Source organism: Cyrtonyx montezumae, unplaced genomic scaffold, assembly GCF_038088225.1.
Source record: "Cyrtonyx montezumae isolate F1298 unplaced genomic scaffold, pur_monq_1.0 scaffold_24, whole genome shotgun sequence".
Lineage (NCBI taxonomy): Eukaryota > Metazoa > Chordata > Aves > Galliformes > Odontophoridae > Cyrtonyx > Cyrtonyx montezumae.
In genome coordinates, this window is record NW_027071981.1 from 11,541,921 (window position 1) to 11,611,644 (window position 69,724).

General features: G+C 47.9%; 2 protein-coding genes across 5 annotated transcripts; one reads left to right on the plus strand and one right to left on the minus strand.

The window, feature by feature from the left end:
• Positions 1 to 407: 407 nt before the first annotated feature.
• Positions 408 to 47,296, plus strand: ITPKB (inositol-trisphosphate 3-kinase B). 2 transcript variants are annotated; one of them, XM_065739668.1, is made up of 8 exons: positions 408 to 611; positions 1,420 to 2,548; positions 39,307 to 39,406; positions 39,546 to 39,759; positions 41,694 to 41,898; positions 44,512 to 44,613; positions 45,434 to 45,505; positions 46,966 to 47,296. In XM_065739668.1, the coding sequence occupies exons 2-8, from the start codon at positions 1,574 to 1,576 to the stop codon at positions 47,179 to 47,181; spliced, it is 1,884 nt and encodes a 627-aa protein (XP_065595740.1). In that variant the 5' UTR covers positions 408 to 611; positions 1,420 to 1,573; the 3' UTR covers positions 47,182 to 47,296. The 2 variants fall into 2 exon arrangements, with proteins under 2 accessions (XP_065595740.1, XP_065595741.1); XM_065739669.1 differs by lacking the exon at positions 408 to 611 and having other exon boundaries at positions 719 to 2,548.
• A 3,749-nt stretch (positions 47,297 to 51,045) lies between these two features.
• On the minus strand, positions 51,046 to 55,567 carry NDUFAF5 (NADH:ubiquinone oxidoreductase complex assembly factor 5). Of its 3 annotated transcripts, XM_065739670.1 has the most exons (11): positions 55,337 to 55,567; positions 55,229 to 55,269; positions 55,096 to 55,159; positions 54,955 to 55,002; positions 54,759 to 54,862; positions 54,207 to 54,246; positions 52,723 to 52,920; positions 52,182 to 52,242; positions 51,647 to 51,730; positions 51,274 to 51,356; positions 51,046 to 51,151 (listed from the first exon to the last, which is right to left on the minus strand). In XM_065739670.1, exons 1-11 carry the CDS (start codon positions 55,550 to 55,552, stop codon positions 51,071 to 51,073), a joined length of 1,020 nt encoding a protein of 339 aa, XP_065595742.1. In that variant the 5' UTR covers positions 55,553 to 55,567; the 3' UTR covers positions 51,046 to 51,070. The 3 variants fall into 3 exon arrangements, with proteins under 3 accessions (XP_065595742.1, XP_065595744.1, XP_065595743.1); XM_065739672.1 differs by lacking the exons at positions 54,759 to 54,862; positions 54,955 to 55,002 and having other exon boundaries at positions 55,022 to 55,159; XM_065739671.1 differs by lacking the exons at positions 54,207 to 54,246; positions 54,955 to 55,002; positions 55,096 to 55,159; positions 55,229 to 55,269; positions 55,337 to 55,567 and having other exon boundaries at positions 54,759 to 54,885.
• Positions 55,568 to 69,724: the final 14,157 nt, after the last annotated feature.

Consider the following 69,724-nt stretch of genomic DNA (forward strand, 5'->3'; position numbering starts at 1 on the left):
GCGCCATGGGGAGCCCCATAGGGTCAGGCCGCGCGCGGGGTTGCGGGTGCAGGACTCGCAGCGAGCCAGGCACGGGGTGCCGGAGCGAGGGGTGGAAAACGGATCGTGTATCTTTAACCCACAGAGGCCGAAATGCGTTGTTGTTTTTTTTTTCTTAGTTAACAATGGAAAGTTTTTTTTTTTTTAGTGTTTCCCTCCAGCGCTCCTGCCAAGCAGCACAGACCGAGCGAGAGAGCGAAAAAAAAAAAAGAAACTTGTTCCGCTGAGTTCAACCCCAGACAGGCTCACAACTTCCTTCCTGCTTTCCTACCCCCTCCCTCCGCTCTCCTCCTCTCGGCTCCTCTCCTCCTCCTCCTCCTCCTCCTGCCGCTGCTCCTCCTGCTCTCCCCGCCGTTCCGGCCGCACGACGACCGAGCTCCTCGGCCGCCCCGCGGACCTGGCCGCAGCGCGGAGCGGGGAACGCGGCGCTCCCGGCCCCGAGGGGCGGTATATCCGCGGGGAGCGCGGGGCTCCGGCGGCACAGCGCGCACCGCGCCCGCGGGGATGGCTCCGGCAGCGCGCTGCGGCCGGCGGGGCGGCGCGCACTGAGGCGGGCACGGAGCCCGCTCCAGGTGAGCTCCTCCGGGTGCCCCGGGCCGCCTCGCCGGGACGGAGGGGGACGGGAGCCGGGAGCCGGGGGCTGCGCGGAAACCTGGGGGCGGTTATGTGGCCGGGGATGCGCGGGGGGCGGTCCGATGGCATCGCGGTACTTCCGAAGAAGTGTACGCCCGTCGCCGGGGTTAGCACATAGGGGCATAAACAAGCCCACACCCTGGCGTAGGTTGCGTTTCTGTGTGGATGTCGCGGGGTTCCCGCTGCCGGGCGCGGGATGAGGATTGCGGCTCCGGAGGCGTGCGGAGCAAACGGGCACAAAGGAAGGCGGGCAGGAGAGCAGAAGGATGCCGGGAGCCAGAAGCAGAGCCCCTCTTGTGCACACACAGGGCAGCCGCCCGCAGCTGCCTGCTGTTGAACACGCGGGCTGTGGCTGGGGAGGCTGAACGGCCCAGGAGGTGTGTGCAGGAAAATGGGCTGGGACGGGGCACCGTGCGGCTGTGCACACCCGTGCTGTTGCGTGTGGGTAGGTAGGGCGGTGGTGGGGACGTGGTCCTGTCCCATAGCAATTGGGCAGGCAGGTGTTATTGAGCAAAGTCAGGGTGTGAGACTGGGTCTCCGTTGGTTGTAGGTGACAAACCAGAAGGTGGCAAATTTGAGCTATTCAGACTTCTCTTTCCTCCAAAAATGTCAGCTTTTGGGACAAGCATTCAGAGGCTTCCAACTTTCAGCTCCCACCACTTGGGCCACCACTCCCTTACTCTGTTGCAGGAATGGCTGCCCACTGTGCGCAGAGTCCCTCTCATTTTTCTCCCTCCCTCTCCCCAGGCGTCCCATTTTATGGAGCTGCGGACCAGGACCAGCCCAGCTCCCCTGCTGCTTCCCAGCGATGCTGCTGATCCTGGCGTGGAGAGAGCCCCGGCAGCCCCGCTGAGCCCGAGTGCCGAGGCAGCGGCCTGCCTGTGCGCCCCGACTGACTACTATGGCTGTGTACTGCTATGCGCTCAATAGCTTGGTGATGATGAATAGCAACAGTGAGGTGAAAAGCAGTGGGAGCAAGACGCCGCCTTCCCCCAAGCAAGTGCTGCCCAGGAGTCCCGAGACAGCTGGCAGCTGCTGCCCGCTCCCTGCCTTCAGCCCAACCACCGTGCCGCCCCGCTCCCCACGCCTCAGCTCCACGTTCCTCTTCCCTCCGCCTGAGGAGCCCCCTCCACAGGTGGGCAGCCCCAGGGGCCGACGAGGCAGCCGGGGAGGCGATAGACCACCAGGCTCCCCTGCGGCACGACGCCTGCAGCGGGAGCTGCACAACGTCCAGGTGAACCAGAAAGTGGGGCTCTTCGAGGCACACATCCAGGCACACAGTTCTGGGGCCCACTCGCTGTGGAGCCCCCCGCCATCTTCTCCTCGACCTTCTTCGCCCCAGTCATCTTCATCTCGACCAACTTCACCTTGCCCATCCTCACCCCGGCCTTCCTCACCGCAGCCTGCCAGCCCTACAGTTCTGATGATGGGGCTTGGCACAGGACCCCGGCCACGAGCCTACAGGGAGAGCGAGGACCCTGATGCTGGTGGGGCCCGGTGTCGGCCAAGCGTTGTAGGCCTTGTGGTGAGAGAGGGGCAGGCCATGGGGCAAGCAGTCGGGATGGAGCCATCAGATCCCAGCCTGCAGCGAGGAGAGGTGGAGGTGATCACCTCAGGACTGGAGGGACAGTACTCAGTAGTTGGTGGTAGCATCCCCGCCGTCATCATCACGGACCTGGGGGGCCCAGAGGAGGAGGCAGGTGCCGTGCCCCCCGGCAGTCTGCCTGTCCGGAAGCTGTCCTCATCATCAGCCTCTTCCACTGGCTTCTCATCGTCCTGGGAGGAGTCTGAGGAGGACATCTCCAGTGACCCTGAGCGCACCCTGGACCAGGCGCCCGCCTTCCTGCAGACTCTGGACCAGCAGAAGCCCCGAGTGGTGAGTCCTGGGGGAGCCCTCAGGAGTGGGGAGCAGCCTTGCAGCAGTGTCATGGGCACTGTGGGAGGAAAGAGGTCTGTGGCAGCAGAGATCCAGAGAGATTTGCCTTTTCCTTGGAGGTGCTTGCTTTCTCTCACACACACACGCACAAAAAAAGTCCCTGTTGCTGATCTGAAAATGCTGTGCTTGTGGGAGAGCCCTGCGGTGTCATCCCATGGCACAGTCCTTCAGTCCTTGCAGAGCTCCCTGAGCGCTGCTGGCTGCCCACTGTCATGCTTCACCTGCACCTACGGGCTGCAGCCTTCTGCTGGCACATAGCTACAAGCCTTGGCTTTCCATGAGCATTGCATCCCCATGACAATTCCCGTGATCTGCATGAGCCTAAGGGAGAATTTAGTTTCTCTTCAGAGTGGAAATCATGCTGGCCAAGTGTCTGTTAAGTTTTGTATATACATGCGGTGCCCATCGCTATGGTGTCTGTGTGCCTCTCATACAGAAGCAAATTTCTCTAGAACCTCTGGTATCTCCCATTTAGAAAAAAAACAAACACCTTTTTGCTTATAGAGTATCTTATATTTTAGGCAAGCATATTTGTAGATACTTATATTAAGTTCATTTGTTTCTGGATCTTTCTTTCCCGCATGGCCGGTTGGGAGGCTTCAGGTAAGAGAAAGCATCGTATTCCTAAAGCAGAGAGGTCTCCTGGGAGAAGATGCTTTGGGTCATTCTCCAGAGGCAGATGCCCACGGGATTTGTTGTGTCACGCCGGGATTTGTTGTGTCATCCTGTGTCTGAACACACAGAGGTTTGCTCTGAGCTGTCACACTGCTTCTCTGGAGAGCTTTGAACCTCCTGGGATGGCTGTTAGGAGGTTCTCTGATCAGCATGTGGGCTTGTCATCCACATGGGAGGCACCACCCTGTTTTGAGATGAGTTTGAGACCACACTGACAGGCACCGAAAAATGCAGGGCTGCCCGCTACCTCCTTCCTTGGAAAGAGCCTGGTAATGGCCCGTCAGCTGTCAGTGGTGTGGTTCACTCTGTTTAATTTCCATAGATACGCAATAGTGAAACTCAATTGCTAAGCTCAGTTACACAAGGAAGACCAAAGCAGAGTAAAGTTATCAAAGTCATGAAGCACTGATACACTGTGGTTACCAAACACTCAGCAGACTGAAATAAACATATTTGCTTTCCTACGTGCTTCATTCTGTTCCAAGAACTCAGGCTCAATTCCACTTAGGACAGAGCAGCAGTTGAGTAAAAGCACGGTTAATGAAGTTACAAATGTGTGGCTTGTGTTCGCAGACAGTTTTGTATTTTGTGGCTCTTGACAGATGGATCAGATCGCTGCCTTTTATCACTGCCTCTGCTGATTAAATTCCACTGCTTTTGTGCACGAGCTGTAATAATCTAGTAATCCCTGCTCCGTCCTCCACGCTGACAGCTGCTCCTTGTGCCAGGTGGCACCGATGTTCTGCTGAGAACAGTTCTCCAATGGGCAAAGCTGTCCCTGATGTTGCTGCGGAAGGTGTCCCGGGGCCTTGGGCTGACTGCGACTGGTCAGCAACACCTGAAATCCGTAGTGACAGCAGAATACAGCTACTGAAACAGTCTCAGGTTGCACACTCGTTTCTTTTGTGAACTCACTGTTTCCTTTTGACAGTGTTCACTGTCCGGAAATGAGTTGTGAGAATGTGTGAAAAGCTCCCTCTGCAACTTGTGCTTTACTGTCAAAATCAATCCATCTCCAAACCACCTTCCCTCTGAGCTGAGTAAGTCGGTGCTGGGCAGGCAGGGCGCTGCCAGTCTGTGCCAGGTGCTGCCAGGAGGGGCTGGGAACCTGAGGGAGAGGAGGAATGGTGAGGACTGGGAAGGCCATTCGCACTGCAAATATGTTCTGCACTGCACATCTTCCATAGCTTGTTTACAGATTTGATAAACAGCAGGCTTGCTGCTGCCCTTCCTTTCTGGAGGCTGTTAGGCTGAGCTGATCTGTTCGGGATATCCGGCTGTCTGCTATAGTTCCTCCCAGTGTTCCTGGGGAAGGGGCAGATCCCTGCATCTGGCACAGCTTTGTCCTCTGGTGTACTTCAGGTAGGAAGCTTCATCTTCAGTTGGGTCTGCGTGCTGGATGGTCAGCAGAAGAAAATGTTGTCTCCTTGTTAAAGGGATGAAGGTGGTGGGGCAGCTTTGTTTGACCCTGGTGATCTGCCTGAATATCTGCCACAGGCTCAACGTTGGTTTGCTGAAACTGTTTGCTCAATGTCTTGCCTGGTCCTGGAGCACTGTGGCCGTGCAGCACTTGGAAACAGCGACTGTGCCGTGATTGTGAAAGACTTGTGAAGCACACTGACGATAAGAGCAGCCTGACATTTTGCTGTTGTCTAATTGCAAATCCACTTTAGGTCTGAGTAAACCTCCACGTAAGGGCTTTCTCGGCTGTGGCTTTCCCCGAGCTGTGGGCTGCTGCTAGAGAAACCCCACACTTGTTTATTGATGCTTGCAGGGTTTCAAAGATGCTGAAGCGATGACACCTCTTAGGCTGAGTGGGAGGACTGTCTGTCCAGCACACTGCAGTTCGACATTCCGTGGGGCAGCCCTTGCTGCGTACCCACACTGCAGCCCGGGCAGCTTCAGAAAGGAGCAGCTGTTTCCATCCACCCACTGCCTGAGCTGGAGGGACATTTTGGCTTTTGGAAGGGCGCCGGTCCCTGTCACAGCATGTGTTGCGCCACGGGAGGATTTCTTCCCTCCTGTCTGGTTGGGCAGGTTGGATATGCAGGGGAGGAAGAGGGTGCTCCCCATCTCTACTGCAAGCAGCACAGTTAGCTTAGGGCGGTAACCTGGCTCCTGTGGGGGATTTCCCACCCCAAAGAAACCCCATTCTAGCCATGGCTCCTGCTGACTTCAGTGGAAAAATATGGACTTGTGAGTTCGTCTGTTCCTGGGGGACTGTGTTTGCATTTCCAAAGGAAAGCTGGTAGAGCTAGATGTGCTCAGCAGTAGGACAGCTGGCCCCAGTCTGGCTGTGTTCCTTCAGCAATAGCTATTCCAGTGCTGATTATTACAGTAAGTCATCATCATTGAAATAAATCCCCTAGTTTGTCAGTTCCTGAGCAGCTAGGAGCAAGGCAAGAGGAGTCAAAGGAAATGCAAAAATTGTGCAAGTGTGTACTAGAAAAAAATGCCATGTCAAGGGGAAAAGAAAAAAAAGAAAACAAACTTCCTGGAAAAACAGTGCAGAATACTACAGTGTTCCTCTTCCTGTCTTCCTCACAGCTGCTGCACAGACACAAGGATATACGCTGAACAGTAAGCAAGAAGCTCCCAGGACATTGTGAAACCTCTCCTCCTTTCCATAGGCAGAGTGGTTTACTTAGGGTTAGAGACTTCCATTAACATGTGCAAAATGGCAAGAGCGTTTGGAAAATGCTAATGGCATTCCCGCTGACCAGCATTTTTTTCACTGATTTATTTGCTTGACTTGCAGTGGCTGTATTTCTGAAGGGAGCCAGGTCTAGATAGGGTTTGCGTCAGCCAGGGGCCATTGGGACCCTTGCTTATTTCTCTTCGAGATGTTCCACAATATAAGCAGGGTTTGTTCCTACAAAAATCCATCAAACTGAACACGCCTTCATTCCCGTTCCTAGCTGTCACTGTAATCAGGAAGTCTCTGTGTAACAGAAACCATGACTGCATGGCTATGGTGATGTGTGCAAGCCCTTGTGAATATGTATTTTTGTGCTTACTGTGTTATGTATTTTGCTTCTTCCTCCTGTCACAGTGGTATTAAAAGCTTCTGAGCTTGTGAGCTCAGTGGTACCACCAGTATAGTATCAATACAATGTGTAGCACGTTAGCATGCTTGCTTGCTCTGGCAGTGTGTGCTGTTAAGCAGTATGCACGGCACTGCTCAAGGAATGAGCCCTCCTTGGAGTCATAGACTCATAGGATGACAGAATATCCTGAATTGGAAGGGTCTCAGAAGGATCACAGAGCCCAGCTCCTGGCTCCACGTGCACAGCACCACCCTATGTCTGATAGTGTTGTCCAGATGCTCCTTGAACTCCAGCAGCTCGGGGCTCACTGTGCTGGGCAGCCTGTTCCGTGCTCACCACACCCTGGGGCAGAACCTTTCCCTAACCCCCACCTGCCCCTGCCCTGACACATCTCCATGCCGTTCCCTTGAGGACAGAGCCTCTTTCAGCACTGCTGTGGAAAGACTCAGAAACAGAGGAGGCTGAGGTGGGCACCTCACGTTTCCATGCTTGTGCATGTTTAGCAGACCTGAAGACGTGGTGTGTTTCAGCTGACCCCCCTGTGCCGGGCAGGCTGGGCAGAGTGTGAGGCTGTCAGCAGGCCGAGCCTGTGCGCTCTTGGGAATTCACGAAGCATTGCACTCTGGTAGCTCATCTCCTACCTACTCATGTGGCCTTCTCTGTAGATAAGAGCTTTCTTATGGGCTCCCACCCATGTGGGCTAAGTGACGATGCTGCCATAACCTGATGGGAGATAAGCAGTGCTATTTCAGATCCATTTGTTTCTACACATTTAAGTTCATTGGGAAGGGCTTCTTCTCTGCTAATGTTCTCCACGATTGACAGCACAGGAATGACAGGGTGCGTAGCAGATGCCTTGCTTGCTAGCACAGCTGATGCCTCTTGCATATTTTGTTTTTAAAACAATTTCACACTGAAGAAGTTCATAAAGAAATGGAAGAAAGTCATTTCTGAGATGCGGGAAGCAGAGCATGCATTAGGCTCATCATCTGTAGGATCTCTAGCTCCAGATGGGAATTGCAGGACGTCGGGAGCTTTGCTGGTTGGACCCATGTGGGGTTAAGCTGAATGTCCTCAAACTTAAGCTCTCAGATCAGTGGAAACTTTGCAGTTCTGACTTGAACATTCTAGAACCTTGCAAAGACAAAAAAACAATCAAACTGTAGTCAGCACCTGTCTCATGTTTTCCATATTATTTCTATAATGTGTGAGGATGGATTTGCATGCGAAGAAAATATTAGCGCAGTGCTGAGCTCTTGCATGCCACACAATGACTGAAAGCAGTGCTGAGCTAATGTTTTCTTTACATGTAAATCTGTTCTAACTCACTGGAGAAATAATGGCATCTATGTACAATGGTAAACTTTGCTTCAGCAAAGATTAGTCTTCTGTAATTGTTGGAGATTATTTTTGTTTATAGCAGTAGGTAAATTTGAGCAGTAAATTTGACCTGCTTTCGTCCAATAAAGCCCAGCCAAGCTTTCTAAGAAAGATATGTTAATATTTAACGGACGGTGAAAACTAAATGTTAACATTTGCAAATCACCAAGTAACTTAGCAGCCTAATCCATTCTCAAATGTGACTTTTAGGGCAGTGTGGGCTTCCATGCCTTCTGGGTCGCTTGGCTTGGCCCTTGTACAGAATTCATTGTGCTCAGCCTCCCTGGATGTCTCCTCGGGAAAAGTCTCCTCCTCCAGTACGTTTCTTTTCTATTTACTCCGATGGCATCTTTAGGATTAACCAAGGAGTGTTCTTAAGGCAGGAATCTGTTCTTAAATTGGTCACAAATGGTCTTCTTACGTACACATTATGTATATAGTGTAATACTTACCAGGATTTCATTCACATTCATCATACACACAAAGAGCCAGGTCACGCACAGCGTTTGCACGACGGCTGCAAAGGCTCCAGCCTGAGGTCCACCAATGGAAGTGCCCATCATTGAGTCAGTGTTCAGGGAGCAGGATGCACAGTTTGCTCTGCAGAGGGGATGAACGCTCAGCAGCGCCTTTCAGTTGGCATGGGTACATTTAGAAACTCACCGTCTCCACCTGCAAGTTTCAGTCTGCACTCAAATGTGGTGGATGTTTTTGGAAAATGCAGATTACAGCCTCTTCTCTCCATGGCTTTGTGTCTGCAGAGAGACCCTCTGCTGCCATCAGCTGTGATTGCGCAGGGCTTTGCTGCCCTGCAGTTTCTCTATGAATGGCAATATCAAAACCAGAAGTAGCTGCTAAGACTGCTAAGACCCATGTTAACCTTTCTCCTTTCGCTATATTGATTTCAGTGTTAACAGACATTTCAGCTGTGGGAAGAAAAGAAGTGTGTGGAAGGTTGTTGTTGTTGTTGTTTTTTTTAAGTAGTAAAGAACATTCTTTTCTGAATGATGTGGAGAAGGGGAGAGAGCCTGCTCGACGAAACTGAGTTCTTCCTTTCAGATCCATGTTACATGGTTAGCCAAAACGTGGGGATTGCTCCTAAGAAGAGATCTACAGCATAAAACAGCAAGAGCTTAGCACTTGAGACTTCTTGTAGTACCATGCATCATCTGATCAGCACTACACAACAGAGACTAGATTAGCATTCAGCACTGTTGTGGTTCTTAAGGAGTACTTAAGCATCCCTCTACCCCCAGACAGACATTTAAGGGCTCGGAAGTGCCACACTGACAAACATTTTAATGAGGTTTGGTTCAAAGTACAGAATTAGATTCTCTTCACCATTCAGATCACACATTTGGTTTGCAGAGAGGTCAGCACCTGCGGTTCCCATGTTGTGGACCTCTTTGAATTGAAGTAGAGTTCACTGTTGCCTTCTGGAGTTTCATCCTTGCTTTACAGCTTGCACCTGACATTTTGGAAAATGGGATCTTAAGTCTGTGTGAAGCAGAGGATGGTCTTCTCCCACAGACTTTATTGTCACAAAACTCCCTTCAGCTTAAGTGCCTGGGGCTTTGCCTGAATGAAGACCAGTGTATCATGACCTGGAAAACCCAGCATTACTTGTAGGTAGTAGGGTTGTGATGCTGGGGAGCAGGCAGAAGTGTGCACCAAGTGGAAGATAGCAGAAGGCTGAGCAACAGCTGCACGTACCTTCAGCAGCACCTCCTCCTCCCCCTTCGCTTCCTGTCCCTTTGCCCTTGCTTGGGCAATTCATCTGCAGCAAGATACAATCAAAGAACCCTCTTCCTTGCTAAACAATTCACTTCTTTTGTTAGGGTCAGATAAAATGCTGATAAAAGCTGTTGTAGCTCCGCTGAGGCCAGCAGGAGTGTGCTGCAGATTCGGTCCTTGATTGTTTTTCCCCTTTGTCTTCCCTGCATGTATCCTGTTACGTCTTGCAGCGTGCCCAACGTGAAGCTGAGTTAATGGAACAGAGAAGCATTCCCCACACAGGTTCCACCTGTTGGTGCACACAGCCTTTGGGGCAGGAGTGTTCCAAGCAGAGATCTTTATGGTGGCTTTTTGGAAACTGCATTTAAGGTTGAGCATTTTTTCTTGTTCCTTGCTAAAGTCTCCATTGCCTGTTAATAGGGTGGGAGCAGGGCCTTGCCTTCAGCTCACTGCTAAGCCCCATTCGTTGCAGCCATATACTGACAAGGTGTTTTAGGTAGGTGTAATAATAGGTTCTATCCCACCGAGCTAAACACAAAGCATCTTTACTAATTGGGTACATAAATACAGGGGGGGAGGGAACCTGTGTGTGCCCCTTAAAAGAGTGAGCCCCAGTGGGTCGGGGGGAGGAGGTGGTGATTAGGTTCCTTCCCACCACAAGTACCATAGGGAATCGCCCTGCTTGCGGCCAAGAGCCCCACCAGGCATCCAGGGCTTCCTCCTGCTGCAAGCAAGACACAGGGCAGCTGAGGGAGAAGTTAACAACATGTCCAAATGTAATGTGGTTGCTATTATGGGTAATATATATTTAACACTCTGCAGGGACCATTCAAACCTGCATCTGTAGGAAGGGAGAAAAAGTCAGTCTTGCTTTTTTGGCAGACTGCAGATCGGAGTCCAATCTGCAGTCTCTCTTGGTATGTTTCATGTGGGTGGGTTTTGTTAAATTACAGGCAAAGTTATTGCACCCCTAGGCTACTCGCACTAAATGTTTGTCCAATTTTAGCAACATTCTTTCCAGGCTCGGCTACATTTGTTTTTATCTTCTCTATGGCAATTGATGAACTGAGTCTAAAACGTCTAACTCTGCAGGATCTCCCGGTATATATTTCTTCCCCAGCTGTAGCTGAATCAGGACAGTATAATACTATGACATGTTGTAATGCCTCGTGCTTTCTTTAATACATTCCAGATTTAAGGAGTCAGCAAAGTTTACATATCCAAAGTAATAAATTTAAACAGTAATAAGGACAAATCCTGAACTGTGATTGTATCTTGAAAGTGTTTTGATGTTTTTTTTCCTTTCTATCTGCTTTGGTCTGGCTAAGGTCTGTTTGTAGGAAATTCAACAGGACAGATAAAAGATGATGAGACAAACAACTTAATCCCTTAATAATGTTAAGTGGAAAATCCAACAACAGATTGGCAAGGAACTGAAATAACTGCAAAGTGGCCCTCACTGAGGACTACAGAGCTGGTTTAAAAGGCAGAGCCCAGGAAATAATTGAAGATAAGCATGGATAAGACCCCACAGGTTCAGACACTTCTTTGAAACCTGCAATGGAGCCCAATTTCTTTTTGTTTAATCCATGCCTGTATAGTTCAACTCCATCAGGACCCAGGTTTTCAGCATTGCCTCACGCCTCCTGCCATCCTCAGTACCCACACCAACTGACCATAGAGGGCTGCAGGGTGTGTGGGTGCTGGTGCAGGTGGGGATGTGAAATAGCAGCAACTGTGCCCAAGCAGGGGCTGCTGGTAGGGGTGCACGTGGAGGTGCTGCTGCCTCCTGGCAGCACCACACAGAGGAGAGCTGGGTGCAGCTTGCTGGCACTGTGCTGGCCCCCATGTCCCACCACCTGCCTGGCACGCAGCTGCACCCCACACAGCCCTGTGCCCATTCCTGCTGCTTGGGGCTGTCTCAGCTGCTGCCTGTAGATATGCCTTGAAAGCAAGGAGCACGGTCACAGAAGTAGAACAGGCACAATCAATGGGCAGCCTGAGAAAAGAAGTTGTTAATCATTATCTCTTCAGAGCTGTATTTACTTAGAGCTGACGGTCATTCAGCCTGTGCTTTTATGGTAGGGATGTCTTACCTGGGGGGAGATGAAGGTAAAGGAAACAGAGGAATGAGTTTTTGGAATGGTACCTTATCTCAGTCCACCTGAATCACTGCTGTATTTTAAAAGGCAGTGCAGTGCAACAGGTTGTTTGAAAAAACCCTTAGTGTCATCTCCCATCTCCATTGCTTTAATGTTCTCCGAGAATTTAGTATACAAAATGTTCCCAATCCACTTTATCTTTCTCTGCTTGACAAATCCTGCATTTTCCTTCCACACCTTCAGCAGAGTGAGATCTAATCTTGATCTTTTTGCAGAGCCCACGGAATTGCCTCGTCAGGTGTCACGCTGCCACCTTCATGCACAAACTGTGTGTGCCACAGGTTTTGAGCTAGATGTGCCACCACTGAAAAAGAATCTGCTTAAAGTTCATTCGTTCCAGAGCAGGAGGTGGAAAACCATCTTGGTGCTGAATGAGACCCTCTCTCAGAGGAGGGTGCAGCTGGCTCTTGGGGAAGCCTCCTCGCACATGAGTTAAAACAAATGTACAGCCCCTCATCTACATGTGAGCTGGAGGAGAACGGTTTTGGCCTCTCTCCCCCAGTCTCTGTTTTTTCATGTTGTTCCCTGTTGCTTGAATGGCTTTTCTGAGCAGCTGAAGACAGCATGTGAATCTGGGTCGCCAGAAATGTGTGTGACATGGAGCAGGTGCCAGGCCAGCCATGAGAGAGATGCAGAGGTAGCACATGCCACCTGGGGTGTTTTGTCTGTTCTGTATTGTACAGCCCAACCAGCTCTGGTACTGAGTCTCTGAGCTTTTAATGAGCCTAAAAACAACTCCACATCCCAGATCTGTTCTTGTGGATGGGAACCCTTCCCAGAAAGGGAAAAAACACAGAGGTGCCTGTTTAATATAGGCTGATCTCATGCTTGAACATACGCAGGAGTTGACCTTTCAGCACTGAAATATGCGATGGGAATAGAATAAATCACATTTGGAAAGAGAAGCCAAGTAGCTGAGGCTTGATGCACCTAGAGGGAAGGAGTCAAGGTGAAAAGGCTGGAAGAGCTGCAGAGGGGCCAGATGGCAGAATCAGAAAGTCATCTTTCAGCAACGGGTTTGACTGATCTTTGCAAAGCAAGTCTGCATAGATACATGGAGTTGTGAAGTTGAGATAGGAGATGACGTGCCCCAGAGGTGAGTTTTATCTGGGTGGGTAAGTTGGAAAGCTGTTAGGGGTGTTATCCTGACGAGGCTGCAAGGCTTACAGGCAGGTTGAATATGAAGACTGATGGAGATCCCAGTTTTCCACTCTCCAAAAGTTTCAGAGTAGGAGCAAAACACTTGCAGATGAGAGCGGTAACATTTACACTCACATTGCAGAGATGCAAATGGTTCTACAAATCACCAGCCTGCAAAGGATCAAGTCTCTGTAATGCCTTGCAAACCTGGGTGCAGTTGTGTTTCCATCAAAGTCAAAGCCAGCATTTCCATAAGCTTGGTGGAAGCAGCTCCAAGCCCCAAGGCACGCCCCATTCACCCTCGGGGCCTGATGTCTATTTGAACATTTTACCAAGAGAACCAAAACTCTACACTCTCCCCCAGCACCAGGAAGCCAGCACAGCCTCATTGAGGAACTCCCTGTGTGTGGTGGCTTCTATTGGAGGCCAACTCCCGTGTTGGTCGCGGGCTGTTTTCTGGCAGCAGCAGAAGGTAGGGCTGCTCTGCACTAGAGTCTATAGCCTGCCTGAAGAGGTGCTGGGGTTCACCCTCCTGTCCTGCCCGTAGCCCTGAAACATCTGTAATGTGTCCCCCAGACAGCTAGACCCCCAATCCCATCCAGAAAATGTCTTGGCAGGACAGACGTTGTAGGAGCTGGCTGGAGCTGGAGGAATAATTTTTTGGCAAAGAGTACATTTTCCAGCAAATGTCAAGGGAGAGGGGGAGCAAAATGATTCACAAATTCAAACACATTTCCTGAATACTTCTGGCCTAGAAAAAACAAAACAAAACAAAAAAAAACAACTGAGGTGGGGGAAGAGGGAGGGATGTTAAAAATAGCAGTGCGTGTCATTTTGACACTTTCAGAGCGAAGTATTTCATTTTGGGAATGGTTTGTTTATGTTTTGCAAGCATTTGAAATGTAGATTTGATTCAAAATGGCACTTTTCACTTAAAAGTTGACCTCGTCATTAAAGCGCATTCAAAAGAGGAAAGAGAAAGGGTTTTTTAGAAGTTACATAACCCAAAATGAAACACCACCTTTTGCTGTGACTCCAAATGAGACATTTCAGAGTTTTCCCTCCACGATTTATGCTCGTGTTTGCTTTGACCCAAACACCTCCTCTCCCCTAGTTTTTGGTTGTGTTCTGGTAGCAGGAAAGCCATGCTCCATCCAGCTCCTGTGCTGGCCAACCCTTCGATGTAATGCCATGGGGCACGGGCTTTAGTTTAATCTGAGGTCAGCCACCCTTTGCTGTGATTCAGACTGAAACCTGTGGTATCAAATTAATAAGAGCTGTAGGTTTTGTAGATAACTGGCAGCTTCTCCGGAAGATGCGATGTGGAACCTCAGTTAGAAAAATAACCCAAACTCATGGGGCCCTGAAATCTGATCTTGAAATCTTCAGAAAAGCCAGAGTTTGCACACAGCTGAATGGCAGACTTTCACTCCCCGGCAGTCACACTGGGCTCATTCAGCTGGTTTATTAAAGGGCAGCAAGCAAACAGCGAGCAGATGCTCTGCTGCAGCCAAGATGTGCAGCAGGGTTTCCCTAGGCAGAGGGGAAGGAACGGGCACATTTGCTGCACGATGAGCCATCGCTGAGTTCTGTCCCTTGCTGTGTTTTATGCCTTGTTGAGACGTTGTGTGCCGTTCCTCCACGGAAGGCAGTTCCGTGGTGTCTGAAATGGAGCTGTCTTTGCTGGGGTTCACCTTGACCCTCTCCTGACCCCCTTACCTCCATGCCTTGGGAGGGTGCAGGCACAAAGCACATGCTGAGGTGCAGGACAGCAGACTTTTCAGCAGCAGCTTCTCTTGGTTGGGGCCTGTAGGAAATACCTTTTCCATTCTGCTGTTAATTGTAACATTAGTGAAGGGCGGGTTGTGTAGGGAGGGCAGGGGCTGGTGGTGACCCAGCAGAGGCCAGAAGGGGAGGAGTGGGCTGTGCAGGGATGGGAGCTGGGCCGTGGCTCCCTCTTGCTGGGTCAGCCCACGTGCAACAGCTCTGCAGCTCTCTCAATCATGCATTGGCTGCTCAAACACTGCCAACTCACAGTCTCCTCAAAAGAAAGAGGATTGCCCTAAAAACCACCAATTCATTTATTTATTTATTTTTACCTGGAGAGTGCAGGGGTAAGTTCTGGGTTTGTTTCTTTTTAGTTTCTCTGCCTTTAGTCACACTTGAAGCAATGTAACAGTCCTTTCTCTGCAAGCTGTAAGGCTACCTTCTTTTTTAAAAAGGAAAACTGGGAGCCTGAAGACAAGGGCTGGGGGTGGGAAAACAAGGCAGAACTCACTGAGAACTGCACGAGTGGCAAACACACTATTGAAATAGCTTTGTCCTGCTGTCGAGAAATGGGCTGAATGGAAAGAGAGGCCAGAAGGGCAGAGCATGTAAGCTGATTCTGCTTTCCTGTAACGAACTGAGAGAGCCAGCTCTCCCTGCCGAAACAAAAAGCCCATACACAAGTAGAGTGAAATCTGCCTTCCTGTTTGTGCGTGTGTCGTGGGGCTGGGATGGCAGGTGGCACTGACTGTTATGGCTCTGTGGAAGCTGGGAATCATCTCTAAGGTGAAGCTGAGAGGTGGGAGCTCAGACAGAGACAAAAGCAGTCACTGGAAGGCAGGGACTGTGCAAACTGCACGTGGAGGTCCACGCTGCTTCTCTGTCCAATTTTACGTGATACACGGCTGGAGCACTTTTTCTACAGGTAAAGGGGATCCAGAGATCTTTGACATGAGCAGCTAATGGGGGATGGGGGAATATCTGACTGTGTTCATCTTAAAATGGGAGAGCCTGCTGGTGCAGACTGTGAGATCATAGCAAAAATCTCAGCTTTTCAAGTGAATGATTGCACTGAGGCAGTGATCTAGTGAAGGCTGTACAGATCTTTGTACCAGAAATGCTAGGCTCTGACAGTGTGTGGAAAACTCCAAGCAAGGCTGTTTAACCATCCTAAACTACCATGTAATTGAATGATGCAAAAGTCTTGAAGTGATGCCAAGCTCTCTGTTCTCTAGCAGCACTACGGGTGTTTGGACTTAAATCTACTTCCATTGGATACACTGACACTTTCTCCAGCTCGCTGCTCTGTTCTTTTTCCTTTCCAGTTGGTAGATTTGCATCTTCGTTTCACCGAAGGGGATGAGGCAAGGATGTTCTTTTGAGCACGTCCTTAAAGCTGGTGCATGTTTAAAGGGAATAATCCCAAAGCAGAGGTTGGCTGTATCCCATCTCCACTTTCCTTAGGTGCCCCATCTGCAGGGGGAGCTTTGGTGGCATTGCACCACAAGTGGTAGAGATTGGATACCACATGGATGCAGCCTCTGGACAGCAGCTGCCTCTGGAAAACTTGCTAAAACTACAGCTAGCCTCATAAACAGAATATTTCCAGGCTGTAAGATTGAGCGAGGAAAGCTATTGTCAGAAAAGATAGGTTTGCACAACAGCAACGTTTTCTGTATACTGTGCAATGAAATTACTTTCTTGGGAATTCAACTGCGAGTCAGTTTAAACAGCGTGGCCAGCTGTAAGACAGCACGTTACGACACACATGCTGAATGTTACTGCTCGATGTCAGTGTTTATTGAACTGAGCAGGGCTTTGAGGAACAGCATTAGCCCAGGAAGCACTAACAGTGTCGTGGCACTTCACATCTGTAAAGCAGCACAGAAAACACCGTGATTCTCTTTTGGAGTAAGTTCTCCAAAGACAAAATAATTCTAAAAACAACTGCTAAGCCCTTTAAGCCCTTAAGAAATATTAATTTTGAGGTTGGATAATGGAAGACCACAGATGTCACAGGTCTTCCTATTCTTAAAAATGCCCTGCCTTTTTTGGAGTAGCAGGAGGCCCCAGGTGTGGCTTGGAAGCTGATTCTGCAGCAGTGGTTCCAGCTGCTCTTACTGTGCAGTGTTTATTTGCTGCTGTCTACTGGTCCTTTGCTACTTACTTTTGCTACTGCAGGAACTGAGGCCTTCAAACAAAGCTTACTGACTCCTTGAGCTGTGTTTCTCTCTCTCTCTCTCTCTTTTTTTTTTTTTTTTTGGTGAATAAAAGATGGTGCAGAGCATCATTCCATTTAAATTGGAAGACTGGGATGAGACTGGGCCAGAACAGCTCTGGTGTAGCTCCACTGCATCTGGTGAACCTACACTGGGGATAAAGGTTAGTAAGGGTAACATGAAATGGGTGAGCTGGGCTGGTATATGCTGTATAAATGGCTCCACCTTGGAGAGCTGCCCGCATTGCAAAATCCCCCTCACAGCTGGAATGGATCAGGATCAGTCAGAGAGCACAGCACAGTCAGACCAGCAGGAAAACATGGCACAGAGATTATATATTCCATCTCTTCCCCAAATGTGTGCTGACAGCGCTGCTGGGGCTCAGCACTCACTGCGCTGGCGCTGCAAGGAAGAGGACGGGTCAAGGTTGCCATGCCCACCAATGGGACTGAAGTTATAAATACATTTTGGAGCAGAAAAAGGCACCATCCACCAGAGCTATTTCTGATGACCTCGAAATAAAGTTAGAATCTGTTCTTTACCCTGTTTCTTAATGCAGCTGCTCAGCTCTCCAGCAGAACAGGAAGCAGTGTGAGGAGCTGTGTGAGTAACCAGAGTCATCAGATCAATGGAAAAAGTGGTGCAAGTACGTTTTGTGAAAGTGCAACCAACAATGTTGAAATGTCTGCTGTTTCTCTTTCTAGATCAGAGCTGTTGTTCATGCCAAGGGGATGTAGGTTCACCACTGCTGTGTCTGTAAGCGAGCAAAGCATTTCTTTTTGATGTTACACATGATGTGCACCCAGGGGTGAAGCAGAAGTCCTTCCCTTGGTGTCCTCGGGTCAGGCACCAGATGAGTCAGTCTCTCAATGTGATCAGGATCCGTGCAACAGCTTCTGTGCAGTGTGGAAGGAAAATAAACCTGTTGTTACTGGGAGCTGGGGATCTGTGAGGAGAGACGGAGAGGATGAGAGGCACCATTTTGCTGTCAGAGAGGAAGATGCACGGCTCTTGATCTCAGAACGGGGGCCGGTCCTACATTTTAGTGACACTTGCAACTTCTTTCATGTTTTGCGAGCTCATCCGAGAATTGAATGCATGCCAAATTCATCTTTCAAGGGAAACAGAGCTGGGCTGAAAATATCTCCAGCACCAATAATTCAAAGGAAGTGCAACTTTTGTAAAGGCATGCTGAGTGCGTCTAAGAATCTACCTGTTTTTTTCCTGTTTCCTTTTTCCCTTTTTCTCTGTCCTCTTGGTTCCAAAAACTGCCTCTTTGCTGTCTCATCGTGTCGCCATTTCCTTTTTCCATTCATCTTTCTCCCAGGAGCACACAAAGGGTTTTGATGCTGTCACACGCACCGGCTGGAAATACAGCACAACTTTTTCTGGCCATAGTTTTCTCTGGGATTTTGTCAAGCGTGGGGCAGACCCCCCCCCAGCTTTTTGCTGGTGGCCCTCTCGGCTCTCCTCCGTTTGCGGCACCCACACCCACTGGAACTACAAAGCAGAGAGGATGCCACGAGTGTGGGGGGGCCCTGGGGCCATGGGGGTGCCCATGGTGAGTGGGACAGAGCGGGAGGGAGCAGCGTGGTGTGAGAGCACAGGGTCAGAGAGAGAGATAAGGCAGGCAGGAAGGGGAACGGCAGGTAGAAAAGGGAAATGACCGCTGGGGCCAGGAAGACTGAAGAGAATACAGGGGAAGCTGCGAAGCCATCTGGGAATCTGCTTTAGCCACGGGTGTCCCTGCAGCTCAGCTTCTTGCACAGAGCACGCCGGCGCCCTGAGGAGGCCAGGCAGAGCCGGGATGGCAGCAGGGAGCTGCATGGGGTGAGCCTGCGTGGCGGGCAGCAAGGGATGTGGGGTGTGTGGGGTGAGGGAAGCAAGCGGGTACTTCGGGGTGTGGGAAGAATGCTGTGGTGCTCATGGTGCAGAGCTGCAGAGAGCAGTGCAGCCATGACTGGAAGGCTTGGGAGGGATACGTGGTGTGGTGCGGAAGGAGAAGGGGAGGTCAGATGGAAGCTGGGTGCGGGAGCTGACCTGGGGAGGGAGAGGAGGAAAGAGAAGGGAAAAATCACGTGGAAAGTTGCGGGAAGTTGGGAAGATGTGTTGTGGAAGTGCAGGGGAAAGCAAGGAGAGCTCAGAGGGTTTTCAGAGCACGTAGTGATGTCCGGTGGGATCTGTGGCAAGCAGCTTGATCTGAGCCAACCTCGTTTTGGCATCAGAGGGGAGAAATAGGCCCTGCAGAGCACAGCTGGTGTGACCTGCCCGCACAGCATGAGCACAGCTGTGGCCATGCAATGCCTTGTCTGTAAAAGGAGTTAACTCGCATCAGTGCGGTCATCTACACTGAGCATGTCTAAAAATAGGTGAGATGAATTGCAGTCCCAAGGATAAAATATTACAGTGAATGAATGTAAACAGCCTCAAGTTATAGAGCTGAGTGTACTCATGCCTCCTGCATGGACCCAGGTGTGGGACTCATACATGCAGGGTACAGCATAGACGTGTCTGAGATATGGATGTCTTCTGTCTTCTGTGCAAAACTCCTCTGCACCTTGAACCCTGAAAAACTGGGCCATGGCACTGGAGCAGGCTGCAGTTCCTCAGGCACCCTGTGGCTGCCCAGCTAGCTCCCTTCTCCTTGCCATCCCTGCCCCAAGGTCAGCCGCATTTCTGCCATTAGGTCTCCAGGTGCCTTGCATTTTGCATTTCGGCCACATTTCTGCCATTAGGTCTCCAGGTGCCTTTTGCATTCTCATCACAGTGGTGCGCACATGCATGCCCCTGGCTGGCACTGCCCTCAAAGGGTGCACAAGGAGGGGTGCATGCAGTTTGGTTCTGACTGTAGCTGAGGCTTTTGGTTATTTGTAGGAAAGCCTGTGAAGGTATTTCTGCACATGGGAAGCAGCAGTCTGCTTACGGTAGTTACAAATCTTAGAGCCTCTGGTGGTGCCTGAGCTGCTTCTTCACTGTGCTCCTTGCCCTTGTCCTGTCCTCTGCCAGAACTGGGGCAAACTGTGGCTTTTTGCTTCCTTGGTCCAATAAAATATGCTTCTCCTGAGTGGGTCCTCTGGCACTGCCCTCTTGTGACCCCAGAGTTTCAGTCTGTGCCAGGATTTCTGCAGAAGTTCCCTTCTCCTGCACTGGGATCTTCCCCCATGGAGAATGGGATTGGCTCTTCTCAGCATCCCATGGCACTGGGAGCTCTGCCAGCTCGCAGCCAGGCTCCGCAGTGTGTGTGGGACAATAAAGCTTGTCTCTGACAACTGACTGCCTTCTGAGCTGCTCTTTGCTCCAGGGAGAGGCAACACTTCTAGTCCTGCAGGGTTTCATCTCTTTCCATGTTTAGTTTTTGAATCAAGGGTCTATACAGCTCCTTACAACAATTAGCTCCCTGAGTTACAGCCCTCATTACTTTGGTTATGTTTGGTCCTCGCCTCCCCTCCTTTTTCTCTGCTCACCTCCCACAGTAACTGCTGAAGCAGATGAAGTTGGTCAGCAGAGCAGATGTGTTGGAGTATGAGTGACTGCAGAGATTTGCATCGCCTCGCCGAAGGGGAGTCCTTAGCCTCTCATGCAAGAAGAGAGCAGCAGTACGTTTCCTCCTGGTGGCAGGCAGGGTAGCTCTGATACAAACATCTCTGTGCAACTCTCAAACTGGGGCATACGGATTTCCTCTTCGGATTCCCATTTCCCTCACCACCCCTTTCAGTTGACGTGAGGTGCAGCAGCATGCAGGTGGAAGAGCCGTGGTGTTTAGGCAAGGCTGAGTGTAAGTGATGCGAAGGGGAGAGGAGAGCACAAGTGCATGCACGCAGACATGCCAAACCCAAAAATCAAAGCACGCTGCCTGATGCAGATGAGCATTGTTTCTCACAGTGCAGCTGCTCAGTGTGCTGCAGCTGTAGGGGGTGACAGGAATAGCTTGTGAGCACCTATAGCACATGCATGCCCAAGCATAACTGCAGTGCAGCAGCCAGCAGCATTGCCGCTGCTTGAACCTCCAGAGCTGCCAGCAACCCTCAGAGCCAAAGATATGAACTTTGCGTCGTGGGATGATGAACGTGACATGAGAAGGGATTTACAGAGAGAGCCACATCCTTTGCATCATGGTGCAGGGCTTAGATGGGGACAGGCGCTGCCATGTGGGAGGGACCAGAAGTGACATCCTCTCTGTCCGCTGCTGCGTGCAGCGTGTTTGCAGCTGTGCGTTAGCAGCTTCTGCATCGCTTTTGCATCATGTGGATTCAATTCCAAAACTGTCTTTGAGTTTTCCCTCCATCCTTACTGGAAAGCAAAGCTCTTGATGAAACGGTAATGAAGGTAAGATTTTTCCAAATAAGGATTCTAAAAACTGAACAAGAACTTCAGGATTTGGTCCAATGTAAAAGTAGCTTTTGCTTTTATCTTCACAACAGTGACGAGCATCCCTAGTTGCTGTAGTAATTGAGGTCAAAATAGAAGCCAGCAAGGAGAAGTGAGACAGAGCTAGCAAACCTTTAAACCCACAGCACTCTGTGCAGCTCACCAATACAACATAGCACAAAAAGCCTCCTCATTAGGATGGCTAGTCATGGACCAGCCTGGCAGAGCTGTGTGTGGCATTCATTGCAAGTCTCAGAGCTAGCAGTGTCCCCCACACCGTCCCTGTTTCACACTGATGCCCAGCTCTGCTTGATGTCTCCCTGCCAGCATCAGGCTGATTGCTGTGTGCACAGAGGTGCTCCACTGCAAGGACCTGTCTGAGGAGGCTCAGGCTGTACTTCTGTTAGTAGGGGACATCTTGTCTGCCCTTGAGTTTCTCTGTTGTCAGCATGAAATGTCCATCTAGACTTACTAGACACTTTGTTCCCATGCTGGGATTACAACCTGACAGGGACTCGTTTGTGTCTAGGACTGATGGGAGCAGTGTGGTGTTTACAGGGCTCTGTATCCCTGAAGGCAGAACAGCTCTGTCGGTTGGAGGAAGTTCAGTGCTGAGCATGGCTGGTGTTCCCAGGGCTGAGAATTGCTTCCCTGGATTTGGATTCCTTCCTGAGCATTGCGCTAGTCCTGATTCTTCTCTTGCCTTCTCCAATTTTCCTGAATCTCTCTCACTACCCTCTCTCTCTGGCAACTCAGTGCCACTAAGCCCATGCTCCAAATGCAGAGGGACACTGGCAGTGCCAAGGAGGGCTCTGCAATCTCCTTATTAACGTTGTGTCCTTCTGCAAAATGATTTGGTTGCTTTGGTCAGTCCCTTCTGCCCACAGCCTCTCTGACTTGTGCCTATCAGGATTCAGAGAGTTCTTCTGCCTTTGTGATACAGAAGGTTTTATTGGGTGCTCTGCATACAGTTTTAGAGGTAATAGTTTGTCTTTTCATCCTTTTATTGTACAGGATGTACCACAGGCAGGCTCCAATTCCTGTTTACTTTAAATGCTATCACAACATTATTACGTGTGCTTTCCTGATTATATCTCCTCCTCTGCCAGAGGGCTTTCAAGAATTTAAATGTCACTCTGGTCAAACATTATATATCATAATCAATACAGGAAGGAGAACTGAAATACAAGACTTTCCAACAGGAAAGAGCTTGATGTAATTTAATTGCCCAGAAAAGATGCACAGTTAGGAGTGTGGAGGTGGGTGCAGCCCCGTGGCTACTGCAAGCACTGGAGGAGCTGCCCTGGATTGGGTTCAGCAGCAGGGAATGGGAGGTAAAAGCAGAACTGCGAACTTAGTGGGCTGCTTGGCATCTCTCCCAGCTGAGGTAGGAGTGCACTTTTGTTTAAATGAGACCCACTGAGCCCTTAGCACTTTTGGTGAGCATGTTTGCAGCCACAGTCAGCATCTGAGGCAGCATGGAGACCCTGTGCTGGGAGCTGTGGGCTGCACCCAGAGCTGGGGCTGGTGAACACTGCCTCCCTTCCAGGCCCGACAGCTCCATGGGAATAATTAATGTCCTGGGCATCCATCACAGCTTCCCTGGCAGGCAATCCAAGTGTGCTCCATTGTATCATGGGCGTTTGGCAGGGAGGCCAGCATTTTCATCAGTAGCCATTGACTTTCATAGAATCAGAATGCTTTAGGTTGGAAGGGTCCTTAAAGACCATCCAGTTCCAACTCCCTGCAGTGGGCAGGGTTGCTACCCACTGCACTGCCACTCTTTGAGTCAGACCACGCAGCCAATTCCTTATCCACTAAGTGGTCCATCCCTCAAATCCAGGCCTCTGTCATTTAGGGTCCAGGATTTCAGCTGGGTCACTGTCAGACGCTTTGTACAAACGTAGGTACTTTGGGCACCTGTGTTTTAGACTCTGTTTTGAGACAGCCAAGAGTGAAGAGCAGCTCTTGATTTAGATACAGTCTACAGGGTCTCAGCCCTTCTTACCTGATGGCATTCCAATTTTGTAACCCTAAGTTAAAACCCATGGCTTTGGTGATTGATCCCTTACCTGTAACAGGCTCAGTAGTGCTGGTCAGCCCTCCTCAGGCACAGCACCCAGTCAGACACGTCCCACCAGCTCTAACATGACTTCCTAGCTTGTTTTTATTCTTTTTTTTTTATTTATGACTGTAAAGTAAGTTCTGTCCAGTCCGGCAGAGAACAGGGCAATATAGAAAACAATATACAATTCAGTTTGCTGTGGTGCATCCAATTTACAGGAACTGGTGACTTTGTACAGTACATGCTGTGAAACAGCAGCTCTGACTTGGCACTGGCTGGACAAACAGAGGTGACTAAGCAGTCTGTTTGATTCATGGCAAATAGCCTTGCACAGAAGATCCGGGAAACCTCTGGGAAAACTGCCTATAGCTTAAGGAATTGCCACCTGAGAATTATAAAGCCTCTGGAGCACAGTGTAGAGCTGCTTGCAGAGCTGGGTGAGCGCACCATGAGGCAGGAGCAGGCTTAACTTTTGGGTACCACGTCTCCTGGAGCTGCTGGTGGGCAGGATTGAGATGCAGGGGGGCCCTGGCCAAGCCAGCAACGATGGGCTGCTGCAGCTGCTGTGGGATCTCCTGTCTCAGGTAGGGATGTGGGGACCGGGAGGAGCAAGGGATGCCTGCAGGGCTGAGACACTGAGTGCTCTGTGATAGAAGTGGGAGAAGTGAGGGAGGGGGATGGAATGCCCTGGGGCTGCTGAGCAGAGTGGTGTGGGAGGGCAGAGGTCTGCTTTCTGAGGTGTTGGGAACCTGTGCTCTCAGAGGGAGAGCAGGGGGGCTTGCTTGAGGTGCTTGTTCCCACAGCACACAGCATTTTGCTGTGGGGAATTTTGGATTACTGGCTAGATGTAGATGCAGAGAATGCTCTTGTGAACAAGGAGGGGAAAATTACTTGATTTCACTTAGTCACACAATAAAAAGGCTGTCATTAAAGGGTATACTTATGCAGCCTCTGAACATGAGCTGTGATGTCTCAGTGGTCTGCCATTAGAATTCTGCATTGGTTTTCCCTTTGCCTAATGCACTTGCAGCTTCAAAAGTATATCCTCTCACCCAACCACCCCTCAGATTAGGTTTTCCCAGCTTGATCTGCTGGATATTTTTGCTCTTAACAGTAGCTGAGATTCACTGAAACAAGTGTTATAAGGAACTTGTTTGCCAAGCAGGGTTCTTTGGAGTTAAGCAGGTAGGGAAGGAGTCTGGTACGCTGTTTGAGGGCATTCTTTTAGCAGAAGGTGCACTTCACTCTAACAGCAAAGGGCTGCTCTGCCTTCCTCCCCACGCATCCTCACCAGCACCAGCCACTTCCCCTCGCCCCTTACCCCCCTGCTTTTTGCTTCAGAGTGCTCTGGTAACATGTTACTGTGACTTTCAAGCTGGTGTGGTGGAGCACAGGTCCCACCACCAGCACCAAGGGTACCAGCCCTCGATGGTGCAAGCCACTGGCCACAGTGGTAACAGGGATGGAGAAAGGCACAACCCATGCCACTGGGGTTGGCAAGTGCTGGATGCAGGTGTTTCTTCAGAAGCAAGAGAAAAAGGGATGAGTGCTTGCCACACTTCTCAGGAAAACAGGAGGAATCAAGTGTGCGTGGATAGAGCATGAAATACAGGATTTACTGGTGGAGGGCTGAGGAGAACTGCTCTGCCTGCTGGTCCATGCACTGGTGCAGTGTATGTAAATCACCTCTCCATCACCTGCACAGCAGGGGAAGCAGGGGGGTACCAGCACATTGCTTCTGTCTGAAAGGGCTGGCCATTATGAGTGAGTAGGGATGAGACTTGCCAGGATGTGGTGCTTTTCCAACATCTCCATAGTTCCTTGTGGAGCACGACCCAGAAGCAGAGATTTCAAACCTGCATGGGTTTGCACTGATGTGTGGACCTGTTGTCCCTTCCCCCCACCTCAGCTCTGGGTTTCTTTGCTGGCCATGGCAGCTATCTCAGCCCTGATGGATTCCTGCAGGATTTCTTCTCTGCCGGAGCAAAATGGGGGCAGAGGGAGGAGGCAGGGATCAGCAGCCTCCATGCAAACTAGGAATGGAGCTTATGAAGCTGATATGTGCAATGAGCTGTGGATAAAAGCTCTTGAATGCCTGATCCAAAGGTGTTAGTGCTCATGTGTGTGCTGCTCTTGCATGCCACAGTTCCTTTGTACTTAAATTCCTTGTGTCAGTGTCTTATCAAATACCTAAGGCAAAACCCAAGGAAGATGCACAGTATGGGAAACCTGCCAGGGGAGAGCAGCATTCAGGAGCTGCTTCTCTGGGTTGCTGTGGTGTTCTTCTCCATCACTTTGCCCATAGCTCAGCTGTCAGCTGAACTGCTTTCTATGGAAGCATCCCTTATTACAGGAGCCCAGGGGCTGCAGTCCTGCTCTGGTGCTCCACTGGGGGCATAGGGCTGATGGGGACAGGGGGACAGGGTCTCTGAGTGAGCCAGCAACATGTAGCTTGCTAGAGACTGAGCAGGGGGTGGGTGGGTTTGCGTTACTTCTTAAAAAGCAGTGGTTGAGTTTTTTTGATGTGGGTTTAGGATTTTACTTTTGAGCAAATGGCACGCACACGAAACAACTGTCTCAAGCAAGAGCTCTTTAGGTGTCAGAGCCTCTGCCTTTCCTGTTCTTCTGCTCTGTGTGCGTGTGTGTTGAAAGGAGCATGATTTAATATGGTTGCCCTGCAGCTTAGAAATGCTGTGCTTCAGGGCTGGCTGCTAGATTGCTCTTGCAAAGTTTCTTCTGGATCCCATGGAAGTAGCAGATGTTACTGCTCAGCAGTGAAGACAGAAGCTTAAAGTTCAAGGAAAGCTTTGCATCAGGCTGGGAGAACAAAGCCAAATCTTGATATTTCCTTGTCAGAGCTTTGTGCCTGATAGTAAATCTCGACGATGAATGTGGTGTGGATATGCAGTTCATTACCACCTGACTTCCCATGCAGATGTAGTAACACATGCGAGTTCTCATCTCTCTCAGTTTGTCATCTGCAGATGGAGTAAGTGTGTCCTGGGAAAAGCAAGCGTGTCCTGGGGAAGAAAAAAAAAAGGCAGAACTTGCTTTTTCAGGCTCAGGCACTTAAAATATGTGCTTTAGGTGATGACAGTCCCAGGATGCAGAAGATGAGAGCTCACTTTCTTGGACTCCTGGGAAGCTCTTTGTAAATGAATCAGGGCCAGTGACCTCATTTTCAGTAAGCAGGGAGGGGAGGTCCTTGCTGATTTGTCTGTGGAGGTGCCTGATTAAGCTGCAGAGTAAATAATAGGAACAAATTTTTCAGAAGGACCTTTCCCTGTGGGCTTGTTCCCACTGAGTCAGTCCCAGTTACATCAACGAGCAGTGCTACTTCAGTGACTGGAGGAGTCACCAGGGCTGATTGCTCCTTATCCCTCAGCTGGGTTGTCACCATGGCTTTCTACTTCCAGCGTACTGCAGCACAAATGCATTGTAAGTATGCATCGTAGCGGGGCCTTGAGTTCAGAAAGCAGGGATGGGCTGGCAGTCTGAGCTTTGCTTTCCTTTCTCCCAAACGTCCCAAGTTACTGGGATGATGTCCTCCACTGGAAAACATCCAGAAAAGCCCAGCAAAGGGGAAGCAAGGTAAGCAAAGGAGCACGAGTGGGGATGCAGTAATAAGGGCATCGGTGGAAATTGTTTTTCAGCAGACGAAATGCAGGCTCAGGGGCAGCTGGGCTCAGCCAAGCAGACAGCTGAGTCAGCACACTGTGCTGTTGTCTTGCTTTCCTCGCTGGAAAGGGGAAAGGACATGCACATACCTCCTCCTCCAAGTGCTCTGGATAAACTCCCCAGTGTTCTGGAGCCTGCATGCAAAGCTTTGAGCAGGGCAGGCAAACCTGGAGAAAGCACAATAGCTGCAGGGGGAGCCTGGCATTGCTTCAGAGGTAGCAGGTTTTGTGGTGCTGAGCTCAGAACTATCTCTAAACATCACTGGAAAATACTTCAGCCTAATAACACATCTCTGTTTTCCTGTTTTCCCTAAGTTAACATTCTTTGCCCTGGTTTTTGGCTGACTGATGAATTGATTTATTGCTTTAATAGCAGAAAATGACCACCAGTAAATCCCTTGCTGCCTCCAAGGCAAACTGCTCATGGTTTGTTCGTACTCCAGAGCACACATATTTCGCAGGGTGATTTTCCAGCCTTGGTCCTCAGGCTGACTGCAGAAAGCAGACTTCTTCTGGTGCACTTCCATGCATGGATGGAAGTTCATTTCCCAGGCAGAGCTTTGTCCTGACTCAGGTTTTGTATATCCATACCCCGCCAGCAGCTTGGGCCAGTTTGGATGTACATGCTGGATGCAGCTGCATTCATGTGACTTCCTGGGCTAAACTTTCTTTTGGGGGAAGAAGCAAAGTCTTTGTTTACCCGTCTCAATGGAAAAGTTTAGCTCTAGCCTGTCTTGCCAAGGAGGGAAGGAGTGTGCCAGAGTGATAGCACGGCGGGCTCTGGCTGCAGGCGAAGCGGAGGCAGGGCTGGTGCTGGGCATGCTGCCGGCATCACACCGGCAGTGCAGGGTGCCCTGGGCCATGGGGATCCTGCTGAGCATGCAGCTATTTCTTGGCTTTCTCAGCTGCTAAAGATAGAGCTGGGCAAGTGCCCCGTGCCCCTTCAATATCCATCAGGGAATGATCAGGAGAAGCTGTGCGCATGGAGGATAGCAGAGGGTTGGGAAGGGAAATGTCTTCAGCCATGGATGCGCAGAGTAGGGGATGCTCAGCTGGCATGGGATGCTCTCTTGCAGGGCTGAAAGGCACAAACTTCCTATGTGGCTTTCAGTTAAATGGTTCAAAACTACTGTGAAGTTGAATTATAGTCAGGCAATGCACCTCTGTGCTTTGAAAGCTGTAGGAGTGTGGCACAGCTCCTGTTGCAGTTGTTTAAGCAGGCTCTGCGAAGGGACAAAGGTATGCCACGCTTTTGAATGTGTGGGCTGCTTTCCTGATCTGGCTGCAGCAGCACACTTCCCCACAGCAACACCGTACAGAAGGGAGGTTTGACTGAAGAACATTTGTTGAATGTATGTTTTCCAATGAAAGGCTTGACTGGACCCAGGACTTAGTAAATCCAGCTCTGGAGACCAGCCACTCAGAAAAGATAACGTTTTATATCATCCTCTGCTGATGGTAGGAAGCAGAAAAGCATGCTCCACATATGCATTACCCGTCTCCAGCATTTAAGGCCTTCTGCTGGAGCAGGAAGGCTCGTGCAGTGAAGCTGCTGCTAATTCCCAGCCCCAGTTCTTGTAGTGCAGTTAGAGCACCTCTGCAGCTTCCCTGCTGATTTTGTCCAGATCCCCACTCCTGTGAGTGCTTCTCTGCTCCTTGCCTTTGAAGCTGCTTGGACTCAAATTAACAATGCTTTAATGGGACCGGCATCTTCCAAATGAGACTGTTGGCTGCTTGCCATCGCTGCCACTTTCCAGATGCTTTAGATGATCCCTTTTTAACAACATTTCTATGAAGGAAACCAGAGTTCCCCCACCATTTCCAAATCCAGCCGCTCTCCAGGCTGTGCCAGTCACTGCCTTGCGATTACTTTGCTGGTGTCAGACAGTATCACAAATAATCACCTCCTCAACATGTCTTTTGTTAGCACCTCTAGCACGCTGGCTGTTAGAAATACCTTGGTTCATTAATGAGACACTGTTTCCAGCACATAAACATTTCCATCCCAGAATGACTGGCTGTTACTACCTAAAACATTTGCTCTTGTTTGTAAGCTGAATAAAGCAGAACACCTTCCATACTTATGCCCATGTCACAGCCTGCTGAGAGGGATTGAACTGTGCTCCTGGTCTCACAGGCATTCATTCACTGGCAGAAGAGATACGCTTTTATTTGCAGATTTATGGTTCTATGGGTGCATCAGCCATACCACTTCTGGGCAGTCATGTCTGCATTTTAAAATCCAGCTTCAGCTCTCTTGAGGTTCCTATATTTGCCCTCGTGAGCTCCAACTTTGTCTGGCCCTGTTGGGTGCTGGGAGTCCCTCCTCTTCTGTCCCACGGAGGTGATTGAATTGTGGCCACCAGCCAGGCAGTAGCTAGCTGGGTGTTCAGGAGCCACATGTTTTTTGCATGCAGAGTTATGTTTGGGATTGAGAATGGGAAGGATTTAGCCACAGTATTTGCATAGCTCTTGTGCAGAGCTCTGAGATGTTCAGTCTGGAGATAAGGCCCTGGGGTGCCTTGGTATTGTCCTTTCAGTATCTAAAGGGGGATGATAAGAAAGAAGGGGACAGACTCTTTAGCAGGATCTGTTGTGACAGGACAAGGGGAAATGTTTTCAAACTAAAAGAGGGGAGGTTTAGTCTGCACATAAGGAAGAAGGTTTTTTTATGATAAGGGTAGAGAAACACTGGAACAGGTTCCCCAAAGAGGTGGTGGATGCTCTGTCCCTGGAGACATTCAGCATTAGGCTGGACTGGACTCTGAGCACCTGACTGAGCTGTAGGCGTCCCTGTTCACTGCAGGGAAGTTGTACTGGACGGCCTTTAAGGGTCCCTTCCAGCTCAAATGATTCTGTGTTTCTTTGAATGTGCTGTGTGTAGTGCCAATGGATATGTGAGCTCACCTCCACCAATGGTGCTGTTACTGGGACTCCAGTGGCTTGTGGTGGGAACAGCTGGGAGAGCTTTGCCTACTGGAAGGGGAGCAGACGGAGCCTTTTCAGTAATTCCTGTCACATTGGGAATGCCACTCCCTGACTTGCTTTTAATGCAGAGCATCTCCATGTTTGTGCAGGTGAAGGAACAGTGAATCTCAAATGGTCCCATGCAAAAAAATGCAAACACTGCTGTGGTTAGCTTTCCATCTCACATGACAGGGACAGTTTATTTGCAAAGCAGCTCAGCTTATTTTCTGCATATCTCACCTCCTTGTTCCTAAGGCTGAGGAGCCTTGGGCATTACATTCCCTGAGAGGCCCCAGCTCTGGCAGCCCTACACTGTACATAGTTGTGGCTTTATTTGCATTAACAATGTAGGATCTTCTCCTTTGCTTGCTGAGCAGTGGCCCCAGGCAGTGGTAGCCAGCTGGGCAGCAGAGGCAGTCTCCAAAAGGCTCCTTGCTCCAAGCTGAAGAGTGGGTGGGCAACTTCTGATCTCTGACTGATCTCGGTATCACTAAGAGGCTGTGAAGGTCTCAGCACTGTTCTGCAGAGAGCTGGACTGCCTTTTCACTTAGGAAATCTCCAAAAGCAGGTATGGGGAGCTTTTAGCAGTTGTCCCATAGCTGAAATTACCTTTCTGTACCTTCTTTCCATTTCTAACCAACAACTGGAGTGACCTTAGGCTTGGAAATGCCTGTGGAGTTGTCTTTTTCTTTTCTGTTTTCCATTTTCCTCCAGGAAGGGAAGGCTGCTAAGCCTCTTAATTCAATACCACTGAACGAATGCTTTAATTCTCCACTGGTCCCTGACTCCAGTGAAAGGATGGCTGTGCTGCAGCCAGCATGCTGCTGCGTGTGGGAGCTGCTGCCCGCAGCCCCCACCTCCCAGTACACAGCAGAAATGCAGGGATCAGCCTGCAGGATATGAGGTGCCGAGCTTCTCTGTTTGTGCATGGGGGATGCACTGACAGGTTTGCTAACACAGCAGCAGCGGCTGAATGGAAGAGGAAATACTAACTGTAAAACGCTCATCCTTAAAGTGTGTGTAGGGATGGGTGGTGGCTATTGGTAGGAGCTGCGGTCTGGGATGTGCCTCGGCCTGCTGATCTCTCGATAGCTTGCTCAAGAAAGCCACCTCCTGTTCTGCAAGCTTCAACACCGTGTAATGGAAAAATGTAGAAGCGGGGCCCAGCTGTGCGTCACTGGCTGCCGTGGCAACCTCCGCCCGCGCTCGGCTCGGCCATAGGCGCGCGGGGCTGTCTGTCTGTCTGTCTGTCTGGCACGGCGATGGGACGCAGCGCTCAGCATCCCCCAGCCCTTAGCAAGGAACAAGGAAATACCAGAGCTCGCTGTGTCACTGGAGCCTGCCGGGCGCTAACACAGCAGGAATTTAGGAGCCCTGCAAGGAATTCCGTCAGTCTTGTTTGAAGGGGGAGAAGCATGTGGCACTTGGCCATTGCGCTTCTATTAGTACAGGAAAAAACGCTGAATTTTTTCAACTGTGCTACAGTGTTTCCTATTCGTAGGTTAGCAGTGTGTGTTTTGCTGTGCGGTACCAACTGTCAGTGAGGAGCAAGGACCTATTTGCGTTGCTTTGTAGTAAAGCTTAAGCTTTACTTTCGAGCTTTACTTAAAGCGACAGGAAGCTGTGAGCTCTGTGGGTGCCTTCTAAGACCTCCAAGAAACCCTTCCTGAGTCAACTGGAAAGCACACCATGTTGCTGCCATGCCAGCAGGCTTGCTCTCTGGGGGGGCAGGAGGATGGGAATCGGGTGCAGGCATTGGGCATGGACCCTTTGAGGCACTAGGGATGCTCAGCTATTGATCACACTTGCACTCTGGATGTTTGTTTCTCATGGCTGTCGAATGAAAATGCCAGAGGGTTCCTGTACTCAACAGACCCTCTCCCAGGCTTCTCCAGCACCCCTAGAGGGTGAAGACCTGGCCATTACCCGCTTACTGTCTCCAAATAACCTGCTTAATTTGGAGAGGAGTTTCCTTTTTCTCTTATTTTCTTTCAAAAAAAAAAAAAAAAAACCCACCTAAAAATAGCCTGTCAGAGATCTAGTGACTAAGTCCTTCAAGTGCTGCTGAAGTAAACAAACAACAAAGTGTCTGAGGGAAGAAGATGACTAAATTTTTCTACCTCCTTTTCTGCTTCCCTCACCCTCAGAGCTAAACATAGTCTCCCTCAACAGGAGGATTTGCTGCTGCCCACAGTGACAGCCTCACAGATATGGGTTTGCCAAGCCCCGGTCGTATGGAGAACCAGGCACCTTCCTTACATTCGTTTCTCTTCTCGCTTACTCTTCCCCCAAGAGAAAATATATTTAGAAGTGCTAAGACACAATGAGCTAAACTCTGTCTTTGTTCCACCCACGTTTATAATGGGTTCATTGTATCGCATCCGCCAGCGCCTTCGCGATTATATGGCTAGATATAACAGCCTCCTACCCTTCACTTTCTTGTCCTTATTTGGACCAGAAAATGGCTCGAGCCTTTTCTTCAAATTTGATAGGGCTGTTCTGGGAAAGACTATTTGGATTTTAACGTGAAACCCATGATTTCTGCTTCTTGAAAGGATCTCACAGCTCACTGGAGGGAAGCTGCTTTTTGCTAAACCAGTGCTCAGAGGGTGGTGCTGGAGTTATTATGTACTTAAACACCGTGCCATGCCGTGTGCCTGGCTTCTGCTGCTCAGCTCAAATACAGCCTCTTTCAAGAGAAGTATTTATTTTAGAAACTACTTCGCTTTAATTAAGAAAAAAAGAAAGGAAGAAAGAAAAAAGGAAAAAGATAAATGCGCTTTTTCAGATCTCGCTCTTTAAATGAGGAATCTGAATTGGTTGGATCACCCCAGGGTGTGCTGCTCCGACCCTCTCCAGCCCCACCCCAGGAAAGGAGTGACAGCGTTCAGGAGGCAGTCTTGTACTTAGAGTATTTAGAGTCATAGAATCATGGTACATCCCAAACTGGAAGGGACCTGTAAGCATCACTGCGTCCAGCTCCACTGAGACTCTCTGTCCTGCATCCCAGCACCTCTGCCTGTGCCAGCCTCAGCCCTACAGGGTGACACGTGGTCCTGAGCATGGTGCTGTTTTAGGTTCTGCCTGGTTCTTCTTCAGTGTCTTAGGACTTTACGACTGAAGTCTTTTTCCTCTTCTGTGCCAGCCCTGTGTGTTGGCACTCAGCTGGGTTGGAAAGCCACAGAGCTGTGGCTGAGGCAGGCTGGTGCTCCCAGCAGCTGCTGTGTCAGCAGGGGCTCCTCCAGCCACGCAGCACCAGCTTCTCTGACATGAGAGCCAACAAAGTCTGCAGAGCACTTTGCTCTGTCAAAGTGCTATCCAAACACTAGGGGCTCCAAGCGCAAATGAAAGTGCTAAACTGATTTAAAGGCAAATTAAAAGGTCATGCCTGTTGAACATTCAGCTTTATGGTTTGGTTGTGTTTATGAAACTTGTAACTACTCTTTTAAGCCAGCTTTTTACACTCCGTGTACCCAGTAAATGCAGGCGTGATTGGGGCTTTGCATAATCACAGAATTTCAGAGGTTGGAAGGGACCTCTAGAGATCATCTAGTCCAACCCTCAAGGGGGGAGGGGTTATGACTAATTAGGCTTTGGACTAATTTTAAAAAATGTATTTATACTAAGCAAATCATCATAGCACTCGCCATGACTTTTGCCCTTCCATATCCCCCTCCTGTAGCCTCCAGCACTTAGGCTACTCAGAAGATTCCACTTTTTCATGGCAGAAGGGTTCATTTTCACTCCTGTATTCTGTAATGTGTCATTCAGTACTGGCCATGCCGTGTCAGAGCAGCAAGTGAGCTCCATAAATGTGCAGAGCAAGGGAACAGCAGTAGGAAGAGTCTGGGAGTGTCTACAACTGAAAAGCTCACATCTAAAAGCTGGGCCTCTCCTGCAGACTGCATCGTTTCATGACGTGGCATTGGTTTTGCAGAATCTTGCTTGTGTGGCACCAGTACTTGTGGACAGTGTGCGCTCAGGGCTTTGTATTTATGGCATCTGTATTGATGCCATCTTTGTTGATCCCCAGGTAAATAGCACAGGTGTCCACCATGGCACTAGATGGCCAAGTCTACTCTGCTTGTTTATAGAGGAGGCTGAAGAGAAGAGAGACGAGTCCTTGCACCTTACCATGGGCTGATGGGGGGTCGTAAGCTGGGGGAAATCCTTCCAAACCACCCTTTGTTTTGCGCGTTGCTTTGGGCATCCCAGATCACTTCACAGCACGTGTCCAGGAGCAGGCTGGTTCCAGCCCAGCCCATTTTGGGTTGTGTCCAGGAGCAGATAGGATTTAAGCAGACTGGAAACACAGTGTCGTGGTTTAAGTCCCTGAAAACTTGTAGGAGAGGGTGTTTGGCAGCTGGCAACCTGGGGCGGGGGGGGGGGGGGGGTTCCCTGACTTGTGCCACACTGTTCTCTCAGATCAGAGTCTGACTCACTGTCTGGGCCTGGGCCTGCTCTGTGCTGCTGGTGGGCATTTTTATCATGGTTACCTTTTGATAATGAGCTGCTTGCTCACAGGACTTTTCTAGCAGTCCACCAGAAGTGACAAACTGTTTCTGTTTCCCTTGAATTCCCTAAGCCGAAAATTGCTTAACAAATGTAATTTGTATGTACCTAATGAGTAACAAAGACATTGCTAGAGATCTGGATCAGTTCCTGCGCAGGAAAGTGGGCAGGGCTTGCCTAATGCGTACAATTAATAATTCATCCAGCTTTACTGGAAAGCCACTTATGACTGATCTCTGCTAGGAAGATTTTGGCCTTGCTCGAAGAGCTGGCTGCTGATTGGGATGAAACACTCACAGAGGCAACCGCAGCCCAAGTGCCACTTCTGCTTTTCTCCCACTTGATGCTGTGGCACTGCCTCTGCTCAGCCCTCATGCCCACACATCACTGTGCACTGCGAGTGAGCAGGAGGAGGCTGTGGCCGTCCCCACACACCGGGTGCTTCTGCTGGTCCCACAGCCACATGGCTTCCTCCTATTGTCAGAGGGAAGGCCACGTCCAAGCACCACGGACACCCATCTGGGCTTTCTCCTCTCCAGCGTCGTAAGCAGGAAAGGGGAGTTTGCAGAGAGCTCCTGTTTTTTTCCAGTAGGCTGGAATAATTTTCGATGATCCCAGCAGATGTTCCTGGCTTCCTTGTGCTCTGGCCGAGGCTCCTCTGTCACTCGTGTTAATCTCTCACAGATGGCAGAGGAGGCAACAGCTTCATCCACATCGATGTGGATGTGGGCGGTCTGCGTCGGAAGAAGACTGCATAAGACATGGGGCTGGCTGGGCCCCCCTCCCAAAAGGCTGTCCAGCTGCAGAGCACGGTCTAAGCTCCATGTTAGTGACCTGGAGCCCATCATGAGTGGTTTTGGCAGAGATCCTGAGTGGAGGGGGCACAGAGGAGGCACCCAACAGCGTGCAGGTCCCTGCCTGCTCTGCCCCGTGCCCTCTGTCACCAGCACCCTGCACAGTGAACAGAGCTGGCCTCCTCACCTCTCTGATGGAGCTTGTCCCAGTGAAGGGAAACAATCATCACTAGGGATACCTTAACTACTTTCTAAAGACCAAAAGAAAACACATTCGTTCTTTCAAACATGGAAAACGAAGTGGCTTCCTTTCCCTTGGCTGTATGCGTGTGGCCCCCAAGCAGGCTGACACAGAGTGAATTCTGCGGGCAAACACTCCCCACTTATTTATTTATTGCAGAGGAAGCCTCTCCAGTGCAAAGTCTGCTCTCCTCGGCTGCTTGAGTTGCTGTTTGTCAAACCACAAGGCTGCAGACACAAGGAGCAGCTCACCAGCCCAGCTCAGGAGTGAGGGATGCCCTAGGCCTCACCGAAGCCCCATCCCGAGGAGGTGGCTGGTGCTCAGCAGCAAGCTCCTGTTTTGGAAAGGCTGGAAGGGAAAGCAAAGAACAGTGATGCCCTGCTGTCTGCTCTCAGTTTTCCTGTTTTCTGCTCATTTATATCAGGATCTTCCGAGGAGAAAGGGGTGAAGCTCTCTAATTGTTCATGTAACACTGCTCTCTCTTTCCTGCTTCAGCTGCATGACCTTGACTCCAGTGGTACATACTCTGCTTAATGAAAAGGACCCATCTCCAACTATTCCTAGGAATGTTCAGTCCTGTCAAACTATAGGAAACCATGAGTGGTTGGATATTAGGAACAATTTCTTCTCCACACAAGGAGTGAGGCAGTGGCACAGGTTGCTCAGGGAGACGGTGGAGTCACCAGCTCTGGAGGTGTTCAAGGAATGTGGAGATGGGGACTGAGGGATGTTGTCAGTAGGCACGGTGGGGATGGGTTGGTGGTTGGATACCATGATCCTAATTAGAGGTCTTTTCCAATCTTGATGATTCTATGGTAATTCCAGCAAATGACATTGTTTTCTGCCCATCTCTCTGGCTCGATGCGTGCAAAGAGCAAAGCACCCCCAGCTCCCCATAGCACCATCCAAACCCTGCACTGAGAAAGGGAAGGGAGTGGCCAGAAAAGCACATCTCCCTGAGCAGGCACGAGAGGAAAGCCATCTGCCAGAGGAAAAAGTGCAGTGAGCACTGAGCTCATCAGTCGCTTTTTTGTTTAATCTAATTGAACACAACGTATCCTCTGACCTTCTGGGTTGGCCTAAGTTCTCCCATGTTGTTCTTTCCATATAAAGCTCTATTGACAGACGGGGAAAGCCTGGCGTTTGCCTTAAGCTTCAGATAAGCAAAGTTAAACACAGAGAAGATAAAATTGTTTTCCCAGCACTCCTCTCCCCTTGCCTGGCTGTGGGTGCTGACTGGGAGGGCTCAGCTCCTCTGGCCTTGCTCGCCATGCCACAGCTGAGATGAGCTGGTGTAGGATCAGGAGAAGGCAAAGGCAGGAGTTGGCTCTGCCAGATGTTCAGCTTCATTTCCACGAGGCAGAGGAGGAGTGCAAATGGTGCTGCTCTTTACCACATTTATTTTCAGAGTCACTGAATTGCTGCATAGCAGCTGGTCGATCAGCGTGTGCTGATGTTCAAAGAGGTTTTAAATAAAATGTGTCCATCTGCATCAGACACGTTCTGCATATCCCCTGCTTAGGTTACATACTGCTGCTGTAAGAGCTCGATTGGTCAGCACAACTTGGTGAGTTTTTGGGGAGGGAAAGCAGCTGGGAGCTGGAATTTGGGGAGAGCAGGGTGTCAGGATGCCACGCAGCTGTAAGCCATGTACGTGTGGCACGGGCTCTGACCAAACAAAACACCCCAAATGCGTTCAGCTTTTGGCATGATGTGCTACCTGCTCACTTCATTGTGGGCAAACGAGACTTCAGCAATGACAGTGGTTGAGCACTACCTTTGCATCCCAACAGCGTGGGCACAGTGGGAGACTCCTGTTTGCCGAGAGATCTCAGTTCAGAGCAGAACCATCTTCTGCAGTTTTGTTCAGACGTAGCCCCACAACCCTGCAAGAGCCTGCATGTTAGTGAGGCTTCAGCATTTCTCTCTCAACCCTCTGTGCTTGGCCTGACTTTTGAGCCAAGATCCTGTGTGTATGTGCAGTATGGCCGAAAACATGGTCCTTAGCCACAGCCCTAAAACTTGGGTTGGAAGTGTCTAACCAAAGACATATGTGAGCCAAGCTACCAAGGGGCAGCCCTAGCAAAGGGGCACCAGCTGTTAGCACTGCTCTGGGGGGCACTTGGCTTCATTCTGCCTGCATCTTGACGTGCATCAAGGATTTAGCTGCAGAGCTGTAACCCCCGAAAACAAAATCTTGGCCTGAGGAATTGCATTGCCTTGGCTGGTTTCCTGGGGCTGAGGGACTTGCAGAGCTGCTCTAGGGTAGCAGGACACCTCTTTGTTCCAGACGAGGTAGGTTGTGCTTGTCTGGGGTCCAGACTCCCCCAGAGGTTTTTTCCTCCTCTTTTTCATGACATCGGTTAGGACTTGATGTTACTATTTTAGAAACAAAAGGAGGGACCCCCACCCCCCTCCCTCAGTTTCCCTACCACTCTCTGCCAAGAGGAGAACAAAGAACAGCTACAGCACACCAGTTCTGGCACAGCGCTTGGAAATAAAAACATCCATCCTCATGTCAGGTAGGGAACTGCTCTGCCAAGGCCAGCAAGCTGTGCTGCCAAGCAAACCTGCTGTGCAGAGGGGTCTGGGTGCAAGGGATGCCTGGTGTCACCCCCTGAGGCAGAGAGCTCTGTGGCAAGCTGCTGCGCTCGCATACTGATGCCAGTGTGTGCTGGGATGCTCCTGGTGCCAGGACACGGGCCAGGGGAAGGGCCAGCTTCCATTCTGGCTGGGAAGGGCAAAGGGGAGGGGGAAAGGGCTTTGCTCCCCACCTCTGTCCCCCTGCCTGCTCTGTGCAGTGCCCTGCTGCCTCAGGGCTGGGGTGTAGAGCTGTGTAACTCAGTGGAGTTTCCACACTGCAGACACTGACATCCTTGTCTGGCTCCTTCCTATCCTTTTAAACATGTCAGCAGTTCTCAGCACAGATTCCTGCGCTGTGAGTTCACTCCAGACAAGCATCCAAGCTGCAAGTTGGGGCTGCTGGCTCTTCTCTGCCTGTCTGCAAAGTGTTACTGGAATGGAGGCCAGCTCTCCAAACACAAGGAAGATATTACTGGGGCTTTCTGGAAGGCTCTCTCACATGCATTAGGAGTGGAGCAAGTGAGGATAATTTATCTGTGGACTTCCAACTGAACCCAGTAGCTCCTTGTGGCCAGGATAAAGATTGTTTGTCTCCTCTTCTACGAGAAAGCATTTTTCCATTGTCATTGCTTTTTGTTAGTGGTGTGTTCCCCAGAACAATCCAGGGAAAACCTCTCCCCAGGAAGGAGCACGCCTTCAAGATAGGCTTTCGTATATCTGACGACACTCTCACTGAAGTAATGTAAATAGTTTTGTGCAATCCATCTGGCAAAGAACACAACAAATCAGGAGGGAATTCTCCAAAAAGTTGTTACTGATCAGCCAGAGGGGCAGGTTAGACGTGGGCATGTTGCAAACCTGATATACAAAGCAGCTGTCATTCAGTGGGGAGCAAAAAAATGCCTTGGTGAGCTTTTGCATGTGTCTGTCTCTTCCTACCCAATGGATACAGAACAGAGCTTTGTGCCCCGGGAAGAACCTTGGGCTTTGTTCCCCACTCCATCTGCTGTGATCTGCTACAACAGTGCTTCCCAAAGATGGGCAAATGTCCTCGTGGTGCTGGGATGCAGGGGAGTGGAGACAAGGTGATGTGTATGGCTGGGCTGTCATTATCAGAAGCAGCCAGCTGGAAGAAAGGCTGCCCGCTTTACAGAAGTTGTGATTTTTGAATGTAGTGCTGAGGCCCAGTGACTCTGCCTTGGCGCAGGGTGATGGGAAAAGAGCAGATTCTCTATTTGTTTTCCATTCTGTGCTGGCTCCAGTGCCTCCTGCTCTGTCCAAGACAGCCACGTGCTGCCTGGAGTGACTTTATGGACAGTAAAAGCTTAAAACACTGCATTCACCTTCACAATTTTTTTTTCCCTCAGAGCAAATCATGGCGGAAGATCAAGAACATGGTGCACTGGTCCCCGTTTGTGATGTCCTTCAAGAAGAAGTACCCCTGGATCCAGCTCGCGGGACATGCAGGTAGAGAGCAATGGGAGTGCCAGGAGTTCTTCTGGGCATGGAGATGCTTCTGATGTGTTGGGCTGCCCCTCTTGTTTTGGGGAGGCACCATGCCACCCACCCCCAGATGTGGTGCCACATGGTCTCTTGTCACCCTCAGGCAGTTTCAAGGCGGCAGCCAATGGCAGGATACTGAAGAAGCACTGCGAATCAGAACAGCGCTGCCTTGACCGCCTGATGAACGATGTCCTGAAGCCCTACGTTCCTGCCTACCACGGGGATGTCATGAAGGACGGGGAGCGATACAACCAGATGGAAGATCTGCTAGCTGAATTTGACTCGCCCTGCGTTATGGACTGCAAGATGGGGGTCAGGTGAGTGACTCTGGGGCACTGCTTGAGTTCTGAGATGCTGAAAGAAGAGGGTGAAACCCTCCGAAGCACACAGGTGAGAGTACCACTTCCAGCTAAAGCTAAGCCAGCAGCATGAGGAGAGGGGTGTGAGGAGGCCTGGGCTTGAGAAGGACCTGGTAGCACAGGTTCAGACCCCACTACTGGCTTCAGGGCAGCTCAGGTGTGGCAGAGATGCTTGCAGTGCTGGAAAAGTTGATGGTTTTTGTGGGAGGGAGGAATGTTGTTTGTTTTTTTTTTACTCCCAAACACTCAGTATGAAACTTCACCTAGGGTGTCAGGCAGCAGGGAAGCAAGGAGTACTTCCCACTGGAGGGTGTGGAGAAGAAGGCAGGCTGCAGGCACTGTGCTGCCATGAGGGCAATACAGGACCCACTGAGGACGGGTTGATAACAGCTGTGCCAGGAGAAGACCTACCAGTCTCTGGTCATCCCCAAAGGAAGCTTTGCCAGACTTGAGGCCTGGCTATGGGTCACACCTGGAGCAATGTTGGGGACTAAACCATACATGAAGATTATCTATTGTTCTGATCAAGGAAATCTAGCTTTCTGAGCAGTATAAGCAACATTTCTGAGAACACTGGTTCTCTATTCTACTGTTTTATTCTGCCTGCCACAAAGTCATGGGTTTAGTGATGTCAGCTGAAGCCTTTTTGTCCGCAGTATTTCTCAAAGGGGCTGCTGCCCTGAGGATGGCTGCTCTGTGATCATATGCCTCCTCTGAGAGAAACACCAGAAATACAGTCTTCATGCCCAGCATCCTCCGCTTGCATTTTGCATGTTCCTTGCTGAGATTTTATTGCAGGCAACCCGGGGAGAGGGCTCAGCCCTTCTGCAGAGCTGTGCATGGCATGTGGAAGTTGAAGTTTAGATATGGGGGGAAAGGGGGGACAGACAGGGTCGTTCCTGAGTTGTTTAGTTGGGACATCTCTCCTGGCTTGGCAAGATGTTTGCAGAGAGCCTGAGCTCTCTGGTCTCAGTTGAGGCATCCTTGGGAGCTGCAGGAGGAGCTATGTAGTGGCTTAGTGCTGCTGCAGGAAGTCTTGTTTTCTGGAGAAAGGTTTACTTCCTGCCAGAATGAAGAAAATTTCTGTCAGTGCATTCTTGCACAGGGAGTGGATCCTCTGGAGGATGCATAAAACCGAGCTCTTTGCATACTCCCCTGCAACCCCTCTTCTCCTTCCCTAAATCCAGCTGCACCCTGAGGTCCTGAGGGTGATGGTGAGCACCTGGTCAAAGCTGCATCCCTTCCTTTCCTCTGTTCTGTACAGAAGCTCTTGCTAGATAGTCCAGTTAAACCAGATAGATACTGGGCAAAATAATCTTCAGCGTAACAGCTCTGCTTGAAAGCAATCTGCTCAGCAGCCAGTGAGCCACATTCCCTGTGATGTGCAAGGTGAGAGGACAGCAGAGTGCATGAGAGGCTTTGGCAGTAGCTGCTTGCACTGACTGGAGCTCAAAAGGAGCAGCAGATACTGCTAATACTGAGGAGTGGGACATGACCACCTCTCTGCTGCCTTCAGTGCTTCCAAGGCACGTGGAAATTTTCCACACTTTGAAATCTGCATCCTGTTTGTGAGATTAAGTCTCTGCTCAGGTTTGCTCAGCATTGGCCTCCCAGTACCAAGGGTTGGCAGGGAAAAGGTGCCAGTAGGGCAGCAACTGTGGGCACCTGCAAGATGTAGCCTCCCTCATCATTGCTAGGCTGGCTTTGGTTCCTTGGTAAGGAACAGATTTTGATCATGGGATGCTAATTACAGCAGGAATATAGCTCTGAGGTGCAAACTGGATCATAGAATCATGGAACGGTTTGGAATAGACCTTATAAGATGATCTCTAAATATGCCCTGGTGTCTCACGGCCCTGTGGCCCTACTAATGTCCCCCCATCTCCTTACAGAACGTATTTGGAGGAGGAGCTGATCAAGGCCCGGAAGAAGCCGAGCCTGAGAAAAGACATGTACCAGAAGATGATTGAGGTGGACCCTGATGCTCCCACTGAGGAGGAGAACGTGCTGCGGGCAGTCACCAAGCCCCGCTACATGCAGTGGAGAGAGACCATCAGCTCCACTGCCACGCTGGGCTTCAGGATTGAGGGGATAAAGGTGAGGCTGCCCCGCGGGTGCACAGCCTGTGGGAAGAGCTGCCAGGGGCTTTTGTAGCATGCACACATAGAGCAGGTTGGTGGTGGGACAGTGTCACATTGGGTTCCCTCACCAGGCACCTGACTGTGCTCTTCTGAAAGCATAGCTGAGCTCAGGGCATCAATGAAAGGTGACAGTTTTAGCCATAATTCTGTAAAATCAGCCACTCTTGTTTTCCCTGCAGCTGGGCAATGCCTTTGCTCTGAGCTGCCATGCGTATTTCTGGAGATGCATTTCATGGGCAGTAGAGCTCATTTCATTCATCTCTAATGCAACCATGCTCTCACACCCAAGGAGCAGCTCTGGGGCTGAGCCCCTTGCAGCGTTTTCCAGCACACAGCAACACGAGGAGGCCCTGCATGCCCTGTGCTCAGGCTGCTCCCAGCTCTCTGCAGTACCTGCAGTGGGTCAGGCAGCTCTTTGCCACCACCCCCTGCCATCAGAATCCCTTTTCTACTGCAGGCATCCCCAAGCACACCATGAGCTGCTCCAGCCTACCCTTTGCTTAGTTTCCATTACTGGTGCTTATTATAAAACTGCATCTATATAAAAAGAGAGTGGGCCAGCTGGGGCCAAAGTTCATGTGCACTCTTTCTTCTCCCTGCTTACTATAATCAAGAATATCTGCCTATTTATAGGCCAACTTGATATATCCTTGGCCTCCAGCGATGCTTCTCAGTCTGTGCTTTGGGGATGTTTTTGGACTTTATAGCAAAAATAGGGCATATATGAAACGCTTGAAATGAAAAACTAAAGAAAGCAAGAACCCAAACCAACAAATTCTGTTCCCACACAGGCCAGAAAATGCTGTGGAGGGACACAAAAGCCAGGGCTGAGTGGGGAGAGTTGCACCCTGCTTTAGTCAGCTGTAAGAGAGCTGCAGCACAGTGTTGGCAGTGGATTTTTTCCAAGCAGTGAGACAGCCCTTTAATTTTAAAACATTGGAAAGTGCTGACCTCCAGGAGTAATCCTGCCATGGCTGCTAGGGGCTAGCTAATTTGATCAAGGCTCTAATTACTATAATTCTCCTTAAATCCCTTGGCTTCTGGCTTATATTCCCCTAAGCTAAAACATTAGCAGTTTATGCTGATTTGTGGCTGTCGGAGCCAGGTGAGTCGTGCTGCATTGCTGTATCTCCTCTGTTCTGGGGACATTCAACCACAAATCTCCCCCTCCTTTCTTTCCTACTGAGGGAAACATGGGAATGAACCCTTCGTTTACTGCCTAATGCTGGTGAGGGAGGCAGGTTCTGAGCCAGCAGCCAGGTGCTTGCAGAAGGGGCTGGGTCTGATCCTGGGGGCATAGGCTGGAGGGGACACAGCAGGAGGAGCAGCAGCAGCACAACTACAGCATGGGCAGTGAGGACTGACAGTCACTTCCCAGGTGACCTCAAGGTTATGGTTCTTCCTCTCCAAAATGGAAATCTTCTCTGCAAAATGTAGTTCGTACCACTTACTTAGCATTCTGGAGTTATGAAAAGCAGCTATTAACAATGTCAGTGTGTTAAAAGAAGTACAGATGATCCCTCTTGACCCAGTTTGAGCTTTCTGGAGAGTTGCTCTCTGCAAAAAAAGATATTGTTCAAGTTCCTGCTGTGACCTGAGAGTTGTTCACCACTTCCCACAGCAAGGCCACAGTCAGATATTGCTGCAGAAACATTCCTGGGGCTGGGCTGTTGGTGGGGGCTGCTAACGGCTCCTATGTACCCGTGGCTGTCATATCCCAGGCAGGCAGCTTGTGAGCCCCTTGGCCAGTGGTGCTGGTGGCCAAACTCAGCCCTGTCCCAGTGCCACCAGCACCAGCTGGACCTGCTGGCAGGGAAAGCAGCCATAGCTCTTACCAGCCCCCTCACACTTGTGCTATGTGGAAGTCAGCCCCCACGGGGCTCCGACACCTGGAAATGTCACCGCAGTCATCGGCCCTGTGGCAGCAGTATCTGGCTGGCCAAGGAAGCTGTGGGAAGGAGGTGATTGTGGGAGCAGCACTACGGGCAGCCTGCTTGGCTTTTGCGAAGCCCAGATTGCCTTATCGGAGAGGCCATCTGCAGTTTGCATTATTTTTACAAGCACTTAGAAGTCCATCTCCTTTCTGGGATGCTCTGTGGAAAAAGTCATGCTCTTACGTGTGGAATTTGTGTCGTGGCACTCCTACAGACTGATGTCTATCATCCCCCTGGGAGAGGGTGGGCTGACGTTGGAGCCACCACGTCAGGATTCACGTGACGGATATATGGCAGCACTGTCCACTTCCCCTATACATCATGTGCGTGCTGAGCGAGTCCTCGTGGGTATGTAGCTGCAGCCAGAGCCAGGGAATGAGAGCCCGGCATATGTGGCCCACAGACAGAGTAACTGCTTGGGCAGGAGGTCCTGAACTGCACATGGGTAGCCAGCCTCTGCTCTGCTTCTTCATCCCTATTCATCTTCCCCAGCCTACAGGATGGTTTTTTGGCCTCTGTCCCCTCACTGCACTGCCCACAGCCTGCGTGGGGACACATGTGGCCGCTGAAACACTCATCCCCTCCCCTGGCTGCCTCTCTCTCTGCCCTGCTCACAGCTCTGCCTTCCTTTCCAGAAAGAGGATGGCACTGTGAACCGGGACTTCAAGAAGACACGGACAAAGGAACAGGTCACAGAGGCCTTCAGGGAGTTCACAAGGGGGAACTGCAACGTTCTGGTGAGTGGGAGATGCTGTGGGATCTGCAGGGAGGGGGTTCCTCTGGTGGCTGCTCTGCAGCCCAGGGAAGCTCTCTGAAAGGAGGGATGGGCAGGAGAAGCCCCATCCTGGCGAGAGGGTGGAGGGAGGGCAGCAGAAGGCTGGAAGGCCACACATGTTTGCTGCAGCATCACTGGCCAGGGCAAAGGCCACAGGGTGTGCTCAGTGTTCAGCCCCAGAACACACTGCAGAGGCTGTGTCCCCATGACCCTGGCGCTAAGGGCAGCCCCCAGCCTCGCTTTTGGCCTGAGATGTGACAGGGCCAAAAGGATAGGATGCCCTGCATGGTCGGGAGCCCTGGGCATGAGCACACCACAGTGAGCATTTCCTCAGTTGCACCGTGTTGCCCCCAAGAGTAAGAGATCTGGCTGTAAACCATTTATACAGGCTGTGTCAAATATCCTATTTGTCAAAGCACTCCCATTTTAAGTTGTACTGTATAAAGCCTACAGATGAACTGCAGCAATTGCAGTGGCCATAGGCACTGCCTCCTTCAGACCTGTGCATTTGCTTTGACAGTATTTGCATGCTGACTGTGTGTAGGTGTTCTAACGTGTGACACCTAATTTGCAGAAGTGCTGATACTGAGCTGTAGAAGTATCACGTGATCCTTGAGTGACAGAGTGATAAAATGGCAAATGAAACAAAGCATTGTCCTCTTAGAATGAGTCTGCACTATGAGAGAGGGGGTTCTGGGTGAGAAGCCCTCTGTGTGCCCTGAGCAGCAGCTTTCCTGCAGGCCTCCAGCCAGCTGATGGCTTGTTCTCCTTTGTCATTCCAGAACAGTTATCTGAACCGGTTGAAGGGGATCCGTGCCACCCTGGAGACATCTCCATTCTTCAAGTGCCATGAGGTAACACACACATTCCTTCCTCATGTTTCACTTAGGCAGTCCTGACTGCTTTCATCTCAGCTTGCTCAGAGAGGAGGAGTTAATTCAGAGGCTATGCATTTCTAGAACTTTGAATTAATTCTAATGTCTGTATTTTCATACCCATTGATCTAGTCCTCACATGAAAATACAGCAGATGACTGATGTAATAAACATGCATCTGATATGGGCTCAAATCTAATAGAAACCAATGCTCATACAGATGAAAAGTGACCTAGGAGGAATTCAAGCTGCTTGTGGTTTTATATGACTGTGAAAACTTCCTAGAGTGAAAGTGTAGAGGTCTTCTTGAGAGAAACTCCTGCCTGAGTGCACAGGTGAGGTACCATGTGGCTGTCAGTTTCTCCATGCCTCCAAACAAGGCTTTGTTTTAGCCATGAATTGCAGACCTTCCCCAGACTGGCGTTGCTGAGCTGGGGTACCACAGTCAGGACATTTCCCTGGAAGGACACCAGCACTGGCAAAGAGTATTTGATGCTGCATCTGGCTAGTGAACTCTGAGAGTGCATTTCCTTGGCATCTTATGGGCAAGAGAAGCTGGCAGGAATGCCTGGCTTGAAGGGACCAGGGCACAGCTCCCCTGCCTGCAGCAAGGCAGCGAGGGAAATGCAGGGAAGCACCACTTCTGAGTGTTTCAGGTCAGTTCAGTGATGGAAACAAAATGCTCCCTGAAATGAAGTACCAGGAGTCCATTTGAAAACAGAAACAAAACAGCCTTTCAGAGATGTTTTGAAAGCAGTTTCCAAGCCTTAAAAATTACGAAGAAGAGGCATTAACTTTCCATCCTGCTTCAGGACGAGGTGCAGCAGTGGGGCTGCCAGGCTTCTCCTACCTCTGGGTCTGGGGCTTCTCCAGGGAGCTGTGGGAGGATCCAGCCACCCAGGCCAGACAGCAAAATGTCAGCAAAAGGTTGTCCTTCAGATGCTCTGTTCTGGTCAAGAGAGGTTCCTTATTGCTTCAGAGGGGAATCTGGATGTGACAGAATGATGCTTTGGGCAGGATGCTGTGCCATCCCCTTGCCCAGGGAGCACAATATTCTGCAGTCATGCCTGTGGGGCTGGTGAGCACGAGCAGTGCCAGCCAGCTGCCAGGAGCCGGCCCTGGGAAGGCCTCCATCAGAAGGCTGAAGTTCATCTCGCTCCTTCCCCAGGGATCTTGCCTTGGTTTCTGAAATTCCATCTCTCCCTTCTGTGCCTGTGTTTTGCTGACCTTCTTCTCCAGCCAGAAGCAGGGATTGAAGTAAATCAGCTGTTCTGAATGCCTGGTTTGCATGCACAAACACTGCCGGCAGAGCACCGATGTTGCTTTTGCTCATGCAAAATCTTGGCGTAACCTCTTGCAAGTGCAGCCTGAGCCGCCCCCCAGCTGGCCAAGGGACACACGGGCCTGGTGCACCACTAACTGTCCTCCTGTCTCTGCAGGTAATAGGGAGCTCCCTTCTCTTCATTCATGACAAAAAGGAACAAGCCAAAGTCTGGATGATCGACTTTGGGAAAACCACCCCACTGCCCGAGGGACAAGTTCTCCAGCACAACGTGCCCTGGGTGGAAGGGAACAGAGAGGATGGCTACCTCTGGGGGCTGGACAACCTCATCCAGATCCTGACAGACTTGTCCCAGAGCGAGGACTTGCATTAAAGCCTGCACCCGACTCTGCCACTACCCAAACCTGCCCCCAACTGACTCTTCTGAACTGCACTACAAGACACTTTCCAACCCTTGCCCTTCCAATTTTAAAGCTGTACTCTCCCTATTTAAGGTGGTTTCGTTGTGTTGTTCTTTTTTTTCTTTTAGTTTTTTTTTTCTCCCCCCTCCACATGTAAATACAAAGCTAACCTGCCAGAACAAATGCTGAACTTGAAATCTTGGCAAAACAGAGTCGGTGGCATCCTGGGAGAGGTTGGTTAGGCAGCCATGCGCTTTCACCCCTTGTGCAGCTTGGCTTTCAGGGAACTTGCCTCCCAGGTGGCTGTGGATCAGGGGATGCTGCAGCCAGGCTCTGTGGTGCTGCAGGGCCCTCCCTGCCTCCACCGTCAGAGGGTTCATCCCGAAAACACCTCTGGCAATGCCCAGGACCCTCCCATACACAGGGTGCATGAGCGAGGCCTGGAGATGGTGAAGGGTTCCTGGGGGAGTATCCTGTAGCTGCCTTTGCCAGCACCTTCTGCCCTAGGAAATTGTCTGTGCTGAGTCCTTAAGAGTCACTAGAAAGGCAGGTTTGGGTTTTTCTCGTTGTGTTGGAGCCATCCCTGTAGCCCTGTGGAGACTGCTTTACTGTTGATGAGTAGTTGCAGGGACCAGTTACGGCCAGGTGCTGGCCTTGGCACACCCCTGGCTGGGGTGATGCCGCAAGTTGCTTGTTGGAGATCCACCTCCTGCTCTCCCTGGTGGGCATTTCCAACCCTACACAGGGAATAAAGGCTTTGCTAGGGCTGCAGGAAGAAAAACAGCATAGGAGAGACCACTGAAACCTGAGGCAGCCAACCAGCTTGGCTGCTCTTCTGGTGCATGCTAAGTGCTGTGCTGCCATAGGGGCCGTGCTGTCAGCACCTGCTCCTGGCCAGGACCTCCCTCCTGCTCGCAGCACCTCCAGCGTTTCCCTGGAGCAGGCAGGGGTTAGGGGGTTACGGGGACAAGCAGTGTTCAAGGTGCCACACCAGTCTTCATCAGCAAATCAAGGAGGGGGGAGGCACCCCTGAGCCTTCCCTTTCTTTCACAGTGCTTGCCGGCTCTGCTCTCGGCCATGAGCTCCCCAGCCTGCGTCCGGCCTCCCTGCTCCGAGTCCTGTGAAAACAAGCAGTTCCCTATTCAGGGCGGAGGCTATTTTTTGACTTCCTGGAACATTTGAACTAAGCAGCTTGCTCGCATCAGCACTGGCTCGCTAAAGGTCAGCTACTGACAGACGACCGGGCTGAGCTGCAGCCCCAGGCCCCGCTCATCCTTCTGCAGGGGCGATGCTCCAGGGCCACCCCCTGGCACCACTCCCTGCTGCAGCTCTGTTTCTGGCACTGACACCATCAAGCTGTCACAGCCGTGCCCCAGCCTCTGTCCCAAGTACTGAGGTCCCCAAGGTTTGTCTCAGCTCTCCAGACACACCAATGGGAATGGTCGCAGTGCTGCAGCTGTTGGTCATGCTTCCCGGAGCAGCCCATGCAGAAGTGCCTTACAGACTTGCCTCTGCTCCTTTAGTGTCACAGAAAAGGTGGGGTCGGTGTTATTATTTTTTTTTTAAGTTATATTTATTTCATCCCATTTTAATTGCACAGAACACTAAAACTTAATGCATGGAATCCCTGTTGTTTTGTTTTTAACCGTCTTTTCAGTTTTTAAACCATCCCTTTTCTAGCTTTGGAGAAAGGGTTTGAACAGATATGCTTAGATATGTACCAGTTATTGCTGTACTTTAGCTCTGAGTTGCTCATATGATATATATATATTAATTTTTAAGCCTGTTTATAAACCAGATCCCTCACTTCATGGCTTCAAAAGAAGCATCCTGTTTCTCTCAGATGCCCTTCCTGGAGGCCGGGATGGTTGTCATGAGCTGCTCCCCACCTCCCCTTCGGACCATTGGGTAACTGCTTTGGAAAACGACACACAGTGCCTGTACCAAACTCCTGTACCGTTCCCAATAAAGGCCTATGGGAAGCAGCCTCTGTCGTGGCTCTGTGTCCGCGAGCATCCAGCCTGGAGAACAGACCCGGCAGCACGTCTGCCGCTCCCCGCGGGGGCCCTAAAGCCAACTGCGGGAGGAGCTCTGCTTAGGGACGGAAAGCTCTCCGTATCCCACGTTCATTTCTAGCAGCGCTGGGACCCCCGCAGCACCGCTGCCGCCCCGCGGTGCCGTGCGGGAACTGCCGCTCCCGGAGCCCCGTGCGGCAGTACGGGAACGCGGCGGTCTCCGGGGCGGCCTCTGCAGAGAGCTCTCGTGGCCCTGCCTGGGTCTGAGCCTGGAACTGTGAGCACAGCGGGAGGCTGCAGCTAAGGCAGAGAAAAAGCCACAGCCCCGGGGTGCCTCTGTATTAATTCCCCAAAGAGATCTAAGCTAAGCTCGTGCCTAGTGCTTACAGCATCTCCTTGGAGGATCCTGTCCAAGGTGGGGCGAATCTCCGCTGGTTTGTGAGAAGCTGGTTGTAACTTCAGGCTTGGGAGTATCGTAGATGAGTGTCCACTTGGATCCCTGTGGGCACCACGTGGAGTAGAACTGCTGTGACAGCTGTTGCTGGGGGGTCTTGGGGTGGGTAGACCTTGCACAGAGGGCTGTTAGGGCTGTTATGTGGGGCGTAGTGGGCTCTGTATGGTGGGGTGCTGTACTGAAGAGGACACTATGGAGTGGGTGAGCATTATAAGCATGGGGAGCTGTATGGGGGTGCAGGTGCTGCTTGTCAGGTGGATGCTACCTGGAGGGCAGCAGTGTCTGCATGCATGACTATATAACGGCTGTTACATAGCAGGGAGGTGAGCACTGTGCAAGTGGGCAATATATAGGATGGGGGCACAGCACTATACAGGAGGTCTTCCATGGAAGGGGTGCAATATGGAGAGGATGGGCATTACAGGAGAGGTGGGGTGAGCACTGCACAGGGTGCACTGCATACAGGAGCAGGGCAACACTGTACAGGGGGTGTTATATAAGGAGGGAGAACAATACATGTCAGGTCTTATAGGGGCATTATGTGAGGGGTGAGATGAGCACTATTTGTGGAGCATTATGTAGCATGGGGGAAAAATGCTATATGGGGTTGTTATATGGAGGGAAGCTGCATAGGTGGGGTGAGTGCTATGGAGGGAAGATTATATGTGGAAACAAGTACCTTTGGAGGAAGTCATATGGGAGGACAAGTATCGTATGGGGTAGTTTTATATAGGGGGGTGCACAAACAATTTCATTCTCAACAGCATTTTGCAGTTTTGAGAAGTGAATACTGGCTAAGCAGTAGTTGGTACCTTAAGTATCTGTTTGTCTTCGAATTATAGCTCAGTGATGCCTGACAGAATATTAAGGCTTCTGCCTGCTTTCCTATTGGGACTGTGCACACCATCCCATCAGGCTCCACCTGCTGGATGATCTCCATACAGCAGGCTGAGAGAAGCTTTACAGCAGTGCCAGTACAATGCCTACATACCGCAATAAAACTGATTACACTTAGTTTTCACGCTTTTCCTTCCCACCAATCTGCCAGTACTACAATCAAGTTAAATCATTTGGTAAAGCTATTTTTACCATCCTTTAGGAATTATTTGAAGATAATACAGAGTGATGTACACTCAAGACTTGCCAATCATACTTGGAGCAGTCTGTGCTACTGAAATACTGGAAGAGGAGTAAAATTTAAGAACAGTAACTTCATCAAAGTATGTACTACTTAACATACTGCTCAACTACTTCTCTAGGGGAAAAAACTGAACACCATTTTAAAAAACTGATGTAGCACAGGCATTAAATTTCCCTGCTCTATGCAGATTACCACTTCAAAATGTAACAAAGTAAGTGGAGACAAGTTTTGTAGAAACTCAAAACCAACTTTTATTTCTGATGTAGGAATTTATCTATTTTTGCCAGATCTCCAAATGAAACTGTTGCAGAACCTCTCTGTGCAGGCTTTGCCTAAGAGGAAAGGAGAAGTAAACAGAAGGATCATCTCTTCAGGTATTTTACAAAAAATCCTTTTAAAGAGCAAGTCATTTGAAATGAACTTTCCAACAGAAAACAGTTGAGCTTCATGTTACCTGCGACTCATGGAATTTCCATCCAATCATGTAGAAGATCTGAAAAGTGGCAGGTACTGAGCCATCACTGTTTCCATACATTTCTGTCAGGGCAAGAAGTGAGAGAAAGAAAATGTACACAACAGCAGTATTAACAATTAGTTTCCCAAACAGCAGAACTAAGCATGGCATGTTCATCATAACAGACTGAGGTGAAAGATTTGAGACAGTAACAATATCACCTATTGATATATGAATGTAGTTCAAATTGTCAGTGCAATTTATGTTAAAAATACATGTATTAAGAGGGTATTTATTTTTACAGAGGGCAGAGAAAACGACAACACATCATTAGAGTCATTTCAGGTTAACTCCTCAACCACCAGGTAAGTACCTTTGTATATTGCTGCAGCTGCCAGCATTGTATCCCTGTGTAGCAGAGGTTTTCTATTCCAAGAGCAATTACTTTCTCCCATACCTAAAAATAGGTTTTAGCTTTAAGAAAAAGAAGATACAGCATATATAATCAGTTTCATGCATATTTTTACTAACCAAATAACTACAGCATTCTCTGAATCTCACTGAAAGAGGACAATCTACAGAAGCAAAGATTCACCTGTATGGTTCCAAAACTTTTAATGCCAATGCTTTGCAATCTACTGTCTGTATTGCTAGGAACAATTTTAGATTATTACTTTTCAGCCAGAGGCTTTGGGCATTTTGTTTCTCTAATATAACTTCTGTCAAGTACCAGTACAAAGTGCTTACTGAGAGCTATCACCTTCTTTTCCAAACAGATAATAATGAAAATGACTACTCCAGAAGATCTAATCCACATCTCCCTTATGTAATTCTCTTTAAACACTTCCTGCATCCCAATATCTGCACTGCTGATACAGAAAATGTTTATTCCTGAAGTGTATACTTGCCTTGCAAGTCTTCCATAACTTCAAACAACCCTGGATAGTTTACCTGAATTTCATCAGTATCCTAAAAGAATTCAAAGGCTTAATTTTAGAACATACCAAGTTTAGACCATAGCATTACATTAACTTTCAGTGCCTGCCAGTGGGGTTGTTAACTTTAACCCCCAAAAACATATTCAATATTTCTGAAGGACTTGGTTTAATAGCTCAAATGCAATTAAGTCTTAATCAAAGAGCTGTTAGTTTCTTCTGGGTTTTAGAAGATGCAGCAAGAGCGTTAAGTTCTTCCAAGTAAATATAATGAACTCTGACACACTTACCCATGAAGACCATACAGACTCTATGTGGCTACTAGCTAAAGATGCATTTCAGTTGGTTTCTTTAATCACAGCACAGCCAAAAACTGAGGCAGTGCAGACTATTTCAGAAACTTACTCAGCCAAGTGTGCTACATGCGAAAGAAAGGAAGCACAGTGTTACTAATGCACCTGCAGCTCTGACGTTTTGGATTATTCTGAATGTACTTCTATTGATTTATAGTTACCACAGTGAGGGTGTTAAACCCAGCTCTTGATAGGAGATGTCCCAAATCTGACACAGCAACAAAAGGTGACACGTGAGGAGAAAATCCCCCTTCTCTCTCCAGTTCTGCCAGCTGCAAAGAGCAGCGGAGCTCATACAGAGTGTCTCCACCAAACATTGCACCAATAAAGACTCCATCTGGCTTAAGAACTTGGTGAATCTACAGCACAGAAGCAAAAAAGAAAAATATTTCACTGTTAATATAAATTAAACTCCAGAGTGTTTTTTTATGAACTTAAAAGCCATTATTACAGTGGCTTCAATAGATTTTAATATTGACACTGCAAAAAAACGTTCAGTACTGCTGCAAGACATATAATCTCTTTAAAAAAGAGACCAAGTGCCAAGGCAGACAGGCTGCTTTCCTTTCTAATAAGAGCATGCACCTTTCCTAGTCAACAAATTCAGTGCCTTTTTTTTTTTTTTTTTTGTGAAGATCTGGAAACAACTGCTGGCTGAGACAGAAGAGCTGTATTACATAACCAAGCTTACAATGAAAGGCCTCAATCAATTTACCTCAACATAAAAACCCTCCCAGTTGGTTTTCAGTTGGGTATTAACCATGCTACCTTTACCTATGCTAAAAAGAACCAAAAAACTTTCAGTAAGAAATTTAAGCAGTTGAAGTAGTTTCCATTGCTTAAAGCCAGCAGTCCCAAAGTAGAAAATGAACATGTAAGATGGGCATTGGTCAAGACCCCCACTGTCTTGCCCTTTCTGGGATATCATAAGATGTCAGTTATTTTTACTGTGGTGCTAACAGTATTTGTCAGCCTTTATGATATGTTATGGTCTCTGATTTTCCTGTTTCATAACACAGTACTCCTATTTGTACAAAGAGGTGTCAGTTAGAGCGGAGCTATCCTGTCATGTCTGAAATAAAGGAGGAAACCATCCAGCTGGAGAAGATATTCCTTGCTCTTGCTCCAAAGGTAGACAATTTGAAATTAAGTTCTCAACCCCCAGGAAGGAGCTTAATATTTTCACTAACTTTTGCAGTTTTTCCTCCTCAACAAATATTCACTTCCCTCTAAGAATCAAAAAGCCTTTATCTGGTTCAAGTTGTATTTCAAAACAAACGCCTAAGGCAAACATGCAATACAAGTTCCATAAGCAATTTTGGACTAGTTTGATTCAGAAAACGTTTAGAAAACTAGTAAAGGCAACAGACAACGAAATCAACAGCATTGCCTCGGTATACATTAGTTCCTATGACCTGTTGTGACTGTGAAATATGATACAAACGTTTTGTAGTTTTATCCTAAATTGCACTGAGACAGCAAGTTAACAGAAGCATCAGCTGAGACCCCTCAAACTGCCAGAAACATTGCAAAAAAATATCTGAGTGTAACACGAGCTATTTATCAGGCAGAACTCAGTAATGATAAGAGTTGTTGTTTTTTATTCAAAAACCAGTCGTATTAAAAAATAAAATAAAATTCTCACCTCTCTGAAAGCTTTAGGAAGGTCGTTCACCCAGTGTAAACTGAAATACCAGAAATGTATGTTTTGTAATTGCATAATGAATATAAATATACATTATACATTATATATATACACATGCAGGTGTTAAATTAACAATTTCTCAGCCTGCCAAAGTTGTGAAACGCTTGCAGAGAAGCGTGGCGGTATGGAACAGAATCATAAGTTCATATAAACAGCCAAAAGACTGTTGTGTTGATTTTTTTTTCTTTTAAGGACTTGAAAAGCTGCAAGTTAATTAATTCATTAGTCAAGACACCAGAAAAAGAGACTTCTCCATGTGCTTACACTGAGTGTCATGGGTCGGAAGGGACCTGGAAGCCACCCAGCCCCACCCCCAGCAGCTCAGGCTGCCCAGGGGCTGTCCAAGCTGGCCTTGGGCATCTCCAGGAGTAGGGCACCACAGCTCCGTGCAGCAGTGCTGAGTGAAGGATTTCTTCCCAACCTCAAACCTATCCCTGCTGATTACGGCACCGCTTTCCTGACATCAGTGTGTTTTAAGTGCTCAGCGCATACCTCAGGCTGCTGACAACAAGGTCAAACGTGTCCTCCTTGAAGGGCAGGCACTCCTCATCAGCCACCACGCTGACCGTGGGGATCTCGGACTCTACGGCGCTTTTCTACCGCCGCGCCGGGACGAGAAGCACCATCAGAGCCGCACCGCCTGCGCATCGCGGCCCCGAAGCGCCCCAGCACCCGGAAGGCGACTTACGAAAACGTTCTCGGCCACATCGACCTGAACGAGCTCTTCGATGACCTCCTGAAACGAGACAGCACACAGCACAGCGGACCCGTGCGGCACCGGCGAGAAGGCGGCGGGGGCTCGGGCGCGCTCAGCGCGGCGGCTCCGTACCCGGTTCAGGTGCCGAGCGACGTGACCTCTCCCGGAGCCGATGTCCAACGCGAGACGGAACGTCCTGCGGGACAAGCGCGGAAAGGTAACGCGCCGCGGGAACGCGCCCGCCGCTCCGCGGGAACGCGCCTACCTGGGGACGTCGAGCACGCGGTCCGCCACGCCGCCGCCGACCTACGGCACAACCGCCCGTCAGCACCGCTCCCCGCGCCGCCCCGCCCCGCGCCGTCCCGCCCCGCACCTCGTCCCGCAGGTACTCGCACTCCGCCGGCCGCGGCCGCAGAGCCGCCCAGTTCTTCTGCTTCCGCTTCAGCCGCCGGTCGAACGGGCTCCCCGCGCCCGCCGATGAGCCGCCGCGATGGGCGTTGGCGGCCGCGCGCCCCGGCTGTGCGCAGAGCCGGCGGCGGCCCCGCAGCGCGGGCAGCACGGGCCGCCACAGGGCTCGCGCCGCCGCCATGCTCGCGCCCGCCGCTTCTCCGCCCCTCCGCGCACGCGCGCCGCTGCCCCGCAGCCGCAGTTCCGCCGCTGTGCGGGAGGGGGCGGACGGGGGAAGCGGTGAAGCGTCGGCGCGCGATCGTGGAGCTGTAGGGGCTGGGAGGGCCCTGTGGAGGTCATCGAGTCCAACCGCATTGTCAGAGCAGCTCCGTAGACCTGGTTGTGCAGGTAGACGTCCATGAGTTAAGTCAAGCAGGAATTTCCTCTATTTACAGCGCTGGGTGTGTGGCGGTCGCTCACCAGACGTGCACACCAAACAGGAACAACTACGCATTTAAAAGCGTGGCACATACGTGCTCATTTCATTCCAAGGACGTGGACACAAATTCCAAGAAGTGGCCCTGTCGGTTTTCTCAGCTTCAATGGAAAGGTGACGTAGGGCCTAACAGAGCTAGGGGTGAAGGGCACGCTGAAACGAGCTTGGAGGATGGCGATGGATTGGGTGAACTGTGAAGGAGCCACAGATGGAGCGTTTGTGGGGTGGGGTGAGCTAGATGAGGATGACCCTCGTGGGCGTGAGGAAGCACTGCTTCTTTGTGAAAAGTTACTGAGGAAATAGCACAGAGCTGTGTGCTCTTGTGAGTTCGTTGTAACCCTTCATCGACGGAACAGTTTGTGGAGGGATTTCTCATGATGCATTTTTGACCTTATTGATGACAAAATGCAAATAATAATGATACTGGTTGTGAATGAAAGACTTCAGGTGTTCTCTGCTGTCTGCCTCTAAGCAGAAGCTCATTTGCAGATGAATTCCACCTATAAGTGAAAAAACAAATGCTCCACACAGCACCATCCCAAACCCAAACCTTGTGTCTGACAGCAGCATCCAAACACTCCCTGAGCTCCAGCACTGGGGCTGTTCCCACCACCCTCTGAGGCAGACCCTGTCCCTAACCCCCTGCTGCCCCTGTCCTGACAGCTCCATGCTGTCCCCAAAAAGCAGAGCTCTCTGCTCCCTATGAGGAGCTGCAGCTCCCATGAGGCCTTCCCTCAGCTCCTCTGCTCTGTGCTGAGCAAACCTGGTGGCCTCAGCTGCCCCTTGCACATCTTGCCCTTCAGACCCTTCGCTGTCTTCGTAGCCCTAAAATATAATCACATGCTGCTTTTCAGCAACGCACTTGTATGTGGAATTAGATTCTGAAGTTGTTAGCATCTTGTGTTGATGAGGTTGGCTCCAAGAGCTGCTTTGCTGAGATAATATCCTCATTTTCTGAGTCTAGTGGAGGGAGACTATGTTTTCTCAGCTAGCTTACTTTTCTAAGTTTCTACTTGTCTAAGGTAGTGAAGTCTACTACGTTAACTTGCATTCCATTGCACAATGTTGCTTGTTTTTCACCAGTTTTGAATTATTTATAAACTGGCTACATTCTGATCAGTGAAATAATATTTGTCCATTCTTAGTGTTTGCCTGTAGTGTGAGTCAAATTGCCCTTTGTAGTGGAAATGCTCAGTCACAGCCTGAACCAGTGATTGAGCACCAGGTGGGAAGGCAGGGCCATCCCAGGGGAGCACAGCTGCATGCAGTGTACCTGAGTGACCAGAAGGGCTGGAGCCAGGATCCACCCCTTCCTAGATCTCATTCAAGGGTTGGCAGTGGAGGCAAGGGGGTTCTCTGGAGATCCCTTCATACCTGAGGTTTTCTAAAGCTAAGTGGTTTCTTTCCTTTATTTCTGTGTCTGTTGTGTTTGAACAAGTCCTTTCTTGCTGCAGCCTAGGACCTTGCTGCTCTGCTGTCACTGCTCTGCTTTCCACTGTGTTATGCCTTCTTTGGAAGGGCTGTAATAAGATGAATTAAGTTATGCTTCCTATTACTTTTAATCTGCCTCAAAGCGTTCTAGTTTTTAACAGTCAGTCTGTTTATCTCCTTGTGTTTTCTTAAAGTTAAGAGGATATTAAAATTGGTGGAATTGATCCCTTTATTATTATTACTTTTTTTCTTATAAAATGAATGAGTTGTGAAAAGCTTGGTGTGGAATTTTCTTAATTAGCGACAGAATGCCACTAGAGTTGAAGCTTAGTTTTATGTTGTAGTTTTTATAGAATTATCCTTTGGAGTTTGAGAATGGCAGATTGAAATAGGGAGGACAATAAGGACCTATAGAACTGATCTTCCAGAGAATTCTACAGAGAAAGACAGGTATTAACTTCATTGTCAAATGAGAGATAAGTCTAATTCCTAGTGAAAATCCTGATCAGCTGTTTGTTACAGAACCTCATTTGCTGGAGTCTCCTGTAGCTCTTTCAAGGGCTGTTTCAGACCTAACCCTGGTTCAGGGTTCATACGTACAGTGCATGTGTTATGATAAAGCTTAAAAAAAATCCTTACTGATAGGAGACTTCAAAATTCATTTTATGTAGCAACAACAACAAAAGTATGAATGTGCAGGGAGTTTAATGAAGCATTTTTCTCTACAAATTCTCATTTGTGCAAGAATGTTAAAATTCTTGTTTTCTTAACCAATGGGGACCTTAGCTGAGCTTGAAAATTCCCAGGTTGAAAGTTGCTGAATGCGAGCAGCAGCAGCCCTGGTAGGCTGTAAAGCATTGGGTTTCCTGCTCAATAGGAGACACTGGAATATAACTTTTGGAAATAGATATCCCAGTGTGGTACCTGTGTGCATACCATTAAATTCATAGGCCAGGACCTCAACATTGTGATCTTTCTCCTCCATCTTTCTACTGATCCATCCATTTCTCAACCTTCTTTTGGCTTTTTTGGTGTGTGAATATTTTGTCACCCTCTATGACAAAACCATCACATTTGCAATACAGTTTGTATCCTGATTTCCTTCCTCAGCCGTATCGCTTTCTTATTTGTCACTACTCTGCAGTCTTTTCTCCAGCATGAGGATCTTGCAGCCTTGCAATTGGTGCCACGTTTCTAACAGGCAGCCTTATTTATTTATGAAAACACTTTTTCACCATCTTTGCTGGGATTTAAGGTGGCAGGCAGCCAGCCAGCTCACCTAAATAGGCACAGACACCTTGGTAGGAAATATTAGATGTTACTTTCTGTGGCCTGCATGGAAACATGTAGAGATGCCACCCTGTATGCCCTGTGCGGGGTCTCCAACCTCCCAGTGCCTGTAGGAGGCAGTGTCAGACAGAGTTGCTGCTACATGATGTATTCAAGTCATTTTTTTCACTGCTAGTAATTAAAAAGCCTTCAGAATTTAATTATTTCAGTCTTAGAATGTTAGATTTTCATGTGGAAAATACTGCTATAAAAGCACTGAACACCACCTCTGCTACTCAAGCTGTGTGAATTAGACTTTTGAGTGCAACTGGCTAGGATTCTGTGCTGTTTAACATCTAATCTTACTGAAAGATGGGGACAGTGTTTCAGTGCCATGTATTTGTAATGAGTTTAATTAAAATAGTTTGTGGATGAGAACTTGCTCAAGCCAGCTTACTCGATGGTGTTGCTTTCTGCTTTTGGAGGCTTTGTTTATTTATTCCTAGAGTATTTTTACGTGGAAATGGAAAGTATGAGAGCATCTCTGCATGGAGAAAGCATTCTTGGGAGAAATATTCTGGTTGGGTTGCGTTTTCATGGTAAAATGAAGTTATAAGGTGCTGGTTGAGAATGTGGAACAACACACTGCTCTCATGTGTTTTTCCAGCCAAGGGTCTACGAGTAGTATTATTTATCTCCTGGATTGCTTACCACAGGGCAAGAATATTGCTGCTGTTGTTCTGGAGCTGCAATAGATCACTGTGCTAGTCCCTATGAATGAGCTGGAAGCTCTGATATTTCAAAAGTCACATTTGGGAAAGAAACATTTTAAAGTTTTAGTTGTGCTTTGTTCCTGATATTTCCTTTTGTTATAAAAGAGTCTGCAAGTCTGAGTAGAGGAGAGGTTACTAAATCACATCAAGAGTTGACAGAAGCTGGCTTTGCCTCTTGGAGACCGTGCTATGGGAGCTCTGGAAACCATGAAAGATAAGTTCCATGCTGAATGAACGTGTAACTTCTTCTGCTTCTAACCATAGGAAGATAACATTTTATAGCAGACAGCTGTTTGAAATTCCCCACTGCTTTTTCTAATTTTCCACTTCATTACGTTTTAATGTTGAATAATATTCATCATATTACATTTTCAAAAAATAAAAAGAAAATAAAGCAAAACAAAGAGGAAAAAACCAACCACACAACCTCAAGTAGTTTCTCACATAATGCATTTCTTTTGTTTCCTTCTAAGGCTCTCTGCCTCTATCTTGTAATGTTCTTTTGTGCTGATGTTCCCTATTTGTGAACAACTCGGGCTATTTATGCTATGAAATTTCCCACTGTATTTGTATAATAGCATCTTTTATCTGCCTTTAAGATATATTCCAGATAATGTTACATTTGATAATAAGCCAAAAGATGTAGCCTCAGAAGTGAATGAATCTGTGTGTGAGCCAAAGTGCTTCACATCTGCTGCAATGGGAACATCAAAGGTATCTTTACAGTGTTTTCATAACGTTCACAATGTTTTTCTAATTTGTTTAGTTTTATTGTCAGCTTATACATGATGAAAGTAGTGGGGAAAACCTTTCTGCTTATCTTCACCATTTCAAAATAGGGACATCAAACGTACTGCACGATGTGTGCGTGTTGCAGAATCACAATGTGACTCCATACATAGGCTCAACTTTTTTTTTCTTCAAAGAGATTCAGCTTCTTGGTTACAAACTGAATACTACATTTTGACCTCATTACACCCGTGTTACAAGTTGCACATGAACTCACTTTGTTATCCACAATTAAGTCTTGTAATTGGCTGGAAATGGGTATTTGGGCTTCGTTCAGCAAGAGCCTTTGGTGGTGGTCAGGCTTAAACTGTTGCTTCCCCTCCTTGTAGCAATCCATTCTTACTCTGTCTTATGTGACAGCCAAGACATTCATCTGGCCACGAAATGAAGCAGATTGGAGAAGTGATTAGTTGAGAACTAAGTAATTTCTGTGGGATCGTTTGTCAGACATATGTCTCATCTTCACGTTGCGCAAACACTTTTATTGTCCCTGTTGCAATCCGCTCATGATTCCAGGAATGGATTTGTGCTGGAAAGGGGAGAAATTGATGGCTGCTGCTTCAATACTGCATCTGCTGCCACGAAGGAAATACGGTGTACAGAGATTAGGAGTTCTGTGACCTGATGTTACAGAACTCTTAGGTACAAAAGGAGACTGCTTCATTCTCCTATGTAGCTAAATCTGCTTTCTTTCTTTCTTTTTTTTGTGTGAAAGAAATTAAAGTTATAATTGAATTCATTTTAATAAATGGCTTTTTTATAATAAATGGCATTTTTTTTACAATGGTAATTGTGGAGAATATTACTAACAGATTTGTGTTACTTCTTAAATTTTCTTAATAATACTTTTCTCTAAAAATTCTGTCTTAAAATATTTGATTTTAGCACATCAGCTTCTAGATGTGGCTTTCCTGTTTTTAGGGTAGATATCATCTATGTGTGTGTTTAAGCTTATTTGGCTTCACCTGGTGAAGAAAGAGCAGAAGTAAGGTACCTTCATTAATACGTATTGTTCTCAAAGTCGTTAGCTACAGTACTTTGAATGTGAGTTGATGCATGAATTCCACATCATCAGAAAATACTTTGAACGTCTCCTTTTACTGTGGCAATATTCTATTCATTACTGAAAAGCTGTGGTCAGGTTCTCCTATGAAAACAACCTACCTTTCCTCCAGAGCTAAGTGTCTCTGAAAGGGGCGTATGCTTATTCACTTGTGTGCTGACCTAAGTGGGGAGAGCTCTTGGTGGTGAATGTGATGCTATATTTGGTTTGCTCTTTTTCAGTTAGGAAATAAATGCATTGTTGATAGAATGCTGAAAAATAATAATAAAGAAGTTGTGCTAGCCCTGATGACATGAAAGCTGTGTTGTCCCTCAGATTTGATTTTTCACTTTTTTTTTCCTGAGTCAGATACAGACTTCAGAAACTTTTCCAGTGTTTTGTGTGCATAGAAACTTAAACGTGTTTTCTTACTACAGTGCAGTAAGAGCCACGGTTGAGATCATGTTGATCTATCTCTGATTTTTCAAATAAGTAATATCATTATTATGACCCCCAAATGGCCAAATTCTTTATGAAGGCAAAGGAAACACTTCTGCTTTTGTGTCCAAGTGTGGAGTCCACACCACAGGAGAGACACAGACCTGTTGGAGCACATCCAGAGGAGGGCCACAAAGATGATCCAAGGGGTGGAACACCCCTCTTCCAAGGGCAGGCTGACAGCTGGGGCTGTTCAGCATGGAGAAGAGAAGGATCTGGGGGGACCTGAGGGCAGCCTTTCAGGATCTAGAGGGGAACTACAGGAAGCAGGGGGCGGACACTTTAGCAGTGCCTGTGGTGACAGAACGGGGAAATGGCTTCAAGCTTAAAGAGGGTGGATTTAGGTTGGATATAAGGAAAAAGTTTTACAGTGAGGGTGGTGAGGCACTGGGACAGGTTGCCCAGAGGAGATGTGGTGGATGCCCCATCCCTGGAGACTTCCAGGGTGAGGCTGGATCAGGCCCTGGGCATCCTGACCTAGTGTTGGATGTCCCTGTTGATTGCAGGAGAGTTGGTCTACGTGGCCTTTAAAGCTACCTTACAACTCTAAGGATCCTATAAGTCTATGATTCTATGCTGTGCAACTGAAGGAGTTTATCAACTGATTTGGGGGTTAGATTATTTAGAAGATTGATTAGTGAGACAGCTTTAACAGAGCTTCCTTTTTTTTTTTTTTTTACTCATTTGTCATGTGGTATCTTACCTGATGTAATTAAATAATCAAACTAGGTGTAATGGTTATAACTGGGGTGATTTTATCCTAATGGTGTGGTTCCTAAATAGTTGTTTTGGTTTTTTTTTTTTTGGATTATAGCCTGCACCTCTGAGTACAAAATCATTTTCTTCCTGTAGTATATTCTAAAAGAATAAAGTAAGATTCGTGTCTCTCTTTATGCAAACTAACATCTTTATAGGGAAAAGAGAGTTCCTGAGGAAGCTGCCCCAAGACTAGAGTCATAGTCACCAAGGTTGAAAAAGATCTCCAAGATCATGCAGTCCAACCACCTTCCTATCACTATCCCATTCTTCTACGCCCCTCAGTACAATATCTGGGAGTCTCTTGAGCCTAGATGGGACATTACATCTCCCCAAAGGCTTTCTAAGGTTTAGATTGTATGGAGAGTTTTCAGTGCAGCAGTAACTTTTCTTGGGTAAATACAGGATTGTAAATGACAGTGGAGAAAACTGTGCCATGAGACTTCAGATGCTCTTGCTTGCAAATTTTACATAGTAAGGGCAAAAATGAGCTGCAGAAAATATTTTAGGGGATTTTATTGTGAAAAACTATAGTGGCAGTAGATTTTAATTGCTTCATGATTCTCCTAACTTAAGAAGCTGTATTCTTAAGTTCTCTCCCATAAGTTCCTCTCTAAAGTTCACTCTGAAATTCACTCTGCTCTTTATTGATTTTTTACATATAGTGTAAATGGCAAGGAAAAGAAGATATCATTAAGCCTTCATTGGGTCTTTTAAATGTGTTAAAGTTGTTTCACAGTGGATTAAAGTGGTTTTTTTGTAATCAAAGATGCGTTTGAAGAGCACAAAAGAACGTGACATATTTTTCTTGTTATGGAGTTGGGAAATCTTGACAGCAAACTCAACTTGGCATTGTCTTGGCAGAATAAATATCCATTTGTTTCTCATCTTACAGAAAATGTATTTATAAGCTGCACCTCTGTGAGCTTTATTTTTTTCCCGTGTTGCTTAATGAAGTATAATAGGAGCAATAGATGCAGAGAAAAACATTCCTGTTTTCTCAATTTGTCTTTTTCTGGGAAGGAATGGAAATTGACCTAAAGTTACTTTATCACACAATGAATTTTAGACCTGGAATTGTTTAGTTTCAAATAGTTGTTTTGAGAAGTAAGTTATTAATAGAGGAATGACGTTGCCATGTCTTTAATGTGTTACTGATGTGTTATCCATTGGGCAAAGCAGGATTCCACCCAGCAGAATTGTGTGGCACTAGGGACAAAAGAGAAAAATCAATGTCAGCTGTTTGAATGGGGATGTAGGAGTGTGATAAGAAGGAAAAAATGTTCTCAACTTCCTTTTTGTTTTAATTTCGTTGAAACTCTTTATTTATAAACATTTTTGGTTGCCCTATTGTAATGTTTTTATTGGAATTTTTCAAGTTAAAATGTCTCTTGAATATTATTAGTGTTATATAAAATGTTTGTGATGTCAAGTATTTCAGTGATCTGGTATGTAGTATTTCATAACACAAAGTATCTCCTCCACGTTGCTGATCGTTCTTCTGTTACGTGGATATATTTGTTCTGCTCAGTAAACCTTTGTGGTATACCTCAGTATCGAGGCCATATTTGCTGTTTTGACTGTGAGCACCATTTATACTTAGTTACTGGCACTTTAGATAACACTTTAGGTTAAGCAGTATGGTGGTTATACTGAAGTTTTTGTTCTCTATCTTTTGCAAGAGTGATGTCTGTGGTTTTACTTTGTACTGCCTTACAGATACCTGAATAAACTCCATGACCAAACAGTTTAATGAGTATATTTTTGTTCAGTTGTTCCTGATGTGCCACTATGTACAGGGAGTTCTATAGAAAGCCTGTCTCTCCTCACCAGGAGTTGGAGCAGCGAGCAGTCTCCTGTATTATGGGGTTTCTCATACAAGATTCAATAAAGGCAGCCAGCTTATGCTGCAGCACCAGTGCTGGAGAGGCACAAATATAGAAAAAGAAGTGCAATTGTTGGCTTAATTGTGCTGCTCATCTTAATTTCGGTCAGTAATGATAAATGAAATCTAAGCACTTATTAAATCCTTTTACAGTCTTGAAATTAATTTGCTCACTTGCTTAGTTATATGTAAATATGTCTTTAATATATTAACATGTGACAGTACAGTCTTCTACGCTGTCTGGAAAATAAACAATTTTCTTATGTGTGTACTAAAACTGTTATAGGAAGACTAATTAGAGGAAGATGATAAACTGTGCAATATTGCTTCTGAATCTGGTACTTATAAAATGTCTTGAACAGGGCATTATTTGAGTTGACTTCTTTACTGTTGTGTAGATAATTTGGCCTTTGCTGCATTATTGCTAATTCAAAAGTAACAAGGGTTTGACTTCTTAATATGCTTCTGTTGTGTTAGCACTGGTGTATTGCTCGAATGTTTCCTAAGGAAGCAACTCAAGGAGAGGAGTTAGCATGTAATGACTTAGGCAAGCCTTGGTGGATTGTCTCGGGGCAGAACAGAAGCAGCACAGCCTGGTTGTTTCTTTTATGGAGCATCACAAGCTTGGTTTCACAGATGCTGCTGGTATTGGAAACCCTTTAACAAGGGTCAACCCAACTTTCCTTCTAAAACATTCATACAAGCCCTTGTGGCTGCCCATCCAGTAACTTAAAACGGAAGACTACCTCTGAGTGCTTGTGTAAGCTGGTGTGTTACCTCTCGAAGAGTCAACAGGAGCCAACTCTGATTATAACTGCGTTCATCTCACTTATATCTGGCTGGTTCAGCAGCATGGCTGTGGCAATGCTCAGTCATCTCTCGTGCAGCAAGATGCTTCGAGGCTGCAGCAGCTACAGTCACCTGGTTTGCCAAAGGTGTTTTAAGAACTGCCTCTAGTACGTGCCACTGAACTGGTTAGACTACCCTGACCTGATAGAAATATAAATGCCTAGGTATAAGATGCGACTGTTAATGCATCACGACTTTTTGTTGTGGCTCTTTTTTCTTTCTTCAAAAAGTCTTCGAAAAATCTGTTGGCAGAAATCATTACTGCCTTTATATCCATCAGAAAGTGGTTCCTCATGTTGTGCAACGTGGTGTGATACTTGAAAGCTAGCAGCAAGGTCGTTTGAACTCCGAGAAAACTTTGTATTCAACTCATTTTCCTTTTCTTGCAGCTGTTGTCAAGTGCTCTTTATTTGCTTGTAGAGTGAAAAGGCTCTTAAGAATTTTTTGAGGGCAGTGTTGCACATTTGTTTTAAAGCTATTAGTTTTGACAAAAGAAAAACATGTTTTATCAAAATTGGGAAGTATGGCAGTATTGTCACCACTTAAACTTCTCCTGGCAAAGTTACCCCGAACTCTCATAAATACAGATTAGCATCCCTTTCATTGCCCAGTTTCAAGGGAGTTTTTCATAGCCCAGGGATCTCTTCAGTTTCTGTCCAGTTTAGCTCTTCTTACTGTTTCACATGGCATTGGGGGAAAAATAGAAAACACAACCAAATCACTTATTTTTCTTCTTGCTCTTAAAAACTGAATGTCTTTTCCTTGCTGTGTGGGCAGGTGCTTTCATCTTAGATCTCTGCTACTTGTGAGGGAAGGGGAAAAGCAGCTGTGGTCAAGATTTGTGCTCTTATCCACCAGCCAGCATCTTATGGTTAGGGGATGGAAAGCAACAATAGTATCACACTTAACTTTTAGCCATAGGCCAGAGGTCACTGTGTTAACTTGCAACTACTGTCTGCCTTTCTAGACACCAGTTTTACTGTCCATGCAGCTTGATAATGTAGAAAGCACAGTTTGCTGCTAAACTAGAGGTACTTTTGTGAAGCAGCCAAGAAAAAGAGAAAGAGCAGAAAGAAAAGGATTTAGAAATGGAGATTAAATGTGTTCCAGGTAGGGTTTAAGATTTTCTTTTAGTAACTTGGATGTGTAGTATTGCCCTGTTAATATGGCTACATTATAAGCTGTACAATTGATGTAGAATAAACTGATTTTTTCCACTTAAATTGAAATCCAGATGAATTATGAAGAAAATAGAAGAACTAATATGTCTGAACTATTCCTCAGCTGCTAGTGTCTCTGTAGCTTACTTATTTGCCAGTTTTTCTTGTAATTTCTCTTACATTCATCACTTTATAGAATTTCATGAATAGAATCCATGTTTGCCATCGAGTCATAAAGCATGCCTGTGCTTTTAAAAATGAAACAGTATGATTTGGAAACGTAGCACAGAATTGGAGGAAGAATAGTGTTTAAAGTCTCATCAGGGCTTGACTGATGCTGAGGATTTGAGGGGTCAGAAAATAGAGAAGTCTGATCTATTGAGACTGTTCTGTGGAAAAGAAAGGTACCAAGAAGAAAATCTGGAGGGTATTTGTGTTTGGTGACATCCCAGTTTTTTTTTTCTGGAAATATTAATAGATAATTTTACCATACAGCACCCCAGCAATCTCATTCTGAGCTCTGGAAACCAGTATCTGGTTTTCTTTTTCCTTTGAAATGAAAACACACTGAGGGTGATTCTTATTATTTTGTTTATGGGTGTGTGCTTTCTCTGAGATGTAATGAACCATTTTAATAACATTCTAAATGCAAAAAGGGAAAGCTTTCTCTGCAGCCTCTTTTTTTTTTTTTCCTAAGCTCATTCTGACAGCACCTACAGCCACTGGAACTGGTTAGATTCATTTGGAAGTTCATTTCGTCTGCTAAAATGATAAACCCCTCTGGAAAAGAAGCTGGATCTCTTCCTCTCAGAGTCAGGCAGATAGGAGGGTTTGGCAGCTGCTCAGAGGGTATAATTACATGGTGCAATGAGTAGGAGAGTGTGGCATGCTTGTTTTGGGGGCAGCTGGTGTTGTACTGGTTTGGTAGGGGTAGGACCACAGCCTGTGTAAGGATGCCACCTGATCTGTTACTGCAAATAGTGAGATTGGAGCTGTGCTGGAATCCAGCCCCTCTCCACTGAAGTGTTAATTCCATTTGGGAATTCATATCTCATTTGTGCTGTTATTTTGAATTCACTTGGGCAACTTCTGTTGTATATAAACACCACTCTTTAATGTCTTGTTCCAGTGTTACTAATTTAGTGGAATGAATTGAACTGAATGAATTTGTGTCCTGCTCAGTTCTCGATAAGACCTGTGTTTGAAAGGATACATTGCTTTAAAATAACCATGAGCTTTCATTGCATTTAACGATTCCAATAATTTCTGGCAAGTATGCTCTCAAAGCTCTTTAGAGAAGGCTTTTGGTGTGCAGCATAGGGCAAGTGCTTACTAACAAAGCTGTGTTCAAGTGTTGTACTTCAAATGCCCACAGTGTGTCAGTGTTTGCATTCCTGGAGTTGCTTGTTTAAAGTCTTTGTAACACTGAGCTTTTGAAGCAGCTGTGTTCTCATGAACGGGTAGTTACTGTAAGAATTTTGCGCAGATTTCTTGTAGCATTTCATAGCCAAGCTGGAAATCACAGTGGAAACAATTACTGCTAGGAATATGTTCTGCCTATATAAATAACAGGCATTGTTTACATAGTTATAAAAGCTTCTGTCTTTTCTTGTGCTGGTGTATTTTGTTTAATGGGATTTTTTTTGGAAACACTTTGCCTTCCGTGTGAGAAGGAGTCTTGCAAGTTGCGTGTGAATTAGTTTCTTTTGTGTGTAAGGATAACATTAGTTAGGAATCTAGAGCAAACCATTCATTGGGGGAAATGGAAAATTGTTTTGAGTAAACTTAGTAGCACAGGGGGAGCAAGAAGCTTGCTGAAGTGTTCTGCCTCCTAAAACTGCGCCTTGAATGTGGCAAGAAAATTTTACTGATTTTTAGGAACTGTAGTAGAGAAGGAATCCAAGGGCTCATAATAGAGGGGCTCCCTTGTGGGTGGGTCTTTTAATTTGTGGGTTTTTTCTTTTTTTTTTTTTTTACTATTGGACTATACCATGTAGAAAATGAGTTTTGTTCTGTATTTCACCTGGCCCAACCCTTCCATCACTAAACCTTCCTGCTGAGCTCTGAGGACTTCTGCTGTACTCTCATCTCTTGCAGAAGGGAGTGGAAACTGGATGTTTCAGTCTGGATGTTGGGAAATCTTTCTCTGAAAGAGCAAGGCAGGTGCTGGAATGGGCTGCCCAGGGAGGTGGTGGAGTCACTGACGCTGGAATATTCAAGGAACATTTAGACATTGTGTTGAAGGACATGGGTTAGAGAAAACTACTAGTGGTATGTGAACAGTTAGACTGGATGATCTTGTAGGCCTTTTCCAACCTTGCTGATTCTATGCTTCTATGGAAGGAGACTCAGTACTCATTTTGCCTGACAGCGTCTGGAAGTATGGTTGTGGATTGTTTTTTTCTTTCTTTCTTTTTGTTTCTGGTTCATTTGGTTTTACAAAGGAATGGCAAAAACAAACAAAGAAGTCCTCCTTATAAACATAGTTTTGTCTAGAGTCAGTTGGATGCCCACACATTGTTTCAGATGCTCTCATACCATGTTGAGTTGGACATGCATGTTCACGCAGTGACATTTGCGTTGGTAATTTGTAAAGCTTGATGTCAGTTTTGTGTCTACGATTTTGCAGCATGTGTTAGTTGTTTTTTTTTCATTTCTTACCCTGCAAAAGCTGAAGTCTTTTCAAAGAGAGGTTCTGGAAATCACAAACATTTCACCTCCAGGAGATCAGTCTTTCTCCAAGAGAAAAAATGTTAAAAGCAAAGCAGAATGTCTTAACTTTGTTTATGGGTCCAATGTATGGCAGCACTTAACCTTCATTGGTTTCAGGCAGTACTTGGAGAGAAGATCCTGCACACCTGAAGGGGATGGAAAGTAGTCACTGCGTGCTGAACAGTAGTTTATAGCTCTGGCAATACACACCAGAGTATGGTTTCTTAGGGGAGAGAAGCATGTTAGTTATTATCTTATTTTTCCTTGAACAAATGTGCTTATTTAAATTCCAAAAGAATTAATTGTGTTCCTCTTGGTGAATTCTGGGAATTCAAAAATAGGTTTTGTGTTAATCTCTTTAGGCTCCTTTAACTAGTTCTAAGTTCTAGTTTGGTCTGTCAAAATGTTTTTATTATAAAACTCTGATTCTGTTCGACTCATTGCAAAATCACTTTCTTGCCCATATGTTTAATATAGAGAGCTGCAACAGTTAAATCTAGGAGTTTTTTCAATTGCAAGTCAGTTTTGAATTCATTTAAAAATTTGAGTTTTGGCACAAATATTTACGTGTGATTATGGAATGCATACTTTGTGAATGATTCAGTTATTCTTGAATCATAATAGCTTTAAATAAACCACAGTGCCAGCAAAAATAAGTTAGAGGTAGTTCCAACTTTCATTCTGTGCCTAGAAGAAACAGACCAAAGAATGTTA

Coding starts and splice junctions, on each gene's coding strand:
- ITPKB (XM_065739668.1), top strand. CDS start 1,574: ATGGCTGTGTACTGCTATGCGCTCAATAGCTTGGTGATGATGAATAGC. Junction 2,549..39,306: donor ACCAGCAGAAGCCCCGAGTG/GTGAGTCCTGGG, acceptor TTTTTCCCTCAG/AGCAAATCATGGCGGAAGAT. Junction 39,760..41,693: donor GACTGCAAGATGGGGGTCAG/GTGAGTGACTCT, acceptor ATCTCCTTACAG/AACGTATTTGGAGGAGGAGC.
- NDUFAF5 (XM_065739670.1), bottom strand. CDS start 55,552: ATGGCGGCGGCGCGAGCCCTGTGGCGGCCCGTGCTGCCCGCGCTGCGG. Junction 55,160..55,228: donor CGCGTGCTCGACGTCCCCAG/GTAGGCGCGTTC, acceptor CTTGTCCCGCAG/GACGTTCCGTCTCGCGTTGG. Junction 54,247..54,758: donor CTTGTTGTCAGCAGCCTGAG/GTATGCGCTGAG, acceptor CTGGTATTTCAG/TTTACACTGGGTGAACGACC.